Here is a 72,089-nt window from a genome sequence, read left to right on the forward strand (position 1 = left end):
TTATAGTTTCATTTGTTATTTGGAATAATTTTATTGTATTATTAAAATTCTCACCTTCAAAAAATTATTAATTATTATTATTTTATTATTATTATCAAATGACTGTTAAATCTGTGTCTGTTCCTCGCACAAAGCTCAACTTCAGAAGACTTGAAATAAAGCACAAAGCTTGCATGGGTAACTTATGCTGTTTTGTAAAATATTACAGAATCTTGTTAAAGCTCAGACTTCTCTTTTTTAAATTATAATATTACATATATTTTTTGCTTTATTTTGTGCATGATGTGCGAACAGAAAATACAAAAATGTGAGCAAAAAAAAAATGTAAATCTTCGTGGCTGTTACTTTTAAGTTTCATGACATTTGAATTGTCCAAGCACCTTTTCAGTCCCACTCATCGAAAAGGCCGTTTGATGAGTAACCGAATGTCTTTCTGCCTCAGTATCAGCTATGGAGGTGCAGATGGAGCCGGCGGTCGAGTGCGCTGACAGACAGATGCATTGTTGTGCTCTCTCCAGCGATGACGACAGCCTTTGTGAAGAGCCCACCGAGGAGGAGGCGATGGGTGGGAGCAGCAGACCCTGGACACGCCACCTATCCTCCTCCTCGAGCACCTACTGCACAGAGCGCCTCAGCTCGGGATACTCGTCCATCCAAAGTGTTCCCAGTCCGCACGTCTCTTCCTCTGTGGTCTCTCCCAAAAATCCCGCCGGTTTCTGTCTCCTGCTGCCGCCTGCGCAAAGGACTCGCCGACAGGTGAAGAGGAAAAACACAGCAGCACATAGCGAAGGAGAGGCAGAGCGCGACGAGGATGCAGCCAACGTGGCCTTCCTTAGCCTCTGATTGATTGACAGGAAGCTGTCATCACTTAACGCTTAATCACTTCCTGACCGCCCACCAGGAGCACATTGGTTCACTGGTGCTGACGGTCTTCATCTCAGAGCAGCAAGAGTGAGATAAAGGGCCTGAAATGTCCATTTCTGAGCTTTAAATACGATTAGAAAAACAAAGGTCACGTTTTTTCCTTCCCATAATGCAGTTCACTTCGGCTCCCGATGGCGGGAGCGCCTTCACCCGACTGTTGCTGTTGACAAGCAACGGGATTAATGCCTAAATGTGTTAAAATCACTGGAACTGTCACTGTTTCTGAAGTCTTGTGTACGTTGTTACGTCTTCGAATTTAAAAGCATACTGTTTACATAATAGGACTGAAAGTTTATCAAATATGTCTTTTACGAAGTTACATGCAGCTACGGAGAAAACCCACTCAGTCCATGAAGGTTCATGTTGACAAATACACTGTGTGAACAAAACTGGTTCGTTTACGTGGATGTTTCTCATCGCGTATTTTGATTATTTATCCTGAACTGGACTGAGCGACTCCAGTGTTTTTATGTTTGCGTATTCGTTTGCGTTCGTCACAAATCTTCTGCCAAAGTTCTCCCATTAACTATTTTCATATTGTTTTTCTGCTTGATACCACTGAAGGTTTGACCTGTGAAACCTTATGGAAGCTTGTTTCTAACACGGAGTAAAAAACTGATGCTTTATTTCTTTCTCGCAGTTCTGACTTTTTTCCCCTCATTTTTGTGAGTTTACATCTCGCAGTTCTGACTTTTTCACAGAATTAAAGAATTTTAAACCTTTTAGAAAGTCAAAATTGAGCTAAATTGTTTTTCTCAGAAATTTACTTTATAACTCACGATTGTGAGTTTATATGAAGAATGATTTAACGTTTTCTAATCCGTTCTAAATCAGAACCGCACGATGTAAACTTGAAAAAAAGAATTGTGAGAGATAGATTCGCAATTGTAAATTTGCGAAAGAAATTTTAAATCACTCATTAAGTCAGAAAAGTGCAAGAAAAGTCTGAAATGTGAGCTATAAATTTTCAATTCGCAAATTTTTTTTTCAAAAATAACCCTACATTTGTGTGGGGAAAAAAAAGTTGTACGAAAAATATATAAATTCGCAATTAAAGTTCTGACTTTATAACCTGCAATTGCAAACCTAAATCTCGCAATTCGGAGAAAAAAGAATAGTCTAAAAATTGGTGTAAAAAAGTGCAAAACAATTTATCCTGTGGTGGAAATAAGCTTGCATAGAAAACTGTAAACGTACAGTAAAGCTGTATGAATTTTTTCACATACTTTTACGACAGATCCAATGCAACAGCCGATGAATGTGATTGCTTGACATGCTTTTTCATAATGACCTCGAGAGATTCCTGAGCACTTTTTATGACCTAATGCTGAAAACCGAAATGATGCTTTGTAACGAGTCTCCAATGTTTTACCTTTATATATGCTTGAACAATCAACCGTACATTATATATATATTTGTGAGTGTTCGACTATGTTCATCTGTTTGAGGTTATGACACTAAAAGCATTAAGTTATTATTTTTGTGCAGGTCTTGTTGGTACTGTATGTTAAACATCACTAAGGATTGCAACTGTAAATAATTCATTCTTGTGTATAAGTGTAAATATATAAATGTATGAAGCTGTGAAAGGCCATGTGAACTTGAAAACAGACGTGTTTGTTATATTCTGAAAACCACAATAAAACAATGCAGTAGTTATGTTTGCATGCCTGCAGTGTTTCTCTTGCATACTGATGGGAACTTGTGGTTTGCAACCATTTCATGTCTATCACTGCATGTTCTACACCCACTTTGATTTAGTATCTCTACAGATCACGCTGTTACTGTGGTTTGGTGACCTCATGAACATGCTGCTGGTCAAACAGTTGCTAAACTGAGGTTTCATTAAAAGATTAATGATGTTAGTCAACGATAACTGAGTTGTAGGTCACATTAAACAAACAAACAAAAAACAAGGCATTTCTGAGGTCTGTTGCACCTGAATATTTGCATAAATAGTGTGATACCAAATTTGCATGATTCAAAAATGTGAACTAGTAAAGACACAATATAAAAAACAAAACTTATGTGATTGAGTTATGTTTTAAAGTAAAAAAATATAATATTGGAACATGCAAAAAATGTGTGTGTGTATATATATATATTAGTTAATCCACAAATAAAGACATGACGTTAGTATTTTTTCTGTTATTTATTTTTAATGCTCAAAATAAAACGTAACAGGTAATAAAATATGATAAACTAAAAATAATACATCAAATGAAAAGGAAGGTATTAAACACGTTCAAAATAGAAATAATTTTGAGAATGGGAAGTCATTAAAGACAGGAAAGTATTTTTCATTAATTTTCATTTATAAGCTGACGCACGGGTGACGTACTGACGTCTATCACGCCGGTCACGTGACCTAGAGCAGCCGCCCAGCTGGAGGAGATCACGTGACCCCGTTTGTTGTCCTCGAACCGCACGGCCACAGCGCTGCGATGTCATCATCATCGTTTTCTACTTCTTCCTAATTATCATCGCCCTTATGAGCGATATTTTCCGACCGGAACTCATCCGCGGCGGGGCAGAGCTGATCGCGAACGTTTATTCAATGTTTTCCGGCTGAAAGAGCCGCTGGTGGAGCCCTGTGCGGGACAGAAAGACGAGAGAAAGGTGAGCTGCGCGTCGTCTGGTGTGTTTGTCTCTCGGATTTGGGTTAATAAACAAGTTCTTGATTTAATCGCAAGACCATTGCAACGTTCAAGCGGAAAGCATACATTACTGAGATATTACATATTACATATTATTATAACATATTAATCATCACAGACCGCTGACTCATTTAAATACAAAGAAGCCGTTTATTTAGGGTCAAAACAGTTGAATTTAGACACTTTAGATGTGTTATTTTGTGATAATTATATGAGGAAATATAATTCATAATAGTTAGTTATATTAACACACTAATACTATTTTAAGCTAAATATTGTGATAAGAGATGACACATTCAACATTGCTGGTGGTTAAATTGGCCTTTAGTCAAGATTAATCGGTTCAAAATAAAAGTTTGTTTTCATACTATATGCAAATATTTAAAAAAATTCTAACTTCTATATAACTTATATTACAAATTTTTTACATAAAGTATAAATCTAACATATTTTTCCTTAATATATGCATGCATGTGTGTGTATTTATATACACATAATAAATATACCCAGCACCCACACATATAGTATGTAAACATAAACTTTTATTTCGAATCGATTAATCGTGATGCACAAATGACATTATAGTCATACTCATTTAGATAAATAGCTTAAAGGGATTTGTCACCCAAAAAAAGGAAAACCTGTCATCATTTCTCACCCCTCCACTTGTGCCTACTCCTGTTCAACACAAAAGAAGGTAGTTTGAAGAATGTTGTTAACCAAAAAGTTGACGGTAGCCATTGACTTCCATAGTATTTTTTTTTCATACTTTGGAAGTCAATGGCTACCGTCAGCTTCCTCAAAATACCTTCTTTTTTGTTCAACAGAAGAAATAAACTCATACAGTTTTATAGCAGCTTGAGGGTTAGTAAACAATGGCTGTTGTTTAAACTGTCACTTTAACTGGGTTACTTTCAGTAGTCTGATCACATTGTGCAGTCAGAAGTGAAATAAATGTTTGCACTTCTTGTTTCTCATGGGAAGCATGAGTCGTCTAGCTGCTCTCGGTCGTCTCGGGACAGAGTTGCGAAAAGCTGTTGTTTACAAACTCAGAGTCGATGTGAAATTCCTGGAGTAGCTCTGATAAGTTTCTCTCGTTTCTCTTTATCCAGGTCGTGAAGCTTTGTGAATCTGAAAATGGCCGTGTGGCAGCAGTTCAGACTGCTTCTGTGGAAGAACTATATCCAGCAAGTGAGTATTTTATAGTATCTTATATTTGCAATGCATGTGCTGATATTTGTCTTGCTTTATGTTGGATTTAGGGATAGATGGTTGTTGATGGTATACATCTCAGTTTTGTCGTGATTCTACACAAACATCAAGGGTTTTAGGGCACTGATGATCACTAGCGGTCAACACTTTAGGGTCAGTACAAGTTTTTTTGGGTGACAAAAAATGTACCAGTTTCCACAAAAAAAATATTAAACGGCAGAAACTGTTTTTTTAACATTGAGAAGAAATGTTTCTTGAGCAGCAAATCATCATATGATAATGATTTCTGAAGATCATGTGACGCTGAAGACTGGAGGAATGATGCTGAAAATACAGTTTGATCACAAGAATAAATGACATTGTAGAGTATATTATAAAATATAAATAAGCTGTTTTAAAATGTAAAATTTAATATAAATCAACTAAATGCAGCGTTTCTTTCAGAAACACACAAACACAAAAAAATCTTAAACACTCCAAACTTATGAACTTATATATATAATATTTGAATAATATTTAAAAAAACATTATTTTTATTTTTACTTGTTTTCCATATACTAATATCTAAATCTTAAATCAAGAAACATTTGTGTTTCTTGATTTAATGAAAGTCTTTATTTTGATGATTATTATTATTTTTCAGAAAACGAGGCATCTTATCTCACGCCGTTGTGCATCTCAAACAAACGTATCTTGTTTTAAAATCTTGCACTGGAGAACATTTGACTTATTGTGCTCATTAAAGCTTAATGTGCTCCTTTGGATTTATCCCTTACATTTTCTTTACTTGGTCTCAAAAAGGTCTTAAATATATCTTCATAAAACCTGCAAAAATATAGCGTTAACCCTGGGTTATGAAGCCCACAAATGATGTATTACGCCAAAGGTGGAGTGTGTGGAAAATAACAGAAATGTTAAATATGTCATTTAGATTCTGGCATCCACATTATACACTTCCTTCAAACTAGCCTCATTAAACATTCATGTATTGTGCTGTCAGAAACTACCACAATATGTTACAAGATCTGCTACAAGACAAACACAGCATGTTTAGTTCATCAAATCAATGTTAATGAATCTTGTAAGTATGCAGAGAAGAATGTGTAATGTGAAATCTCAACTAGCTCAGATGAATCATTCAGGGCAAAGAATGAACGATATTACAAAATTATGATCAAAAATGACTTTTTAATGTGTGAAAAGCCTATTAGCGTGCATTTGTTGTAAAAATTGTCAGAGTGAAATCTATAAAGATGAAATGGTTTAGTTAAAGAAGCCTGACGTTTTAGTTGAAATGTTATTAATAGACAGAATCAAATCTCTTTAACCCTCCTAAAGAAATGTTTTAACTGGTTTGTGGCAGATAAAAGTGCACAAGTTAAACAAGGGCATGGAGTTGAATTTAATCATTACCTCATTCCCCTTACTTGCTATAATCATTGACCTGGGCTGTACTGAATGACTTCTGTGTTCCTTCCCGTATTTAGATTAGATTTGAGACTCTCTTTCATAGACGCAAGACAACAGAAGCTCTGTTTAACACCGCTGCCTCGCTTTGGTCATGTTTGCCTTGTTTTTGGCCCTGGTTATGTCAGATCTTTGTAGTGTGTGATATTGTGCAGCTGAAGTCTATCTCAAGTGAACTTAATAAACAGTCAGTGGCGCTGTGAGGAGTGTCCCGGCTCTCTCCTGATAAAGGGCTGTTTGCACACTACTGGGCTCCAGCTGCTGTCAGGAAGCTCATGCCTCATTATGGCACACAGCGCTGCCTTTCTGACCCAGATCAGAGGTGGAAAGTTCTCCATCGATCCAGATCAAGCCCCAGGTGCTGTGTGGGAACCTGCTCGCTAACACTTATTGACACTAGATCTGCAGCATGAGTGTGACTGATTCACCTGCTAACACAAGCTTAAAAACCGAGAGCATTTTACTGTCATGACACTAACTCTGAAAGTAAAACTTTTTTTTTTTTAATTGCTAATTTTTTTTCCGATGTTAATTATATTTTACTTTGGATTTTTATTGTATTTTTTTTGTCTTGTCATTTTGGTTTTAATACTTCCAAAAATTAAAAAAAGGAAAAATATACAGCAAATATATGCAATAAATGTATAAACTGATTAACACAAAAGGAAGCTGGCATACCACTCCCATTTTATATATATATATATATGTATATATATATATATATGTATGTATGTATATAGGCTATACATTTATAATTTGCACAACACAATAATATTTTTATTAATTTACTAATTATACTTTATTTTATTTGGTTATATTTTACTTTATAATTATGGAAGTATATTCATAGAAATACAGCTAACATTATAGAGCTGTGTCCTTGTATCATGACTCTAAAATCATCAATTGAACCACAAACAATTTATTTCAATGGTAATGAAATTTTACTTTTTATTATTTTATTTATTTATTTAATTATTAATTCATAAAAATGCAGCAAACAAGTCATTGAACAATCAAAAATTCTTAAATTTTATTTTATTTTATTTTGCAGATGCTTTTATCCAAAGCAGCTTACACTGCATTCAAAGCACTTAGTTACATTTTTATCAGTTCCTGCTTTCTCTTGGTTTATTTAATTTGATTTGATTTTGTCTTTTATTACTTTAACTATTTAACAATCCATCGCCCGATGTAAGTAACCATTGTCCTGTTTTATCATCTACTGTACATGCATCTCTAGCTGTCTAACTAGCCATCCATCCATGCATCAGTCTGTTTGACGGTTGTCCTCTTTCTCTCGCTCTGCAGAAGCGTCAGATCCTGGTCACTCTGGTGGAGATCGCTCTCCCCACTGCTCTTCTCAGCCATCCTGATTGTCCTGCGACAGAAGGTGTCGTTCATCAACCACCCCAATGCCACACACTACGACAGCTTCGGTCTGAGCGGCCTGCCGTTCCCCCTGTGCTTCCAGGAGCTGCAGCTGGCCTACGTGCCTGCAAACGCCAGCGTGGTGCGGCAGATCACGGAGGACGTGCAGCAGAGCCTGCGCGGCTGCATCAGCACCGGTGAGAGCTGAGGTTTTTTAACCATCTCCAAACACGACAGAGTGAAGTGAAGTGAAGTGACATTCAGCCAAGTATGGTGACCCATACTCAGAATTTGTGCTCTGCATTTAACCCATCCGAAATGCACACACACAGAGCAGTGAACACACACACACAGAGCTGTGCCTTAAATAAGTGGCTGATCTCGTTATCACATGGAAATAGGGAATAGCAAAGAATTATTGTATTTTATTTTATTTTATAATATTTTTTTGGTTTAATAATATTGTTAAGATTGACAAAAAGAAAAATGCATACAGCAGATATAATGTGTGCATTAAATTGGCGACATGGAAAATCTGCTATTAGCAGAAATAGATACATTTCTATTAATAGTCAAAAATACATAAAATATTTATTTTGTCACTTTATTTAATGGTATTTTAAATTTTATTATCTATTATTGTATTTTATTAATCTTGTCAAATTTTTTTATATTTAACGACTACATGTAAAAGCTGGAAAAATATAAAAAAAAAATCTATTTATACTGTCCTAAAATGGTACAAAAAATGTAGAAATAAAAACAATAAAATAGAAATAAATAAAATAAATATTTTATTTGCATTTAATTGATATTGTCCCAAAAAAAGAAGAAAATACACACACACACACACACAATATTTAAAAAAATATTTAATTGTATAGATATTGCTTCTCCTCAAGGCAGTTGTTTTTAAATTATTCATCCAGAAATCATAAATGTCTGGAAAACTTTAAAACTAATTAAACTTTGAAAGAATAAAAATAATAATAATTAGCAAGAAAGACGTCTAGAAATTTCACCTCATGAGTGTAATATCTCTTAAACCTTTTTATTGCATGTCTTTTCGTAACTCATGCATCAGCAGATAAGTCATGGAAGTTGATTGGTCCAAAAGTGTGTGAACCCTGGCATTAGCTCAACTGCTGTGTTGTCTCTACAGTGTGTGTGAGTTTGCAGTTGAATGAAAGCATATATTGAGGTTTTGTGAATAAATAACATCTTGACCTCGCCAGAAACCTCAAGGCCGCTTTTCTTCACATAAATAGCGTCTGCTTGTTTGACCCTTGAATTGTCCTGGTGCTTCTGTTTATGAGCTGTCATAAAGGCCTGCAGGGAATATGCAGGAAGTGAGTCACGTAATGAACCAATCTCGGGGCTGTGTCCTGATCATGGGACCCGGTTTGCATCTTCCAGTCGCTCTGAGCAAAGAGATCCATAATCTGAAGCCTCAACTTTGACTGTTAAATGAACAGCGTAATGTTGTTAAAGTGCTGTGTGATATTCACAAATGACTCCCTGTCTGAAAGTCCTGCTTTAAAAGAGTCTGCAGCAGGGCTGATGTAATGAATGTCAGCCATTTTGACACTTTAAACCCAGATTTGTGGGATAGCTGAGATGAGGAGGTTTCAGGCAAACGCATTATTTATCTGAAATGACAGAGCTTTAAGAAGCAGTTCATGTCTAGCTGGATGTGATGAAAGCCATGGCTTGGGGATAAACGAGTTTAATGCAGGTTGTGATTCGGTGAAGTCTCATTTGACCGAGTCGAGCAGATCATTTTGACTGATCCTTATGGACCGTTTCATTCAAAATAACCAGATCATTTGTTCATGAGCAACATTAATCATGTGTGATTGTTCAACAACAACATAATAGAAAGACGTTTTGTCTGTTTATTGTATTTATAATGTTTTGCAGCTCAGCTCAGACTGCAGTATATGTCTAGTATGTCAACACTGAAAGAAGTTTTTTTTGCTTTTGTATTTTAAGTTTTTGTTTTATTTTATGTTTTAGTAATGTTTTAAATGGGTTTTTATTTATATATTTTCAGTTTACATATTTAATTTAAAATAATTTTGTTTTAGTGTTTGTCATTTTTTTTTTTTTATTATTATTATTTAGCTAAGGGGTTGGGGTTAGATGATAGTTATGTGTTGATGATTAGATGATTTTAGATGATTTTAGTGATGTTATTCCTTATTTTCCTTATTTTTATTATTTCATCTAATATTTACATTTTATTTTAGCTTTATTTTAATTAAAACTATTAAAAATAATTTTCATTAAAATAAAATGTAAATATTAGATGTAACAGAACAGATTCATATTTTTGATAGTTAATAATAACAACACTGTCACTAACAGAACCAATTGAGCTTTTTGGTATTTCACAATAACAACCCTATCACTAAAAGAACAGATTGATATGAAAACCAGATTCCCAAAAAGTTGGGACACTGTAAAAATTGTGAATAAAAACAGAATGCAATGATGTGGATGTTTCATATTTCAATATTTTATTCAGAATACAACATAGATGACATGTCAAATGTTTAAACTGAGAAAACGTATAATTTTAAGGTAAAAATAATTAGATTTTAAATTCCATTGCATCAACACATCTCAAAAAAGTTGGGACAAGGCCATGTTTACCACTGTGTGACATCCTCTCTTCTTTTTATAACAGTCTGCAAACGTCTGAGGACTGAGGAGACAAGTTGATCAAGTTTAGGAATAGGAATGTTGTCCCATTCTTGTCTAATACAGGCTTCTAGTTGCTTAACTGTCTTAGGTCTTCTTTGTAACATCTTCCTCTTTATGATGCACCAAATGTTTTCTATGGGTGTAAGATCTGGACTGCAGCCTGGCCATTTCAGTACCCGGATCCTTCTTCTATGCAGTCATGATGTTGTAATTGATGCAGCATGTGGTCTGGCATTGTCATGTTGGAAAATGCAAGGTCTTCCCTGAAAGAGACGACGTCTGGATGGGAGCAGATGTTGTTCTAGAACTTGGATATACCTTTCAGCATTGATGGTGCTCATCTTTCCAGATGTGTAAGCTGCCCATGCCACACACACTCATGCAACCCCATACCATCAGAGATGCATGCCTCTGAACTGAGCGCTGATAACAACTTGGGTTGTCCTTGTCCTCTTTAGTCTGGATGACATGGCGTCCCAGTTTTCCAAAAAGAACTTCACATTTTGATTCGTCTGACCACAGAACAGGTTTCTACTTTGCCACAGTCTAATATAAATGAGCCTTGGCCCAGAGAAAACGCCTGCGCTTCTGGATCATGTTTAGATATGGCTTCTTTTTTAACCTATAGAGTTTTAGCCATCCACGGCGAATGGCACAGTGGATTGTGTTCACGACAATGTTTTCTGGAAGTATGCCGGAGCCCATGTTGTGATTTCCATTACAGTATCATTCCTGTATGTGATGCAGTGCCGTCTAAGGCCCGAAGATCATGGGCATCCAGTTTGGTTTTCCGGCCTTGACCCTTACGCACAGAGATTGTTCCAGATTCTCTGAATCTTTGGATGATATTATGCACTGTAGATGATGATAACTTCAAACTTTTTGCAATTTTTCTGTGAAAAACTCCTTTCTGATATTGCTCCACTATTTTTCGCCGCAGTATTGGGGAAATTGGTGATCCTCTGCCCATCTTGACTTCTGAGAGACACATTTTACTTTTCCGGCCTCTTATTGCCACCTGTCCCAACTTTTTTGGAATGTGTAGCTCTCATGAAATCCAAAATGAGCCAATATTTGGCAAAACATCACAAAATGTCTCACTTTCAACATTTGATATGTTATCTATATTCTATTGTGAATAAAATTTTGGAGATTTGTAAATTATGACATTCCTTTTATACTCACAATTTGTACAGTGTCCCAACTTTTTTGGAATTGGGATTGTATTTTGGTAGTTCACAATAACAAGGCTATCATTAACAGAACCGTTTGATATATTCTGGTAGTTTTTTGTAGTTAATAATAACAAGGCTTTCACTAACAGAACAGATTGATATATTTTGGTTGTTTTTCGATGGTCAACAGTAACAACATTTCCATTTATCTTTTCTTTTTTTTTTTTTTTGGTAGCTTTTGGTAATTTGTTGTAATATTTAAAAACAATAATGGTTCAGAACTAGACCCGGCTCCCTATTTTTACCGAAGACAAAATAATCAATATAAGCAGGATCTCACAAGTGCCTTAATTACTTATTTATTGTTATTAATTCTCTTTTCTTGTTTTGGTCAAGCATTGCTTTAAAGATGCTCACTTGTTGGGGTCAAAAGGATGCTTTTGTGTGTGTGTGTGTGTTTAATTGGATTTAGTTGGTAAATCCCAGTCATAACCTGGCTGAATTCCCAGTTTTGCCTAGTGCCTGATTAGCTTTTCCTTTTAACATTTATTTTCTCTTGAAAAAAAAAAACACAACCCACCAACGATGGTGATCATTAACATATGTTTCCAGTAGGCTGACAAATCCTAAAATCAATTAATTTAAAGGTCAAACAGTGAGCCGGTGTCCACACATCTGCTTTAAAGGCAGTGGTGGACAGTAACGAAGTAGCTTTACTTCGTTACTGTACTTAAGTAAATTTTTCAAGTATCTGTACTTTACTTGAGTAATTTTATTTTGAGTAACTTTTACTTTTGCTTCACTACATTCCAAAGCATAAAATCGTACTTTTTACTTCACTACATTTCATAAAACATATCGTTACTCCCTATAATATATCACGTGCTCCGACACGCAGAAGCGGTGTCTGATGCATCATGAATGAACTGAGTCTTTTCAAAATAAACATTTAAATCGGATCGCAAATCGCACCAAACGATTCGTTTACGAATTAGAATGATCCGATTGCAGCTGTTCTGGAGTCGACCACTCACTGATTCAAATGAACCGTTTAGTGCGAGTCTCCACAAGTAAGAACCGGGAGATCTTGTGAGCGCGCGTGCGTCTGATGTTGCTGAAAGTAAGTTATTAATGTCGAAATATTGGATTAATTATTGTAACTGAAAATCATATTTAGGTCAAAATTTTCAGTTGTTTGGGAACTAAATCCGTTGTAAAGAGTGATCTATTTAAGCCCACTGAAATGCTCGAGTGCAGACACATCAATTTTAGGTAAAAAAAACGTCTGTTTTTATATTGTTTATCAACAGTAACGTTATACATATGTATATTGTTTGGATTAACTAGACGAGTAGACAGACATGAATGTTTTTTTATAACCGTACTGAAAATAAGTAAATATTGTTAGCTGCTAACTGAGGTAATTTTTATAAATAATGTCCAAATATTTTTATTCAGCCACCTATATATATATATATATATATATATATATATATATATATTAATTTATTTATTTATATATATATATAGATTACATCTGGGTAGAAAAGAAAGGATGTGATGTTCAGAACATGGTAACTACAGCAATTATTAAAGTCGGAAGAGATGCACCCCGTTTGGCCAGGGTAGTTTTTAAACCATAGACAGGGTTTGAGAAGGAAAAAATCATTATGAAAATATAATTATATTTTCCTTAATGTTCTTCCTAACTTCAGGCCGTATTATCATGTCATATATAAAGTTACAGTACAGACCAAAAGTTTGGACACACCTTCTCATTCAAAGAGTTTTCTTTATTTTCATGACTAAGAAAATTGTAGATTCACACTGAAGGCATCAAAACTATGAATTAACACATGTGGGATTATATATGGAATTATATACATAACAAAAAAGCTTGAAACAACTGAAAATATGTCATATTGTAGGTTCTTCAAAGTAGCCACTTTTTGCTTTGATTACTGCTTTGCACACTCTTGGCATTCTCCTGATGAGCTTCAAGAGGTCGTCACCTGAAATGGTCTTCCAACAGTCTTGAAGGAGTTCCCCGAGAGATGCTTAGCACTTGTTGGCCCTTTTGCCTTCTGTCTGCGGTCCAGCTCACCCCTAAACCATCTGGATTGGGTTCAGGTCCGGTGACTGTGGAGGCCAGGTCATCTGGCGCAGCACCCCATCACTCTCCTTCTTGGTCAAATAGCCCTTGATGCCTTCAGTCATGAAAATAAAGAAAACTCTTTGAATGAGAAGGTGTGTCCAAACTTTTGGTCTGTACTGTAACTTTGATGTTCTGTTAAACAACTAACTTTAAAATACTTTGTTCTTACTGGTGAAAATCAGATGGTCATCTCTGTTTTCTCTCAGGTATATCACAGTGTAAGCTTCACAGTGAACATTACTCTCATCAGCGTAGTCCATATCAACAACAAAAATATATCTTGACTCCATATAGTGGTTATTTTGGAAAAAAATCCCAGGTATTTTGAGCAGTAGGATTATAAAAAAATATGTGCTAATATAACATTAAATTAAGTAGCCTATATAAAATTGCAAACATCTATCTTTCAGTACTTTTTTACTTAAGTACATAAAAAATTGAGTACTTTTGTACTTTCACTTGAGTAAGATTGAAAAAGGAGTACTTTTACTTTTACTGGAGTAATATTTTACTATACGTATCTGTACTTTTACTCAAGTACTTGATTTGTGTACTTCGTCCACCACTGTTTAAAGGTCACATGGTTTCATATGATTGGTAAAATGGTTACATATTACATCTATTTATACATTTTTATGCATTTACATTTAGCAGTCGCTTTGATAAAGCAACTTCGTGCATTCAGGCTATACATTTGTGTGTATGTGTGTTCCCTGGGAATTGAACCTACAACCTTTTGTGCTGCTAACACAATGCTCTACCACTGAGCCACAGAAACACATCTATTGTTATCAGTTTAACCCCCAAACCTTCTGCACACTTAATTGATCTCATTTAACAATATGAACAATTTGTGTTTGTTGGAGAAACGTGTTCTTTGTTACCATGATGCTGAAAAGGTGTTGCTAAGGCAGTCTGGGTCATAAAATTATGGTACTACAATTTAAAAGATTTTTTGCATAAGGGAAATGTACTTTTTGGACTTTGTTTACATGATAATTAAAAATGTATAAAAAAATAATAATGCGCAATGAATTTTCTTTTATATTTACACAAAAATATTAACAATTAGCATTTGTCTGATTAATTAGTTTTTGTGGTCATGATGCAAAAATGATAAATGATAATAATAATAATTAATATTTTTATTCTATTTTAAAATGTAAATTATTTGCATAAAGAAAATTAATGTGAATCTTTGAGACATAAAATGCATGATAATCAAACACATTTTCAACTTTTTATGCAATGAATTGCTCAAACAAAAATATTAACATTTAAAGTTAGTAGAGGGATGATTGTTTTGCTGTTATAATGCTCAAATGTTTTTGAAATTATCTTCATATCAGGAGGGAAAATTCTACAACTATTATTGATGTGTCTTGATCTTGTTTTGCAGTGCGTGGCTTTGAAACTGAGGAGCAGTTTGAGGAGTTTGTGAAAACGGACCCAGAGTCGGGCAAGATCTTGGCAGCCATTGTGTTTGAGCACCAGTTCACACACGACGACGAGCCGCTTCCTCTTCAGGTGAGATGTTACAGACCGGACGGACCCGTGTGTTAATGCATCAGCATTCCCAGTCACCCTCTTCCTGTTTGAGATCAGCCCGATCAACTGCATGCTGGACACTTCAAATCGTTATGTAGATGTGTTCTGTGAAGAAATGTTTTTACTCCAGTATCAAGTGAAAAAAATACAGTATTATATAAAAATATAGAATTATTATTGTTATTATTATTATTATTATTTAAATAGTTATTTTACTTATAATTTAAATATATGAATTGTTTTTGTAATTATTATTAGTATTATTATTATTATATAAAAAAATAATGCTATTTTATTGTAATATTTAAAATTATTATTATTATTAAAATACAATAATTAAATCTATACCATTTATAATAATTAATTATAATTTAAATATATGGCTTTATTATTATTATTATTATTATTATTATTAAGTAAAATTATATTTTGCGTAAAGAAAAGGAAGCTTTTTCCATTCTAACAATATTTGTATGAATTTGCATGATATTAAACCCATTTTCCCCTCAAATTATTATTAATGCAATAAATCCCATGTTGTTTACTAATAATAGTAACAATGTAATAAAAGCCACCTTATTATTATTATTATTTGTTTATTAAAAATGCCATAAATTACGTTATATTTGCTTGTTAATTTTTTTAATTGTTTTATATGTATGTATGTTTGTGTGTGTGTGTGTGTGTATAAACAACTGAAATGAAAAATGAGAACTGGGGAAAAATAACAATTAAATGCCATTAGATTTACTAATGTGAAATCCATTTTCTTTTGATTCTGGTGTGAAATACAGAGCATTCTTGTCAGTTTAAGTGCGAGTCGCCCATTTATGTGTGGCTCATGATGATAGCCATTACTTAAAGCCAGTGTTCCTGGAGGAAGTGTTCTTTTCTGAGCATTTGAAGACAAAATAAGCTGTTTTCCACAGAAGTCAGGGGTGCAGCCGCATCTAGCTGGAGGAATCAGGCCATAAGTGCTCTAGCAACAAATACCCTCAAGACCACATTGCTTTCATGCCTCCAGCGCCTGACGCCTGCACCACTGAATCTTCAGACTGAAGAGTTTCAGCCGTTTTGAGATGCATTGGCTGAGGTTTTCTCATGTGCCTAATGGAGAGCTGCGGTGCGCTCTGAGCACACGAGTGGATCATCATCTCCTTCACTGACGCTGTAATCAGTTTAGCACAGCTCCGGTTCATGTGCTGGATCAGCGTCCAGGAAAAGAGCAGATTTTTGTGTAAATTATTAATCTAATGTATGTTTTTTAACAGTCAACTTCAGAATGGTTTTGTGAATGATTTACACAGAAATTAGTTTTCCTCATGTCATGAATGAGGCCCAAAATGACCATTTGTTCACATGATGAAACATTGGAGAGATATATTTTACAGTGGACAAAAAAAAACAGTTTTGTTAGGTGAGCAATTAGACCTGCGCAATTTTATTATAATCATAAACATCATATATGTTATTATTTATTAACAATATATTAATTTTAAAAAGTAACAAAATAATTACTATTTTTCTTATCATTAATTGTTATTAAAATTAGTATTATTAGTAATATTTTCTTTATTTTACAGTCAAATATTACAACAGAAATAATTATTTTATTGTCTTGTTTTGTTTTAATTAATAATATTAAACACTTAATTTCTTTGTTTTATAATAGTGTTTTTTGCATAGTATTTTTATTTATTCATAATAGTGGTATTTAATGATAATTATAATTATTATTGAATATAAATTTTTGTATTTTACTGTGAAATATTGCAACAAATATTTTCATATTTTGCTATTATTATTGTTAAACATTTTACAATTGAAAATGCTTGTGTAATATTTTTTATTTAGTAACAATAGTTACTATTGTTATTGCTGTTATTATTAAATAGTCATATATTGAAATATAGTCAGAGTTTTGGACCATATTATGCAGCCCTACAAGCAACCACAGTAAACCTAGGGTTTAAATTTTTTTATTTTTATTTTTATTTTTTAATTAATTAATTTATTTTCCATAATGTGAAATAAAATTTCACAGGTGTATATTGCACAATATTCAGTATTATGGTATGGTAAGTGTAAGGTTGTAGGTTCAAACCCCACAAGAGCTATTCAGTCTTTTCAGGCTTTTTTTAAGACCCTCATGTCACTTTGGGGTTTGACCCTGCATTACGTGAAACGTTGAGTTGTGAAGTAACTGTTGATCTGGTGTGTGGCAGGTCAGCTATAATCTGCGCTTCACGTACAGCCCCAGGAACGCGCCGACACGCGAGAAGTCTGAGCTCAACCCCAACAATGATCTGGACTGGCACACACTCCGTCTGTTCCCGCTGATCCAGCTGCCCGGGCCCAGAGAACAACTTGAGAAGCACGGGGGCACGCCAGGTCAGTCCACACTGGTGCATTGTGGGAAATGTTGCTGTAAAGTACCAATAAACCCAACATAAGAAAATTACAGGCCGTGAATTTAAAAACTCTGCAGAAAATGTGCTCACCTTCAGGCCGTCCAAGATGTAGAGGAGTTTGTTTCTTCACCAGAACAGATTTGAGGAATGTAGCATTACATCAGTTGTTCAGCAGTGGATGCTCTGCAGTGAATGGGTGCCGTCAGAATGAGAGTCCAAACATCTGATAAAAACATCACAATAATCCACAAGTAATCCACACCACTCCAGTCCGTCAGTTAATGTCTGGTGAAGCGAGAAGCTGCATGTTTGTACAAAATCCATGATTTGAACACGTTTGTTTTTGTTTTTTTAAACAGTTTTGTCTGTCCATAATCCATAATAATGCTGTGTCCAGTGAAAATGTTTATCTTCTGTTGTCTCTCACGCCTAAACCCACCTACATATTTGTTTAGAAATGTTATGGACTGTTGTCACTTGTAAATTGTTTTTGATTTCTGCTTATTTCTCTCCTGATTCAGATCAGATGACTCGTATTTCAGCCATTAACGACAGTTTAAAGTTAAAAACATCTTAATAATTGATTTGTTTCTTACAAACACAGTTTTTCCAATTCTCAAGACATTAATTAATAGACTGGAGTGGTGTGGGTCACTTGTGGATTATTGTGATGTTTTTATCGGCTGTTTGGACTCTCATTCTGACGGCACCCATTCACTGCAGTGCATCCACTGGTGAACAACTGTTGTAATGCTACATTTCTCCAAGAGTAAGTCTGTAAAATCGCTTGTGCTTAATGTTGAATTTTTTATGCATTAAAATATAGATGATGTTAAAGCTAACAGCTGCAAAACTACAATTATAGTCTAATACAATAGTATCAGTTCATTAAAAAACTCAAATCAAATCAACCAATCAGAGTGCATATTGGACCGATCGATTTCTTCCTTCAACAGACTTGATACACCAGCTGCCAGTTACTGTCAACAGATGAGACAAACCGGCTTGTTTCCCGTGACGGTGCTAGCTATTGATTAGGAAGTGATTAGGATTAGTTAGCGCTCTCTCCGTCTGATGCCTCCAGTGCTGCCAGCGTGTCTGTTATTAATCACGAGCGCTGCGTTAGCATCGGCTCTGAACTTTGAAGACTGTCGACCTCTTTTTTTTTTGGAACGGTGCTACAAATGACATCTTGATCTCCGCCTGCACGACTCTCCACGCTTCACCGTCGTCCTTTCATCTGCATGTAATTGCACTGAGCTGCTTTATAGTGTGAAAAACCCCACTGCGGGTGTTTTGATCTTCGAGGGTCAGTATGGTTTGAAAAGCCATAAGAAGCAGTGAGGAATTTTCAATAAATGTTTAAGCTTTGTAACCTTCAGAAGCTCAGCAGAGGTATTATAGCTGTTTTAGAGTTTAACCCCTCATTGCTGTGTGATTTGTAGATTTTACCCCAAGTATTCATGGGGGGAAGTCGTGGCCTAATGGTTAGAGGGTTGGACTCCCAATCGAAGGGTTGTGAGTTCTAGTCTCGAGCCGGCAGGAATTGTATGTGGGGGGAGTGCATGAACAGCTCTCTCTCCACCTTCAATAGGTGTCCTTGAGCAAGGCATCGAACCCCCAACTGCTCCCCGGGCGCCGCAGCATAAATGGCTGCCCACTGCTCCGGGTGTGTGCTCACACAGTGTGTGTGTGTGTGTGTGTGTGTGTGTGTGTATGTGTACACTGCTCTGTGTCTGTGCATTTCGAATGGGTTAAATGCAGAGCACAAATTCTGAGTATGGGTCACCATACTTGGCTGAATGTCACTTCACTTACACTTTCACTTTTTTGCCCATTCATTTGCTATTACCGTCACTTTTGACCACTAAAAACGGAAGTGTGACTATTTTAAAAGATCATTATGCCTTTTTGAATCATGTACAATTTTTGTGTGTGTGTTCATATAGCAAAATTCTCCATTCTGATGCATTAAAACATAAAGAAATAAAATCACACTCTTAAAAATGTATGGTCTAAAATGACCAAAGATTGAGGTTACCGTGAGGTATTTACAATGTTTTTTTTTTATTCGTTTTTTTTTTTTTTTTTTTTTGAAAGCAAAAACATTCTGAATTTTTACAATCTTTTTTTTTCATGACATTGCATCGTCATTGCAACACTATATAATTTGATATGATTTTATACATAAAAAGGTTAGTATATGTTTTTTGTTTTTTTTGGATTGGATTAGATAATTGTTTTAATTATGATTTTGTAAAAGCATTTATATTATTTTTGTTGCTTTTTTGCTTTAAGTCAACATTTTACAGTAATGTTTTGTGCATTGTCTGCATCGTTGTAAAATTGCATATAACTATAAAAAAAGGTTTGTAATTTATTTTTTGCATTTAAATAATTGTATCATGCATATTGTAGAAATGGTGCATATTTTAATGTTTATGGATTAGTCACATTCATCTTCACTGTAAGTGCCTCACTGTAATTCACAGTTTCTTTCTGTTTTTGTGTAGACTCTGCTCTAAAAAATTGCTCTGCATTTTTCATAGCTCCCGTTACGTTTCAGTGTTTTTTTTTTCCAAATCATATTAAACTTTTTGTATGTTTGTGTTCATATAGCAAATGCAATGAGTCACCAAGTTTTGTGCCATTCTGATGAATTGAAATATTTTAAAATGATTATTATTTTTTAACTTAAATGACCACAGACTGAGGTTAAGGTGAGGCATTTACAATCCAATATAAAATGTATTATTTTATAAAATCATTTACATCACATAGAACTGAATGTAACTTCAGGCACACAAAAGATTAACACATTTTGTCACACTAGTAAAATCGCAATAACACACACATGGTCTTTTCAGGCTTTACTATTGAAACGGTGAGTTTTAACATGTGTGGATTGGCCTTGTTTACTTGCATGGCATTAACCTCACTGTAACCCAGATTTTTGCTCTTTTAAAGAAAAGGCAATATTTGTTGTATCTCTCTGGACAGGATATTACCGCGAGGGCTTCCTGCAGGTGCAGCACGCGGTGGACCGGGCCATCATGAAGGCCTACAACAGCACGGCGGCGGAGGCCCTCCTCAAGAGAGCCCAAGTGCTGCTGGCCCGCTTCCCTTACCCAGTGTTCATCTACGACATCTTCATCCTGGCCATCCAGAGCCAGCTGCCACTGCTGCTGGTGCTCAGCTTCACCTACACCTCTCTGAATATCATCCGCGCTGTGGTGCAGGAGAAGGAGAGGAAGCTGAAGGTACACACAGAAGGGCCATCTGTTGCTCTGGATGTGAGAAAGCTCAACTGAGCCGTGTGTGTGTGTGTTTCGCAGGAGTACATGCGCATGATGGGTCTCAGTAACTGGTTGCACTGGAGCGCCTGGTTCCTCATGTTTCTCCTCTTCCTCTCCATCTCCATCTTCTTTGTGACCGTACTTATATGTGTCAAGGTAAACACCAGTTATATTTACACTTTGGTTATGTGATCTGCTCTTTGTGAGGGAGCTACTCCTTGTGCTACTAGAAATACCACTTTACGGTTTGCGTTCTGTGAAAAGTTTTCTTGTTTTAGCTCACTTCAGTCCTGAGAACAGGTTTTATTTCGGAACAAGCTCCACGTGTTGCACAAAAGCACTCGAATAGAGTGTTTTTATTATTATTTTTTTATTCTTTCCACAGATACACATGATATAGATACATTTTAATAAAAAGATATTCATTTAGAGTTTTGCTTTAAGTAAAAAAAAGGTATTTTAAAGGTGTTATATTAGTATTCAGTCAAGGCCAATTGATGTCCTCAAAAATCACTGATGAAGTCTCTATTTTTCAAGCAAACATTAGCATATACAATTTCCATAATTATAAACATTAAATATTATATAATCTGGTATGCATAACATGCTTATAAATGAAAATAAATTAGGGAAAAATTAGGAATATTAATTAAATTATAAAACCTTAAATATCCAAGTATGTATGTGTATTTCAAATAAATATTTCTGTAAAACTCAAGATTGATAATCAAGACTATGGATTCCATTAGTAATTTGCATGTAAAAATTAAACAAGTTTTATTTTTTGCATGTTCTATTATGAAATTCGGCAATAATAATACATTTTTCCAAAGCCAAAAAAACCCCACTGTATTCTAAAACATACATATATATATATATATATATATTTGTATACATATAAATGTACAGTACAGTCCTGTTAAATTATAAATGTTATATAGAATTAGTGATCGACCTAACGTATAAGCATGTTTCTTTTACACACTTATTTTTTTAATTCATTGTCAAATGATTACAAATATCTTAAATATTAATAATAATAATTTTAAAATCATATCTGCTTTATATCGGCTATCGCCTGCTTCCCAAGATATCGACATCGGCATTGCCTGTCCAAAAACACATATCGGTCACCCACTGTATAGATTATATAAATAGAGAGAGAGAGAGAGAGTTGTTATTTTAAAAACTGCTAATGACAAAAATAAACTAAACCAAAAGTAAAAATATATGTACATACAGAATAATGATAATGACAAAAATTATTTTGAATGAACATTTTATTAATTGTTAAAGCAGTACAAAAATAAGGATGCACATGTATAATTAAAGTAAATACTTGAATAAAAAAAAATAAAATAAAATACTCAGTCGTCTACTTTCATTAGAAATCTGCAATTATAAAATTGGCCAATAATAATAAATTCTCTAAAGCCAAACAAGTGATGAAAAATATATTGATATATTTCAATTTACAAATTTCTCTAAACCAAATTGCAATTGAAAGCAATGCAATGAATGGTTAATAGATGAATTAAGGAATCCGAATCAATAAGTTCAATGAGAAACATAAATGTTCAATTCCTTACGGTTCCCATCTGTTTTCTAGTTTGTCCAAACAGCGGTATCTCCAGTAGCTTATGTCTGTAATGTAACGTCAGGTTGTTGTTTCTCTGTCAGGTGAGTCCTAACGGAGCGGTGTTGACCTACAGCGACCCCACGCTTGTGTTCGTCTTCCTGCTGGTGTTTGCCGTGTCCACCATTAACTTCAGCTTCATGATCAGCACCTTCTTCTCCAGAGGTGACGCTCTCTTCTGATTGTCATAACACTGTATTCTCTGACAGTATATAGTACTGTATATACGGCCGTTTAATCAAGCCGCATCATTATGGTGAGAAACAAAGCCTCATAATCAGGCTGGAGATAGTAGAACATGAACAAAGAGAAAGCAGAGATGGGATGTATTTGCTGTTTTTGGCTCCGTACATGCAGAAACAATCTGAGCTGCGTTTAAACTCGACTCTTACAAAGCTTTCAGAAATCAGCTCTCCTTTGTCCAGAATCATGCGCTGCTTCTTTCTTTTCTCTGGCAAACAAAAACCTTCGATTACTGCAAACTGTGTGTAAGTGTAATAGCAGGTGACCGGCTGAGGAAAATGCTCAGGTTGCAGTTATTGACCCTTTCTGATGCTAGAAATGCTTTGAGAGAGTGAACGCAGGAGTCTTGGCTGGACTGTATTGTGTTTGATTGGCGGCTAATAATAAGATATGTAGATGTGCTTTAAGAGCAGGTTTCTTACACTTTAACTCTTCGTCCTGATGGGAGGAATGAATAGGAAATCAGATGTGCATTGGTGTTTTGTGCATTTCGTTTCGTTTCATTCTTGTGTTCGCTGTGAAACTGACCGAACTGGCCATTTCAGCGCCTGTGGTTTCCAGTCAAAGCTGTAGTTCAGCAGAAAAAAATGTTAAACTCAGTCATCATTTACTCAACCACATTTGCAAAAAATCTGCAAAAATAATGGGTTTTTGTAAGCTGATCATTTCCATGTAATTTAAGTGGACGGTGACCACAAAATTATTTTTTATTGAATATTTTTGCCTTGTTTTCCAGTACAAAAGAAAAAAGATAAACAAAATGAATTAGGTTTTCTGAAAAAAAAAAAAATATATATATATATATATATATTATTTAGCAAATATTTGTCAGTTGGGAAAGAAAATATTTTGTCTTTTCCTTTTGAATTAACTTTATATTTCTAACCTCTTGTTTTAAGTACAAACTTCCTTAAATTAGAAACTTTTTTCAGAAAATGCGACTTAGTATTTGAGGTCAGTTTGCATCTCAAATAAATGAATCTTGTTTTAAGACTGTGTAGACTTTTGTACAGGAAAATAAAGCGTAAGAAAACATTTTTTTCCCATTTAAGGCTTCAAAAAGACAAAAAATTGTCTTTTTTGTATGAAGAACCAGATAAAACTTCTGTTTTCTGAAATAACATGCCCTCCGCTCTTACTGTCATATTTCATATTTGTGTGTTTTAAAACCTGGCACGACACATTTAATGATTTGTTTTTATGTGAAAGGGTTAGTTGAGTAGATTGCATTTAAAAAGGTGCTCAGATATGCCGATGCATTAATAAAGTCCTCAAAGGATTCGTTTAATGGGCAGATTTAACAACATTTCAGGCGCTCTGGCATTAAATCGTGACACATAGCATTATGTGTAGGAGGAAATGAGGCAGTGCTGTAAAATGCAGCCTCAGGCAGGAAATATAATATCAGATGTTGTCCTGGGGAAATGTTTAAGGGAAATGTTTGCTTGTTTGGATTCAAGGCATTGAATCATGGTTATATCTTCCTTAAGCAATATAGAATTACTTGTTTTAAAGGTGAAATATGACCTGAATGTTTTCTTGATGAGATATTGTTTCCTCATAACTTTTATTATTTGTTATTCTGGTTTTATAAACAGCTGTTTTTTCTTACAGTAAATCGAGGCCATGTGTCTGAAATCGAATCGGTGCGGTACAATGACCCTCTGTCTTAAAAAGCCCCAAGAGACTCTGTTCTGGGGTTCAGAAAGGCTGAACGTGGACCTTAATCAACATGTCCTGCTCTGCCACATTTGGCCCATTCAAAGCCCAAATCACATATTGTTGAGTGTGAAGAGGTTATGTGCATATCTGCTTCCCTTCTAGATGTGAATGTAAAAATAGACCAGTGTGTCATTTTCTTCCATTTGTTGAGCAGCGATGCCACTCTTTTCACTGCGCTTTCTCGCATTGGCTCTTTTGTGTGTGTGTATGTGTGTGTGTGTGTGTGTGTGTGTGAAGGGGTTTGAATCTGGAGCCTCATAATGGAGACTCATTACATCTCACACTCTGAATCTCATGCTGGGAAGAGTGAATGGCACAAAAACAGGTCACATTCACCCCAGAGAAACTACTTTAAAAAAATCACACTGTATTTAGAAATAATATATATATATATATATATATATATATATATATATATATATATATATATATATATATATATATATATATATATATAAAATCAATAGATAGATAGATAGATATAATTTGACTTTTCCTTTTTTGTTGTTTGTATGTTTCTTTTCTTTTACAGTTTCCTTTTTTTCCTCACTGTCAGAATTAGACTTTAATACATTTCCCCCCATATATTTGTAAAAATATCTGTGAAAAAAAATAATGAATGTTTTCTTTATTGTTTAAAAAAAAACCACACAAATAAATAATATTTAAATATATTTTTTTCATAAATAATGGTACTATTAAAAATCAGACATCCATACATTTGTCTCCAAAATCTCATTAATATTATGTGGAAAAAATAAAATAAATAATAAAACACTATATAAAACATAAAAATGAATAATTTAAACATTAGTAAAGTATTTATAAATTTTGTTTGTATTTACTTTTAGATTTTCATTTTTTTTTTTAATCATCAAGAATTAGTGTATTAATTTTTTTTTTTTTTTGAGACTCACTTGTGAATAATGGTAAATACAAAAAAACATTATATGTCATGGTGAGATTTTTATTTATTTTAGTTTTTCTTATTTTATATAATTTTCTCAATTACCTATTTTCTCCTAAAGCAGACTTTTATACATTTCTTCCCAAATTCACATTAATACAATATGAAAAAATAAAGAATTATAATTTTTTGTATAAAAACTTAAAATAAAATATATAAACAAATAATATTTCAATATTAAAGTGTCTTCAAATAGTAGTATTTGTATTGCTGTCTTCAATTAAGTATAAAGTGTTATCATATATCATAACCTATTACATTACAGGATATACAAAATACGAGAAAACACACACACATATTTAAGTGTAATTTAATTGTAACTTTAACATTTTTTTGAAAAAATCTTCCCCCTAAGAATAATCAATTTCTCCCTAAATTATTATTAATATAATGTGAAAATTATTTTAATTTAAATATGAATTGTTTTAAAAATATAATGAAAACTTGAATATAAATATTTAAATAAGCACTTTTAAATAATAGTATGATTTGTTTTGTTACCTTTATGTAAACCAGCGGGAATTATGTCACAGTAATTTTATGTAAAGAAACACCATTGTAAGTAATTCTGAATGTAAAAACATATTTCATGTCCATTCACTTTGCAGTACGATGTTAAACCCAATGAAACAATATAAAGCATCTTAAAGGTCTTTAAATAGCATCTTATAGTAAAATATTATTTCTTCCTTTTCATTTCGCAGGGAGGTTGTTTTCATATAATCCTGAGCGAAACCTAGTTTTAATGACATGTGTTGGTCTCCCGCAGCGAATGTGGCCGCAGCAGCGGGCGGCTTCATCTACTTCCTGAGCTACCTGCCGTACGTCTTCCTGTGGCCTCGCTATGACCTGCTGTCGCACGCCCAGAAAGTCTCCGCATGCCTCATCTCCAACGTGGCCATGGCCATGGGAGCCCAGCTGATCGGCATGTTCGAGGGCAAAGGTCAGGACTGAACCCCACACCTCTGCTGCTCTAATCTAATCTTAAACTGACGCTCGTGTCCTGTGTGGTCCTCAGGGACGGGCATCCAGTGGTGTAACCTGTTTGAGCCGGTGACGGTGGACGATGACTTCTCTCTGGCTCATGTGCTGGGTCTGCTGCTGCTGGACTCGGTGCTGTACGCTCTGGTGGCCTGGTACATGGAAGCCGTGTTTCCAGGAGAATATGGAGTCCCTCGTCCATGGTACTTCTTTATTCTGGTGAGTTTTGTGTACTCACACATTAACTGGTGGGCAGTATCAGCTGCTAGACAAGGGCTTGAGTTTATTAAGAAGTTAAGCTGTTTCCTAAAGGGTTAGTCCAATGTTTTATCCTGTAGCACTTTGTCAAAAGAAGATATTTTGAAGAATGTTGGCAACTGAATGGTTTTGGTTTCCTTTGCTCTGTATGGACGAAAAAACCCCAATAAGAGTCAATGGAAACCTAAACTGTTTGGTAACTAACATCCTTCAAAATAATAGCAGTAAATGCTTACAAAATTTCCATTTGTTGATTAGACTATAGTGCAATTCTTGGAAAAATTCTTAAGACATTCGTGAATTTATTTTATTTAAAAAAAAATTGTGGAAGTTTCATAAATTAGCATAAATTGGAACGATTTTTTATTTATTTATTGAATTTCAAATAAGCAAAAAGTCAGGTCATGTATAATCACGACAGATCGTTGTTTATTTAATCATATGAACTCACGCACATCCCTAGTTATTGTAATGTACAGTATGTCACTAGTGCTACAGTATGTTGTAATGCTAACGAATTTGTTAAACAACCTCCCTTTGAGAATTTAAGACAAGTTGGAGGTTATTCAGACTTTAATAAGTTAATAATTACAATGATTTTTAAGAACATTGTTTTCACGAGCTCATTGTTGTTATTAAATTTAGTTTTTAACATTATTATAATAAAATGTTTTTGGCACTGCAAAATATTTGTAACTTCATTTTTAGAAAACAGGAAGATAATAGCAGAATTTTCTTCTTAACAATGTTTTGTTTATCCGACCTTCAGACCTTTTGACCATGGGCGTGTTTATTTTGAGCGATTATTTCCTCAGACTTCCTCGTGCGCATCACATGGATTAGTTCTCTTGCGAAACTGTGCTCAAAGTAGGTTTATTTTGGCCTCGTGAACAGAGATCAGCGGTTCGCCCATGGGAAGTCCTCAAAGTGCGAGGTAGTGAGAACCAGCACGAGCACAACTTGAGTGACTTTCCTGACCTCCGGGCTCTTGAAAGACAGGAAGCATTTGGTCTCGGCAGGAAAACCGTGCTTCGGTCATCAAGACGGCCAGGAAGTGCATGCGCAGCCTTCTCTCCAGACGTACAGGATTTAGTGTAGGGCGTGAAGAGGGAGGGGATGACGAACAGTGGACATGATTTGCGCAGAGCTATTGTATATGTAGGACACCCGCTGCGTCAATGCTTGTGTTTGCAGACAGCCTTATCAGCGGAGCGGCAATAAAGACCCCTTCAGAGGGAAAGTGATATGAAACAATGGCCTTCTGGGACACACCTTTGACTCATGGATGTCTACATGTTAATACACAAATGCCTTTGTACACCGAGTGTAACGTAATGAATGACCTGGTTCTTGAACTTATCTGTAAATGTGTCCCCAGATTTATGAGTTTCCAGAAATTTCTTACACTTCGTTAGTTACTTATTATTAGTTCTGAGTGGTGTTTTCCAAGGCAAGCATCACTTATTACTGTTGTTCACTTTTAGGGATTTGAACGGCTGTAACAATGACATAGTATATTCTGTCGACGTGATGGATGTCACATTAAATGTTACCTGAGCACTCTGCTGAAACGAACCAATCTACGCTGGTTTATTAATTAATCTTAAACCAATCTATGCTGGTTTATTAATTAATCTTAAACCAATCTATGCTGGTTGTCTCGTCTTAGCTGGTCTTCTGCCTGGACTGTTTCCAGCTGGGGACTTGAGCAAACCTCCAAGGAGGATTCAGTTTGGCTTAAAATGATTTCAAATAAAGCAAAACAAGCGTTAAAATAAGATAAGGCTTATATGATTCTTGGTATTTCTTGTTTTAATCATTTAAATTGTATTATTTCTCATACCAGGGTTCAAATTGTTTAGAAAACCTGGGTATTTAAAAAGTTTGATTCTTATACCTGGAAAAGTCATACGATTTTTATATATATATTTTTTTTAGCTATGCCAAGTGCTACCATTTTTTTAATAAGGTATACATTGTGAGTAAAACCAGTTTAGGCTGGTTTAAGCATGTTTTTTTTCAGCAATGCATATTTACAATTATCGGAAATAAAATCCTATATTACATATTTAAAGTAATCTTTTACTTGACAGACATTTAATTTCCAGTCACATTTACTTGATTTTTACGTGAAAAATCCTGTTATTTCAATGTAAATCCAAGTTGAAACGACTTTGTTTTTCAGCAGTTTAATGGTTTGCATTTCAGCATTAAACATCGTTGAAACGTAACTTTACGTATAAATTAAATATTTACAGAAAGCTCTGAAATAGCAGATCGATTGAATTGCCTCCGTAAATTGATGATTTAACCTTTAGACTTCGAATGTTTAAACTGCGACTACATGAAACATTGTTGAGTCGATATTCAACTGCGAAATCCAGTCGATTTTTCCAATAGGAATCCACGCAATCAGTAATTTCGCAAAACAAGTTCAACTGATCATGTAAACCATGGACAACATGCACCATAAAGATTTAAATATCGATCTAAATTTAAGAGAATAATGTAATCCGCAGCACAACTCTCATGATTAATGATGCAGAGGAATAATATCAATGCAATCACTTTCGGAATAATTTTTTCTTTTCAGCTGATGAACGATAAAAACATTGACTGCCAACCAGAATCCAACCTTGGTGTGAGCACTAATATAGTCATTTTTATCTTATAATTATCATTGTTAACGTGAACAGGCCTTTGCACTCATTTACATTTTATGAGCGAGAACATTACGTGAATGTTTATGATACAAATGGGGAACATTTAGCCATTATGGTGTAATGTTATGAATGTGTTTATCTAATATTTCTCCTCCTCATCTGTTCTCAGCCCTCATACTGGTGCAGCAGCCCTCGTGTGGCCCTACAGAAGGAGAAGGAGGAAGAGGAGGAGGCCGAGAAGGTGTCGAAGGGCGAATTCATTGAAGAGGAGCCAGCTGGACTGGTCTCGGGGGTCAAGATCAAACATTTGGCAAAGGTATCATCAGATGTTTATTAGAGTCATAGTGGACAGATGGGAGACTCTAGGTCAGTGTGGGTCACCTGTAGAAACTGTTGGAGAACGTGAACATGTGGATCCTTCTGTTGCAGGTGTTCAAAGTGGGAAATAAGACCAAGGAGGCGGTGAGGGATTTAACGCTCAACATGTTCGAAGGCCAGATCACTGTCCTGCTGGGTCACAACGGAGCGGGCAAGAGCACCACGCTTTCAATGCTGACAGGTAATGAACACAACGGTGTCGTTTTATGTGTAAAATAGTGTGACTGTTCAATTCAATTCAATTCAAGTTTATTTGTATAGTGCTTTTTATAAAACAAATCGTTACAAAGCAACTTTACAGAAAATTATGTTTCTACAATATTTAGTAGTAGCTAGTAGTTTGTGCACATTTGACAGGATTTTAGAAAAAATAAAAATAATAATAATAATACAAGACGTAGTCAGCTAGACGATGAACTATCAATATTATTAATTAAGTTATTATATGATTCAGTCACACATTTAGCAATAATTGTTAGTTCTGTTTGTTGATTCAGGGTTAGCATCATCTGAGGTCCTCTGAGGGTCAGCATCATCTCTTCTCAGGTGTTCTGGATCCAGACTGGAGCTTGTGTAAATCCTAGTTACCACGGGATGTAAATCCCGTGGCGAAACATAGAAACAAAATACAGACATCATTAGCATAGCTGCTGATCCATCAAAGTAAGATTAGTTTAACCCAAGCTAATGAATAAAAATGCACCTTTGATCAGATGCAACTACACTCACAATTAAAAAGATACATTATTCGAATGCTTGGCGAAAGAGATGTGTTTTTAATCTAGATTTAAACAGAGAGAGTGTGTCTGAACCCCGAACATTATCAGGAAGGCTATTCCAGAGTTTGGGAGCCAAATGTGAAAAAGCTCTACCTCCTTTAGTGGACTTTGCTATCCTAGAAACTACCAAAAGTCCAGCGTTTTGTGACCTTAGGGTGCGCGATGGGTTGTAACGTGGTAGAAGGCTAGTTAGGTGCGCAGGAGCTAAACCATTTAGGGCTCTATAGGTAAGTAATGATAATTTGTAACTGATACGGAACTTAATAGGTAGACAGTGCAGAGACTGTAAAATTGGGGTAATATGATCATATTTTCTTGACCTGGTGAGGACTCTATTTTGGACTACCTGTAGCTTGTTTATTGAAGAAGCAGGACAACCACCTAGAAGTGCATTACAATAGTCCAGTCTAGAGGTCATGAATGCATGAACTAGCTTTTCTGCATCAGAAATAGACAACATGTTTCGTAGCTTGGCAATGTTTCTAAGATGGAAGAATGCAGTTTTTGTAACATTGGAAATATGATTTTCAAAAGACAAATTGCTGTCTAATATAACACCCAGATTTCTGACTGTAGAGGAAGTAACAGTACATCCGTCTAGTTGCAGATTGTAATCTACAAGATTCTGTGTAGTGTTTTTTGGTCCAGTAATTAGTATCTCTGTCTTATCTGAATTTAATTGGAGAAAATTATTTGTCATCCAATCTTTTACATTTTTAACTCACTCCCTTTAACACTGTCCCTCTAATACTGCTTTAGGAAATGTGATTCATTTTAGCGAGTCAGTTCGTTTGAATGGTGTTAATGAACTGATTCCATAAATGATTCATTTGATTCATATCTGTTTTGCGTTCTTGTAATATCCTACATGACATTGTATATCATCAGTTTTGTGGTTGAAAGTTTATGATTCAGTTAAATATTTTTCATAGTGTAAATCTTGTGTTAAAATCAGAAGTGAATCATGTGATCTTATAATATGATGAATGTCAACACCTTATGTTTGTAGCTTATTATGTAAAGTAGCTATATATGTTATATATGTAGCTATATGTGTGTGTGTGTGTGTGTGTGTGTGTGTTTAACGTCATTAAATTATGAGTAAGTTGTAGCTATTTTGAAAGTAGCCTCACAACTGATTATAAACTGATTATAAGTTGTTGTTTTTTTAAATATATTTTAAAGTTTTGATTGCCCCCTTAAATATTTTCATAGTTTGTTAGCAGCTTGTTTAGCTACAATCTAGTCTAGCTTTTAATTTACCTGAAACTATATTTAGCTTTTAGCTAGTTTGAATGTAGCTTCGTAACTTAGGGCTGCACAATTAATCAAATTTCTAATCGCGATTTAAAATTACGTAATCATTCAAAGCGGCAATTAATTGTTTAAAGTCCACTTATGTTATACTGCAAGCTTAAGATGTTTTTTTTCTTTCAACATTATCGTAATGTTCTTCTATTGTTTTAGATTTAGTATAATATTATAATAGCATTCATATTTTAACTTTTTTATAATTTAAAGCAGAAACCAGTCAGATGTATAGTTGACATTTAAGGCTTAATACAATATAAAGCACTAAGGGTTTTTTTTTTTCAGTTATTGTTTTCAGATTATTGCTATTGCTATTCTTTGTTAGCAGCATGTAATATAGCTACAAGGTTATGTAGTTTCAGTTCACTTAATGGTTTATGAAAAGTAATGTATATAAACTGATTATAAGTTATATTAAAAAAATATATTGTCCCCTTAAATGCCTTCACAGTTTAGCTACTTTTTGTGTTAGCAGCTTGTAGTACAAACAAAAATACTGTAGCTTTCATTTACTGTGAAATTAGCTTGTAGCCCGACATTTTCATTCATATCGAAGTCATTTAGCAAATGTTCTCATCCAGAACTACTTACAAAAGTCTTTAGATATGCATATTTATTAACTAAATACAGGCCTCTGATCACACACATTCACTCTTGCCAAGCTTAACGTTATCTCTTACATATATAACCTTTAATAAAAACAGTGATAACGGAGGTCAGTCAGAGTTGATCGCTTCTTTACATCATTCAGACTCTCTCTGTCTCTTCATTCTCAGGCCTTTTCCCTCCCAGCAGCGGCCGTGCGTACATCAGCGGTTACGACATATGTCAGGACATGGCTCTGATCCGCCGAAGCCTGGGTCTGTGTCCGCAGCACGACGTGCTCTTCGACAACCTGACCGTCCGAGAACACCTGCTCTTCTTCACACAGGTAGAAACAGACCGAGGACGTCTGTGTAGATACACAGCTCATCTACCTTATCCATTTTTCATTCATAACATGCTCTATGTGCTGTTTTTCTTGAAAACTTCAGCAACAGTTCCCATCCTCATTATCAGTGACATCATTATAAGTTCCGAAAAAAGAAAATAAATTCTGTTCCTTTTTCACAGATGAATAAAAAAAAAAAAACGTAATTGAAGAGTTAAATGCCTTAAATCCAAACCAACCAGCTATAAGTGTTATTTTGGTAACACTGAGAGACTATAATACAGTAGTTTTTTAATTAGTTTTTATTTTTAGATTGGATTTTTTCGTTTTAATTTTAGTTAAAGAAACATTCTATAAAATGTAGATTTGGTTATTTTAGTGTAGTTTTTTTGTCTATATGACTGTGTTTTATAAAAAACATTTTCAGTTTTCATTAGTTATTTAATACAGTGTTTTATATTTGATATTACGTTTTATTTTATATCATTTCAGTTAAAGTTTAAGTAACAGATGTTTTTATGGTTTTAGTTCGAGTTTAATAAACTTTTTAGTAAATTTGCTTGGTGGGTTTTGTTATTTTATTAGGTCTAGATGGTTTTAATAATTTTTTTTTCGGGTTTTAGTAATTTTAATGAATCAAGTCAATCTAAATAAGAAAAATTTCAAAAAAAATTTATATATAGATGTGAAATCTTTTTTAGTTGTTCTAGTTTTAGCCTACTTGTATCCTTTCCAGCTATGAGGCGAATCAAACTTTGATTTAAAGCAGAAAGCTATGTGAAAATTGGAAAACAAGACAAAGAAGACTGTGAACTTTACAGCTTTAATGAAGGAAAGAGCTATAAACCCATGAAGCATTGTGGATGTAATTCAAATAAAAAACAAAACAATGTAGAAATACGAAATTATTCATTTAGAGTTACTAGTATAGAAACTTTTTTATTTTATTTTGTTGCAAAATATGCATGATATATATTAAATATTATTATACAATTAATATACAAATATATAAGTAGTTTGACAGCGTTGGGAGATTTGTTTGCTGCGATTCTCTGATTGGTGGAGATTCCTCTGCAGAAAATGTAGTAATGTAGTTATTCACAAGGAATTTGATCAAGTTGAAATAATGTTGGACAACTAAAGCATATACAATCCATAAACAATGTCATAGATCATCACAGTATGTCTGTTTCTAAAGCTTTGCAAGTTATTGTTAAAAATCAGTAGCCTGTGGAGAAAACGAATGGCATGTTTACTTCTGAACCCAGCTCTTGCACGGTATTCAGCATTCAGATGGATCTTCACAGATCTTGTCTCTTCTCTTCAGCTGAAGGGTTATTCTCGCAAAAAGATCCCTGACGAGGTGGACCGCATCCTTCGGATCCTGAATTTGGAGGACAAGCGTCATGCGCGATCCAAAACCCTCTCTGGCGGGATGAAGAGGAAGCTTTCCATCGGCATTGCTTTAATCGGAGACTCAAAGGTCATGCAACACTTTGCATTTCACGCTACATTTTACGTTTAGCAGATGTTTTTCCAATTGTGTTTTGTTTATCCATCTCCATGTTGGACCAGTTTGGATTTTACATCGTTACCGTATTTTTCGGACTATAAGTCGCACCTGAGTATAAGTTGCATCAGTCCAAAAATACGTCATGACGAGGAAAAAAACATATATAAGTCGCACTGGACTATAAGTCACATTTATTTAGAACCAAGAACCAAGAGAAAACATTATCGTCTCCAGCCGCCAGATGGCGCTCTATGTTTTCATTGTAGACTACTGAGCAGCATAGAGCGCCCTCTGGTGGCTGGAGACGGTAATGTTTTCTCTTAGTTCATTTTTTTCTTGCTTCATGTCAAGTTAATTTTGATAAATAAGTCGCACCTGACTATAAGTCGCAGGACCAGCCAAACTATGAAAAAAGTGCGACTTATAGTCCGGAAAATACGGTACATAAGTTTCCCATTAGCCACTATAATGCTAACACAGTCCATGTGTTTACTCTTATTTGGTTTATTCTCCTGTAGGTGGTGATGCTGGACGAGCCCACCTCAGGAATGGACCCCTCAGCCCGCCGGGCCACCTGGGACCTGCTGCAGGGCGAGAAGCGCGGTCGCACCATCCTGCTCACCACACACTTCATGGACGAGGCCGACCTGCTGGGAGATCGCATCGCCATCATGGCCAGCGGAGAGCTCCAGTGCTGCGGCTCGCCGCTCTTCCTCAAGAACAAATACGGTGAGACCGCCGCAAGATCATGACGGGAGCAGAAAGAGGTTCACACGGGACGTTTGTGCAGATGATTATATAAGGGGTGGGAGATGAGATTCGAACTTTTTGTCTGTATAATATCTATTATTTTAATATGCAGAACCAATCATAGCAGTTGGCATTTACTTCCATTTACTTGAATGCACCTCTCCTGTAAAAACAGACTGTTCTGCAGAAAGGGTCAAAAACAGGACACGAAATAACCTATTACTGCTACATTTTGATGTAGAAATCTCGTTTACTCTATAAGTGGACCTGAGGGAACATTATAAAATAATAATAATAAAAAAGGCAGTTCATGACCCCTTTAAAAGAGGTGTTTTGCTACTATAAGAGCTTTGCTTATAGGTAGAAGTCTCCAAAAAAGAACAAGTATCTGATTTAATCTTGTATTTCTACAGGTGCTGGTTACCACATGGTTATAGTGAAGGATGCGTTTTGTAACGTGTCCGAGATCAGCCGTGTAGTGCACATGTATGTGCCTGATGCCACTCTCGAGAGCAACGCAGGCGCTGAACTGTCCTACATACTGCCCAAAGAGAGCACCAGCCGGTAAGACAACACTGACTTCAAATGCACTGAAACCATACGCCTTGTGCAATGCATTTCAAACAGTGGGAAGAAACATTGTCCACTTTAACTAATTATGTTGCATGTTTAATACATCCAGTTTTTGATAAGTGCATGTAGCATCAACAGTGCTGCATACTACAACAACCTCTGATTTGAAGAGATTACATGTTAGACTCGGTTAACAGGAATGCAAACATCAATGTCTCATTCTCAAACATCAATGTCTCATTCTCATCTTAAATCAATAACTTTAATTGCACAAACTCTTACAAGAGACAATGACTAATGAAAAAGGGTTTGATGTATCCAGAAAGATGAGGCTAATGAGAATTGTGTCTGGTTCTTGTGAGCTGCTGTAGCAACAGACAGACTCAATGTACCCAATGATCTGTTTTTTAGTGAAGGTCTCGAAACAACCGTCCGCTCTGTTCATCAGACATGTGTTTCTCGTCCCTGACTCACTAAACCACCGTCAGTGAGAGACTAACGGCCTAAAAGCACTTCTACAAAGCAATAGTGCATCTGAAAAGGGGATTTATATCATTTTTATTTTTATTTGTCCTTGTGTTCCTTAAATTATCCAAAATGTTTTAATGGAACCAGGGTCATGTTGTTCACTAAAACTAAAATCTTAAAAAATGACTTGAAATAAAATAAACAGAGACTGAAATAAAATGTTGAATATACATGTATTTAATATTTAAAAAGTATATATATATATATATATATAAATAAAAAAAGCTAAACCTAAACTTACCAGTGAAACATTTCTCATTATTTTATCTCATTTACAACCAAATACAAAAATTACCAAAACTATAAACTGAAACTTTATATATATTAACACATAAAATTGCTAAAACATTAACATAAAGTTACTAAAGTAACATTGCATTTAACTAAAAAAGCATTTTTATAAATTTAATCAAGCTCCAAAAATGGGCAAAAGTACCATAAATGTATTATAAAAGTAGTCCATAATTGTTCATATTTTGCAAACTATTTTACAGAGCAATCAAAGGGTATTTGTAGACTTCTGATCTAGCTTATTAATAATATATTGACTACTTTTGAGATGCTTCATGCAAGTTTTCAGTGACATTAGCATAATAGGTTTGCATTCTTTTAACTAATATAAATTAGCATTAAGATGAACATGTATGTGGATGAATTTGGCAGAAGTGATTTGCTTGATTGATATTCATGTGTGTTGAGGTTTGAGCTGCTGTTTGCTGAGCTGGAGATGAATCGAGACGAGTTGGGCATCGCCAGCTATGGGGCGTCCGTCACCACGATGGAGGAGGTTTTTCTCAGGTACTTCACCACTAATAATGAACAATCTCTAAACATACCTCTTCCCACAGATTTGTCATTTGGCATACTCTTATACTATACTATTATAGTATTTACTATTTTTATTGAATTTTGTAATTTTTAATTTTCACAAAAAATTTTGTGTATTCATTAAATATTTAGTCATTTTCTTGTGCTGGTCACGTTGATCATTTTTAAAGCTATATTTCTATATAGCTTACAATTTTTTTATTCATTTTAAAGCTATATTTCTATATAGCTTACAATTTTTTTTATTCATCTTAAACTTAAGCTAGCTGCCAAGGCATCTCTAATTCTTGTTTCTTTTTTTTTAGTTTTTCATCAAGTCTTTATTTTATTTCACTCTTATTCAGTGTTTTTGTCTTACTCTCTCTTAAAATCTCACAATCGCTCCATTCATTACAGGAGTGTCATAAACGAAAGAAAATGCATAAATGCATTAATATAAGCATAATTCAGTCACCTAGCACAGATGATGGCTTTTCTCGTTTACATATCAATACCAATAAACTACATGAGCGTGTCTGATGAAATGTAAAAACAAGCTTGAAATTGAAGTGAAAAGTGTATTGCTGGAAGAAGTTAAACTATTTCAACAGCTATTGTGTAAACCGTATGCTCCCTGAGAAAGATTTGAACACTGACCACATGCATCCAGTCCAAAATCATGCCCTGGACTTGAAATGTTCTTTCAGTCTTCTGCGACTTAAAAAAGATCTTCTGAATTAGAAATACGAACTCATTCATTCAAAAGGACTGGTTTGCATGACTTCTCAACCCTACAGAGAACTGAGAAGTGTGATTTTTAGGACTCAATTACAGCCCTGTGCTCTGAAAACATACGCTGCAGACCTGTGTCATTCACAAGAGCGCTCTTAACCACTGCTCCTTTTTAGTTTTGCAGAGCTCAAGTGCAGTCCTAGATCTTCTGTCCCACTTTAAACAGCCATTAGCTGTAAGTCTTGGTACAGACTGACAGATTCAATGCTAGTTCTCCTTCATCTTCATTTTTGTGAACCCTTCTACATTTTACATAACCGCTTTTGTGTAGGCACATACAATGGCCGCCCAGCCTTGTCCCAGTAAGGGCCACTCTCTTTTCATGCAGATCCTCATTTATTAAGCGTTGGTGTCTTTGTGCTCGCTCTCTCAGGGTCGGGAAGCTGGTGGACTCCAGTCTGGATATTCAGGCCATCCAGCTCCCGGCTCTTCAGTATCAGCATGAGCGGCGGTCACATGACTGGACCATGGACGACTCCAGCAGCATCATGACGGACACGACGGATTTCACTGACAGCGGCACCATGATCTCAGAGGACGGCTCTAACATCAAATTCAACACTGGGGTCAGTCCACAGAAAACCAGTATGGCTAACAAACAGCTACTTATTTGGGGGGAAATCATCTTACAATATTGATTCAGAAATAATGTTTGGTAAGATAAGTTTATTAACAAATCATAATATATATATGACTGAGAGTCTCACCAAGGTTGCATTTATTTGATCAGAAATACATTAAAAAACAGTATTATTTGTGAAATATTATTACAATTTATAATAACTGTTTACTCTTTGAATATATTCTAAAAATAAGTTATTCCTGTGATGCACAGCTGAATTTTCAGCATCAGTTTTTTCATCAGATTTGCTGCTCAAAGAAACATTTCATATTTTTATCAATGCTGAAAACAGTCATGCTGCTTCATATTTTGTGGAAACTGTAATACATTCATTTTTTCAGGATTCTTTGAATAGAAAGTTAAAAAGAACAGCATTTATTAGAAATCTTTAAAATCTTTTATATTTATTTAGATATGTTATTTATCGGTATCGTTCACTACTGTCTTCCTGTGTTTGTGTTCAGGCCAGGCTCTATATGCAGCAGTTCTACGCTATGTTCCTGAAGAGGGCGCTCTACAGCTGGCGTAACTGGAAAGTGATGGTGGCTCAGTTTCTGGTGCCGCTGGTTTTCACAGTGTTGGCTCTTGTAGTGGCCCGCACCCTCCCTGGAAGCCAAATCACGCCCCTGCTCCGTCTGGCGCTGAAACACTATGGCCCTACTCATGTCCCCGTGGCTGTAGATGTCAATGCTGGGCCGCTGGCTACAGCTCTGGCTGAGATCTATGCTGCACAGCTGCCTTCCCAGAATGCCATTGCTGCCACTAATATAACAGGTAATAAAAAAACGAATGAAGAAATAAACCGTAGCTGCCTCAAACACATCCTAACCTGTGGTTTGTCTGATCAGATTTTTCAGAGTATGTGCTATATAATGCTGAGATGGAGGGCGGAGCCTTCAATGAGCACTGCGTGGTGGGCGCGACTTTCAGGAGCCGATCCAGGAAGAACACCGAGGTCATCGGCTACTTCAACAACCAGGGCTATCACACCCCCGCTACAGCGCTCATGCTGGTTGACAACGCTCTCTACAAACTACTAGCTGGACCCGATGCCTCAATCCAGACGGGAAATTACCCCATGCCCCGCAACATGTCCGAGACGGCCCAGAGCCAGCTTTCTGAGTATGTAACCTCTCCGAGAGCATTTAGTGCTGTCTGACAAGTAATGATATCAGTTTCATCTTTTCCCAAATTCTAACTTTCCATTTTAATGCATAAAAAAAAAAATCATGGTAAAAATATATTTTTATTTTATAAAAAAAAATCTGCCAGTTGACAGTATTTTCTGATTTATTGAGTGATAATTACAGATCTCAAATTCCCTTTAATGTGTCAACGAATCTAAACAATATATTTTTAATTAAACCTTTATTTATTTATTTTAGAAATTGTTATAACTAGATTCTGTTTATTTGCGATTAAATAAAATTCTTTATAAAAAATGGCGGTAATAAAATTAATGCAATAAAAAAAAAAAAAAAAAAAAAACGCAACTGAAAAATCTGTTTAATTATTATTTAAAAATGTCATCAAATTCCCATTTTACAAACTGTTTTATTTTTAGGAATAAGAGCGCTGTACAATAAAATAATGTTTTAATATAGTGTTTTTATTATTATGAAGGACATTCTGTACAGTAGTAATACATTTGTCATAATTTCTTCAAGTTAAAACGAACGAACTTAACAGAACGAAATAAGTCTTTTGCTGTTTAATATTCATAGACACTAGTCCATATCATGTCTTTATTTTGTGCTGTCTGTGTTTCTGTCAGCGTTTATGAAAAATCGCATCGTGAAAAATCAGCCTGAGGAATCAGAACAAACCCAGAACCAACCCTAAGTGAAGTTAACTTGGGACACCTAGTCACTGAGTCGGTATTTCATCTTCGTTTTTGTCTCTACAGAGGCCAGACAGGTTTCGCCATCGCTATAAACCTCATGTACGGCATGGCATCATTAGCCAGCACCTTCGCCCTGCTCCTCGTCTCGGAGCGATCGGTGAAGTCCAAACATGTGCAGCAGGTCAGCGGGGTCTACCTCTCCAACTTCTGGTTCTCCGCCCTGCTGTGGGACCTCATCAACTTCCTGCTGCCCTGCCTGCTCATGCTGGTCAGTATGAACTCACCGTCTGGGTTCTGTCAGTGGTTCTTAATCTGGAGGCCCATCAGAGTTACAAGGGTGCCAAAAATAATACAAAGAATGCTTTGAAATAAGATAAAAACGTATAGTGATTTAAATGAATTGTATATATGAGGATGCTTTGTTATTTCTAGGTGGTCTTCCAAGTGTTTTCAGTGGAAGCATTTGTAGCTGAGAACCACCTGGTGGACGTTCTGCTTTTGCTGCTTCTGTATGGCTGGGCGGTGATTCCCTTCATGTACCTGCTCAGCTTCCTGTTTTCCACGGCTGCCACGGCCTACACGCGCCTCACCATCTTCAACATCCTCAGCGGCACGGCCACCTTCCTCGCGGTCACCATCATGACCGTACCTGGTGAGACGCACACGTCCGCACTTGCATTTCAGTTGTTGCTAGAATGTGTGTTCACACACCTTGCGTTCTCTTCCCTCAGAGCTAAAGCTAGAAGACATGTCTCACCTTCTGGATAAGATCTTCCTGGTCTTCCCGAATTACTGCTTGGGCATGTCCTTCAGCCAGTTCTACCAGAACTATGAGATCATCACCTTCTGCACCTCCAGCAAGCTGGCCGAGTTCATTTGCAAGTCCTACAGTGAGTGTCTGATAATCAGCCTGAAAAACCACCTGAGCTGAAAATCATGAGCTCACCTCAACGCAGGTTTAAATCAGTGGAGTTTGGAGCAATTTCTGTGTTGACCTCACGTTTTCTTGTGTTAAACACACTCTACCAAATATAGACAACTTCATTTTACTGAAAAATAACAAATGAAATAATGAAAAAAAAAAAAAAAAAAAAGGTCAACTCCCTGTTAATAAGCGAGTCATTGCGATTGATCCAAAGCATTTAAATGGTTAAATCAGTGGTTGATTTAGAGATGAAAAAAAAATCTTTAAAAAAGAAAAGCTTCTGTGATCTTCTTGTATACTATCTGTTTGTTTTCTTTTTATATATTATAAAATTAACAAAAGCGAAAAGGCCTCTAACACTAGCATGCTCTATTCTTTTTATAGTTTTTCTTAGTATACAATGAATAAAAGTCCTAGCTACGTGTACTGTGTTTAAGCTAACTGAGACTTGTTATAGCACTTGCATATCATTGCTCTTTTGTGGATTTAGATTGCTTCCATTGTCCTCATTTGTTAGTCGCTTTGAATAAAAGCATCTGCTAAATATTGCCATAAATGAAATCTCGATCAACAGCACTGATGTTATTGTGACTGACATCACTTGAAAGCAGCTAGCAGTGCATGTGGCTCTTGGTAATCATTCTCATAGTCATTTTGGCTGGTCATCTGCAGACATCACGTATCAGGTAAACTACTTTTCCATGGATGAGCCCGGAGTGGGCCGCTTCCTGGTGGCCATGTCCCTACAAGGTGTTGTCTTCATCGCCCTGGTTTTCCTCGTCGAGCTCCGGTGCGTCCACACTCTACTCAACCTCTGCAGGAGACGCAAGAAGGTGGGGACCAATGTAATCATGGGATATAGTGCTCTTATTTGATTGGTTTGAATGCGGACGATCACAGCTGTGTGTGTGTGTGTTTTTGTCAGGTTTTGCTGTTGGCAGAAGAAGCTCTCCAGCCTGAGGACAGAGATGTCGCGGAGGAGAGGAAGAGAGTGATGGATTGCCAGCCGGTGGTTGAGTCAATGGTGGACAGCCCGCTTATCCTGCAGGAGCTCTGCAAGGTACGCCGTTCACAAACCACTGTGTGTTCATGTGTTATACCTCAAGGTTTCAAGTTCTACCTATAGTTCTCCAAAAGATTATCAGATCATCTTCAGAACATGCTGTGAGAATGCAGTGCTTTACTGTATTGTCAAGCCAGTTCCACTGTATCTCATTCCCACAATGACCCGAGTGTACGTACAAAACCGGTCCGGTGGCGCCACCTGTTGGCCAAAGTGCATAAAACATGCAGAAAATCTGTTAAAATCGCTAAATCTCGTCTGAATATTTTTTCCCAGAGTCATGCTTCTTGATTAACTAGGATTAATTATTTTTTATGGCTCATTTTATGGATTTCTGCAATTTTTTTTAGATCGTTCTACAACAACATTTGTCCAGTCTTATTCAAGATTAAGTCATAATCAAAGGAATCCTCACAAAAGTCACTAAATGGGATTTTTGGTTTACAGCTATATTCTCCAGAAATAAACAGATTGCTGGCAATAATGTTAACAGGATGTGTTGTAGTCTGTAAATCCATCCAGAGCATATGGATTGCTGGACAAAGGTTTTACATATCAGTACAAAACTATTATAATTGCCACAATGCACTGAAATGCCATGGAAATTAGGTCAGAGCGTCCCATTCAGTCCCGGCCTGAAGGGTTGTGGGGCCCTAGGTGAGAAAATTGAGCCCACTGGTGTAAAAACAGTGATAAGAGAGCACATAAAATACAATTTCAATATTTAAGTGTATACATTTTTATTACCTGTAACAAACTCAACATGTAATACATGTGTAAAAATATTTAATCAGATTTAAATTTGGAAAGAGGAGGAGACCTTTTTTTTAGCATGAATTAGTGGGATGGATAATTAATTGATTATTTAATGAAACATGCTGAATGTGGCCTAATTTTCTCTCACATATCACACAAGTATGTCTGTGATCATGGGCATCATCACATTTATTAAATCAAGTATTAATACTACACTAATAAATAATGCATTATGTTTAGCGAAACATACCTTTACTTTGAGCCTGCTTTTCTTCATCTGCTTTTCTCTTGTTTCTTTTTTCGGCTCCGGAAAGATATCGTTTGGATGGCATTTAATTTCAAATTAAACTAGCATCAATGTGCATTGCATAAATTAGAAATACGTCAATCAAAAATAGCAACCAGACTTATGACGTTATATAACTTTAGACTTATTTAAGACACTTTCTCGAGTATATATCGAAAAGGAATTTACAGAGATATGTGGCTAAGTGGAATATGTGGAATCTGTACTAGGAATACGTTACGACATTCTAGTTCACCCAATAGCCAATAGCGGGAGGCGTTATACTAAATAGAGTGTGGTGCTGCTGTGTATGTTTCTAATCTTTTTTCCACTTTTATTTAGACATTTTATTATTATTATTATTATTATTATCGTTTTCAGCTAACGTCATGTATGAATTATTCAGAGATATTCTTTTAATAAAATATGTTTTGTATTTTGCTCACCGTCATTGTGAATTGTATCGTGTTTAATGGGGTATGTGCATTACACAAGTGTTGGCACTGGTCCCCTTCATATAAAAGTCTGAAGTTCTGTGACCAAACAAATATTTTCCCTTACAAAATAGTTATAGCTGACTACTACTTTTTTTTTCTTTTCTTGAAGTCTGTGCTTGTGTTTCACTAGGTTTATTCAGGCGGGCAGTCGCTGCTAGCGGTGGACCGTTTGTCTTTGGCCGTTGGGAAGGGCGAGTGCTTTGGTTTGCTGGGGTTTAATGGAGCTGGGAAGACTACGACATTCAAAATGCTGACAGGAGATGAAAGCATAACTTCAGGAGATGCCTTTATTGACGGCTACAGCATCCTCCGGGATGTGAAAAAGGTTCGGTATTTTGTTTTCTCATGTTGCCATTTCATGTAAAACAGTTCCTTAACTGTACATTTTTAGAGATGAGTTATTTAAATGTCCTAGTAGGTACAAGTAAATGGTTTAACACCGTATTAAATATGACTTGGCTTCAGGTGCAGCAGAGAATTGGCTACTGTCCCCAGTTTGACGCGGTGCTAGATCACATGACGGGGCGGGAGACCCTGAGCATGTATGCCAGACTGAGGGGCATCCCAGAGAAATACGTCACAGCCTGTGTAGAAAACGTCCTGCGTTCCCTGCTGCTCGAACCTCACGCTGACAAACTCGTTCGCAGCTACAGGTATCAACATGACTCCTGAGAGAAAGTGGATCAATTGATGGATGGATGTGAAGATGAGATGAGATTTGTGGATTGATATATTTGATCCAATGATGTTATATATGATTCATGGATGGTTAGATATGATTTGTGGATTTTAGATATGATTCATGGATGGTTAGATATGATATGTGGCTAGTAAGATATGATGGATGGATGATGTATAGATAAATATGATGAATTGATAGCTAGTAATGATACATGGATTGTTAGGTTGCTGGTTAGATTTGATATATAGATTGTGTTAAATATGAATATGATGATTAGATTTGCATGTATGGAATATTAGATGCGATGGATTGATTTTTGGATAAATGCATGAGTGTATATGATGGACTAGTTTATTGAAGCGTAGGGAAATGCTCTGAATGTCAGAAGTTAGGTCATTGGTTTGTTATACGCTGTTAGCGTGTATTATAAGTTGTTTATTGACTCCTACACAGTGGCGGTAATAAGAGGAAGTTGAGTGCAGGCATGGCTCTGATCGGTGGGCCGCCCGTGATCTTCCTGGACGAGCCGTCCACTGGCATGGACCCTGTGGCCAGACGTCTGCTGTGGGACGCAATTACACGCACCAGAGAGTCTGGTAAAGCCATCATCATAACCTCCCACAGGTGAGCCACACGTCACCGGACTAGTGCAGATATGGACTGGAAGTGAGACGAAACCAACCGTTTCTCGTTCTCTCTCCGCAGTATGGAGGAGTGTGAGGCGCTGTGCACCCGGCTGGCTGTCATGGTGAACGGTCAGTTCAAATGTCTGGGCAGCCCACAGCACCTGAAGAGCAAGTTTGGGAGCGGGTACACGCTGCTGGCGAAGGTCCGCGTGGAGACGGAGTTAGAGGAGATGGACCTTCAGCTCTTCAAAGACTTCATTGAAAGCACCTTCCCAGGTATCTACATGACACGCTTTGTATTTCCGCCGGACAGTGTGACGGCTTTTATAACTTTCACCTGATGCCTCTCGCAGGAAGTTTACTGAAGGATGAACACCATGGAATGGTCCACTATCACCTGACTGACAAAACTCTCACCTGGGCACAGGTACGTCTCAGACACACGCAGTGCAAACATTGTGATGTTTCAAATAGCATACAACTATTTCTGCAGTATGTACACTGCAAACAGTACGCAAATGCTCTATGTATATAATATCCCCAGACTGACCAAATTGTGACCTTTCCATAATGCAAGGCACGGGACTTGATATTACTTTTCCAGCGTGACAAATAAACAAGAAATGATCTTAGATGCATTTAAAATGATTTTTATTCCATTTAATAGTATTGTTGTATTCAGTTTTAGTTATGTTTTGGATATTTTTTGCACACAATTAAATAATAAATGCACCATAAATGATTAAAATAATAGTTAAAAGGACACCATTCAGCTGTAATGTATAGTTTCCTGACTATATTGGATTAATTACATAATATAGTTATTGTTTAATATTAAATTGTTTAATATTATTTAAATTATTTAAATAATCAATTTCCATTTCCTTATTTTTTGCAACATAACCACAGTGCACAACATAACCAATATTTACACATACTCTTTTTCTTGAGATTTTTAAAAAATCTAAAAATCCAACAAATAAAAATCAGTTTATTATCAATTACCGTATTTTCCGGACTATAAGTCACACTTTATTTTCATAGTTTGGCTGGTCCTGCGACTTAGTCAGGTGCGACTTATTTATAAAAATTAATTTGACATGAACCAAGAGAAATGAACCAAGAGAAATTAACCAAGAGAAAACATTACCATCTCCAGCCGCCAGAGGGCGCTCTATGCTGCTCACTGCTCCTGTAGTCTACACTGAAGACATAGAGCGCCCTCTGGCGGCTGTAGAGGGTAATGTAATGTTTTCTCTTGGTTCTTGGTTCTAAATAAAGGCGACTTATAGTCCGGTGCAACTTATATATGTTTTTTTCCTCGTCATGACGTATTTTTGGACTGATGCGACTTATACTCAGGTGCAACTTATAGTCCGAAAAAATACGGTAATTCACATTATTTATTCATTATCTCATAAAATGCAAACAGTTCACAGTTTTGGTTTCACTTTCACTGTTGAACAAGCTAAAGAAGCATTTTAAATACATTTGAATGGATTTTGAATGCCTCTGAGGTTGTTTCTGGTTCTGCTGTCACATGTGAAATGGAATTTCAAGTTGAATTGTAGAAAAATGCACAGTTCGGCAAATGTCTTAAACGCATTTCTGTGTCTTTATGTCCCAGGTTTTTGGTGTTCTAGAAACAGCCAAAGAGAAGTACACCATCGAGGACTACTGCGTCAGTCAGATCTCTCTGGAGCAGGTGTTCCTCGGCTTCGCCCAGTTCCAGCACTGCGCCGAGGCCTGCAGGAAATGACACGCTCAAGCACTAAAGGGGCGGAGCTCCTCGATCTGACCTTTACCCGATGAGTCGGAGGTACAGCCTGGGACCACTGGACATTACTCAGGTGTCTCTCTTCACACACACATCTCTGACAGGATCATACGTACGTAACACACACTTCCAGACAGAGACCGGATCACTAACCCGAGCTCTCCGCCAGTAGAGTGTTTATTTCAAGTCTGTATGTGCGTTTCAACGGGACGTTCGTCACACCATCAGAAACAGTCTTTGATTTTTAATTGGTGGGTCTGCGCACCAAAAAGAAAAGACATTTGTTTATCATCTGATGGGATCTCTCATGTGTGCACTTGTGTACGATTGCTGTGTTATTTATGAAAGTCTTTTTTTGTTTGTTTCTCCTCACCCGTTTTCTACTGCGGTCTCAATACTGAAGGTACATGCGCTTCCTCCCTCTCCTGATAGCATATGCAAAATAAGGCCAGAAATATATGAAAATACGATGTCCAAAAACATGATATAAAAGCTGCTTCTTTGGGATTTGCAATGTTGTAGAATAGAACATTTACAAGAAAAGTTGCTGAACATGAATGTATAAATTTGATAGAATACCTTTAAGGAATTTATACAATAGATTTATTAGCATTTATCTAGGCATCTATACTCAGCTATTTGATCGAAATCAAATTTATCTTTAAAAAAAAAAAAAAAAATGAAATCGTTCCAAGTAATATAGCTATTTGTGTATGTCAGAATAAAAGCCACTTTTAATTTTTTTTCGCTGCTAGATTTTTCAATGAGACCACAGATGTTTTAATGTTCGTCCCATCACATTTCCAGTTATCATTCTTACCGGTGTGACATTTCTTCTCCAGATTGTGACAATGGAGGATTTTTTGCGCTTTGTGTAATTTCACTAGAGGACGGACAGTGCACTTTTTTCCTTTTTTTACATCTAGATCAAACTGAATTTGTCGTTAGATACACTAAATGTCCACTTGTGTGATTCTGTCACCGAGCAGAAACCACAAGCTTTTTGTTTTTTTTCGTTATGTTATGTTATCTTGCACTACTGATGTGGACCAATTCACGCAACTTCACAGAATCCATGAAAGAGCTCACATGAAGAATTACAAGTCTGGAGGGTTTAACGTAAGATTAGCTGTCTGTAAAATCATTTTTGTTTTCCAGATTCATGTTGACGAGGCTCAGTGACCCTCAGGTCAGGCTGCTAATCTCATTCCTTCATTGTTTATGCTAGGTTTCCTCTTAGTCACTTAGACTTCGTTGAACATGATTGGACATCATTACCATGATTTAAAACGAGAGCAGCTGGGCTTCCCTTCCAGACCGTGCCGTCATCACTCTGACCATGTTTCCGTCCACGTTCATGTGAACTGAATGTATTTCGTAGTGAAGGAAGTAAACAATCGAACACACTGACGTACTGTAGATAAACAGGGCTTGACATCGTTTCTTTTCTATGGTTTTGTGGTTGATCGGTGTGTTTTGCACAGTGCTCTCTGGCTGTCGTGTCTGAACTGCTCGTTTGAAATAATGCATTTTGAGAATCGCGAAGACAAACTTGGGAATGTTATTAATGATGCCAATGTTGATTTCACATGGTCAAATGTATGCCATATTGCAAAAAAGGGAATTTACCTTGTAATCTTGTGTACTGTATCACTAAATGAACCTTGTGAGAAATATAAGTATCGCCATTTCCTTTTTTATTAAATCTGCCTTATGCGAAGGAATCGTGTTATGGGGTCTTTTTTCTCTTCATATAGATTGTGTTCCCATTCACACACTGATGACTCATTTCTGCAGTAATTTACAGCTAAATCTAGCAAACCTTTCCCGCTCCGAGTCCATTATGTAATCCAGATAAACCAGCTGTCGACAGGTCAGGCGTGGAAACTACTTTTATTATATATACTAATATTTTCTTTTAGTGTATATACATTTCCGTAATTATTTTCATGAAATATTCCATATTACACCCATATATTTTAGTGGTTAAAAACAATTTCTCCATACCTTTTGCTTCCGGCATCAGTGTATTCAGTGACTTTATTAACCGTATCAGAAGGCGTAAGAGTGGTGTTGGAGTGGCTGGAGAAGAAGAAAAAAAGAGGCTAGAGTTAATTCAATAGAGTTCAATGATAACTTGAAATAAAAAGGTATAAAGTAACTGGGTCAGTACCCTAAGGTACAGAACCTAAAAGATAAATCTTTGTATCTTAATTACCCCTAAATGCTGCATATGAGGGTCTTAAAGGTATAGTAGCATATTTCCAAAGAGTTTCATCCCAGTTAGTGTGTGTGTGTTTTTTTTTTTTTCTGAGAGTGTATGAGTAAAAAAAAACAAAAAAAAAACAATAGTTGCACTATTTAATGCCATTATTTATCTTGAGCTTTTGTGTTGTCGGAGCTGTTAGCACTGGTGTGTACGAATGTAAACATGACATGTTACAGCCTGTGTTCCTGTCAACCCCTGACACAGTTAGCAGTAAAAGCTAATCATCCTCAGACAGGTGAAGGTTCAGCCATGAGAAAGGAGGACAGAAGTCAATGCTGCTTTCACTACAGCGGCAACCAAAGGTATTTAAGTCACTTATACATGTGTGGACTACTTGTGCTTCACAATCTTTGTCTCTTCACTAACTTTTCATCTTAAAAATGTCTTTGAATCGGCTGTTTTTAATTTAATTGATTATAATTTATAGCTTTTTTTCATTTTACGTAGTAGATATTTTTTGGTGGATGTTGCGCAATGTTTAATTACCTTGAGTCTGATCTGATCTACGTTGAAACAGCTGTGTAATTTAGTGATGAAGCATTACTCGTGACACATTTGGCTGTCAATATATCAGGCCAAACAAACCGTGAAACTGACCGGAGGTAACTTTCCCTCAGCCTGCTGAGAATTAATACTTTACACTAGCTTTTATTGCCATTTATTGAAGCTATATACAGTTGGTAACTGTTTGTTTTACTGCCAGTATCTGAACATCAGAACATCGAAAAATGATTAACACAACAAGAAGAAAGACAGGAAAAGTGTTACATTGTTCTTATAGTTTGAGTGTTTGGTTTGTAAATGTCTTTTATAATAAACTGCACAAAACTGTGGAATCTTTTTTCCAACCCATTTTTTTTATTATTTTTAAGTAATTGTGACTATGTATTTCATAGTATGGATTTTTCATTCGCAATTCTGACTTTTGCAAAGTAAAAAATGTATGCTTTGAGAAAAGTCTCTTAATTGCAAATATAACATTTATAGAAAAAAGGTCAGAATTGTGAGAAATAAACTCACAAAAAATGAATTTTTATTTTTTATCTTGTAATTCTGATTTATTTCTGTTTTATTATTGTCTGTCAGTTTAAATCCTCAATCTCTTTAGATCAGGATGAATTCTGATTTGCTGTCTATGTTTTCATAATCAGTTCATCATTCAAAATCAAGTTTTCATCCTTGGTGTGAATGGGTCTTTATTCAGGTGAATCTGAATGTGTATTTAATGTCGTCTGGGTTTTTAAGAACAAGCATGTGTGACCCATTTTAGGGAGCTGTTTTGATTGACGGCCACTTTGTGCACATGACACATCTGAGGGAATGATGCATTTCCTAATCAGTGAAAACAGGTTTGGAGTCAATCCAAATTGAAGTGTGACATAGGTGAGAGATGCACTCATGAACTTTGTGCTAACAGGATTTGTGTGTGTGGGCAGTGTGGCTGATTGTTATTGTAAAGATAATAATAATATGTGTGTGTGTGTGTGTGTGTGTGTGTGTGTGTGTGTGTGTGTGTAAAAAATCCATGACATTACTGTGTTTTTTGCTAATTGTTTATGTTTCTGCATTAAATGTTAATCGGTATAAACTGAGTATGCTTAAGAATTCTGGTGGCAGCCAGTCAAATCCAATTTGACCCAAAGGAGCCTAAAATATGCTAAATATGATCTAGTTATGTGCAATAATGCATGTTTATATAAACAGATTGCAATACTAACACCACGATTAACTGTAAAGTTATTTGTCTTCAAAGTACATCCACAAATGTTAGTGATCAGTGAATTTTCTTTCCATTTCCAGGTAAAAGTAAGATTTTCGAAGTGGTGTCTGACATAACCATATTATCTATTAGTTTCTTTGATTTACAGGATGACTTCCATTAGAATCACATGGTGGCATTCTAGTAAAACCACATGGAGAATATCACTTCAGCAAAAAGGTACAAAGCTGTAACTGGGGTGGGATCAGTACAAAAGTAGCAAAAAGATACCCCTAAAAATTCTGCCCCCCCAAAAAACAACAACAGCAGCAACAACCTTGCTACGTGTATTGCATTAGGCTAACTGAGACTTGTTATAGCACTTGCATTTTATTGTTCTTTAGTTGATTTGATTGCTTTTGTCCTAATTTGTAAGTCGGTTCGGAGAAAAGCGTCTGCTAAATGTAAATGGTACATATTTGTATTTTAAGTGTACATATTAGCAGTTTTTGAAAGGATGCCACTTCCAGTGACAGTTTTGTAACTTTTCTCTGACAGAGGATGGGTTGAAAAAGACAGATATACTAATTCCACTATCTTATGCCATTCATTTACCTTGAGCTTGTGTTCTTGAACCTGTTAGCACTCGTGCATAAGAATGTTATGACCTCCGTTTTCCTTTCAGCCCCTGACACAGTTAGCAATAAAAGCTAATCATCCTCAGACAGGTGAAGGTTCAGCCATCAGAAAGGATGATGAATGTCAACTCATTTTTCACTACAGCAGCAACAAAGGTATTTAAATCACTTAGAAATATGTGAACATTGCTGCATGAAAACACCATGTCTTTTTGTATCAACTATCAACATGATCCGGTAATGTTAAATGAAGTACAGGTATAAAAGTGTTGCACAATGTTTAATTACCTTAAGTCTGATTTGATCTACATTGAAACAACTGTGTAATATAGACCATTACTCTTGAATCATTTGGCAGTCCATATATCAGACTAAATAAACAGTGAAACACTGAAACATCATGAGAATGAACCATTTATAGCAGCTACAGTTGGTTAAAGTTTGTTTGAAGACCATGAACATTAGATCACTGCTAAATAATTAACATGACAGGCACAATTGGAAAAGTGTAACATTTGTTATTATAGTTTGAGTATTTGGTTGGAAATATGTTAAATAAGAAAATTGACATATCTAGTTATTAACTCGGCACTAGGAACTAATTCTAACCTTAATTGTGTTAGCATTATGTTAATAACATGCTAATTTTGTTAGTATTATGCTAGAAAAACACTTTTACACAATTAGCATGTTGTTAACATGAAATTAGCATGTTTTTAACAAGATGGCAACATGTTTAGCATGATGCTAGCAACATGCTAACGTGATTAACATGTTGTTGTCATGAAATAAGCAAGATTAGCATGTTGCTAGAAGGTTTTAACAAGATGTTAAAGTGTTTAAGTTTAATTATGTGCAAATGTTTTTTTTTCAATTACACATTCACACATTTACACAAACTGCCTGAATATTGCAGCACATCTTAAAGCTTATTTAGAAAAATGTGTTAATCCTAAAGACATTTTTTTTTATAAAGTTTATAATATATATAAAATAAATAAAAGAGCTCAAAACTATTTTTCAATTTAAACGTTACTCATCTGAACACAATACAAGGTGGCTGTAGGTGAGAGGTCACGCAGGTTTTAAGTTGAATAAAGGTCACAGACCTCTGTGTGTCATAGTTCAGATGTGCTCATTATTTGTTGACTATTGTCAAATGTAGACAATATCGCAATATTTAGTGCATATATAAACCAAAAAGCATGCAACGGTATTAGTGCAAAGAATGTATCAAACCTAAACTTTGTCTTTCATGATCCGTTATATTATATTACATCATACGTATGTTTTATATTCCTGTCCTGTATTAACATGCTGATGAAGATGAATAATTCATCACAGCCTTTCACATACTGCACATGCTGACTGCACAAACCTGTTTTTCTCATGGATTAAAATTTTTTTTAGAATTAGGTCCCTCCCTTTACACAGCTGCTATAAATGTGTGAGTGCATCAGCTGAGAAGCTCAGAGAGAAAATGGCTTTTTTCGAGTCGCTGCTGCAGTTTTCCAGCACTGGTACATTACTGGGAGCTTTGCTGTTGCTTCTGGTTTTGTATTTGCTTTCTACTGGATCTAAACCTCAGAAAGAAGGGAAAGAGCCACCAGGACCCAAACCACTGCCGCTGCTGGGGAACCTGCTGACCCTTGACCTCACGAGAGCCTTTGACACCTTTTTTGAGGTGAGAACTTGACATAAACACATTCAAATTCTAATAGTAGACGAACATTTTGAGAATTGTTTGTAAATGTCTCCGTGTTCTCCAGCTGTCTAAAACCTACGGGAACATATTCCAAGTGTCTCTGGGTCCCAAAAAAACGGTGGTCTTAGTTGGATACAAAACTGTCAAAGAAGCTCTAGTGAACCAGGCCGAAGAGTTCGGCGAGAGAGATATTGGACATAGTTTCAGGATAATGAATGATGAGCATGGTAGGATTCTTCTTATTTTTATTCTGCAACAAATGAATGATCAAACTGTAAATGCAAGACAATCGACAAAACATTAGAAAAGGTATATCAGATCATAAGCATTCAGATCTTCATGGGTCTCAGGGCCAATGAAATATACTCTTATGTGTATCACTACTGAAAAAAAAAAAAGGTTTTCTTTAAATTTGCCAAAATATGAGCTGATTATAAGGATGTATATAACATTTGGTGGGAACCAGCCAGTTTAATAATGAAAACCCTTAAAATGCATTTAATTATGGGACTGTTGGCTTGAAATTGTGTTAATTTCTCTGTCTTAAGTGAGTATATGTAGGTTACCAGCAATATCTGGTGACAGAATGTGTAACATATCAATTCATGATCAGTCATTTGTGAAATGACTTGTCACTTATTAACCTGCCATAAAATGCATGCTGAAACACATGTCCCAAAGGTATACGGTTAATGCATGTTTTCTGCTGGTGTTGCTGCAGACTAATGGGCTAATGCCTTTTCTTTTTATCAGGGATCGTGTTTTCCAATGGAGAGAACTGGAAAGAGATGCGACGCTTCGCTCTCAGCAACCTGCGGGACTTTGGGATGGGCAAGAGAGGAAGTGAAGAGAAAATCATAGAAGAAATTCAGTATCTGAAAGGAGAGTTTGATAAGTTTGAAGGTACAAGCTGAGAAACACACATGAAATCATGCTCTTAGTTTCTAAGATCCATTGAGAGATGGTTTGTTGTTTCCTCTTCACAGGGAAACCCTTCGACACGACACAGCCTGTGAACTACGCTGTGTCAAACATCATCTCATCTATCGTGTACGGCAGCAGATTTGAATACACAGACCCTCAGTTCACTGAAATGGTTGACAGAGCAAACGAAAATGTTCGGGTTTCTGGATCGACTTCAATGATGGTAATTATGATTTATATGTTAACTAGAGTTAATTAAATGACAATTATAAAATGTATTATTTACACATATGGGACCTGTTTTGCAGTTCTGTATAAAGCACTCAAATCAAACTTAAACGGATCACACATTTACAGCACATTTATTTCATTCATATTTGAAAGTCATATTCTAAATATGATTTTCATTTATAATAATCAAAACTAAAATTTAGCATTAGCAACTTTTCGCGCGCACACACAAGGTCCTACGATATCCTGGTTCTTGGCTCATTGGCTCATGAACAGTTCAGTCAATTGTTAACTGGATCACTCTGACTGGAATACTGAATCAAAACTTGAGAACAGCTGCAATCAAAACAATCCAATTGTCCAATTAATCTTTGAGTGTGAATTTGCGAAGTTAACTGAAATCAATCAGCTCGTTCATGAATCAAGACGTTTCCCATCTTTGCATCTTTGATGAACATGTCACTAAGTATCTCTCGTCTCTCATTGTCCATTTCTAGCTGTACAACATATTTCCATGGTTGGGTCCATTCCTGAAAAACAAAAAGATTATTTTACACAATATTCTGCAAAACAGACAACAGATGATGAATTTGATCAATGGGCTTCTGGATACTCTGAATCCACACGATCGCAGAGGATTTGTTGACTCTTTTCTCATTCGTAAACAGAGCGAAGAGGTACTCTCATTTTTTTTTCCTTTTATTTTTTTGCTTATTGCATCTTCACTTATGATTCTCTTTACTGAAAATTAACACTGAAGATGAAGATCATCAGTTTGCACAAGATCTGAATAAGTCTACTGTCATTTTGGGTTTAGTAGTATATTCATTCTAATGGGTTTTTAGCTTAGTGAATAAATAATGAAAATAAAGACTGAATAAATATGCATTTTGTGGATTGCATTTGACAGAAATCTGGCAAGAAAGACTCGTACTTTCACCAGGAAAATCTTATGATTAGTGTGGCAAATCTCTTTGTTGCTGGTACTGACACCACAGGAACAACTCTGCGCTGGGGTTTAATGCTCATGGCCAAATATCCTCATATACAGGGTAAAAACATAGTAATGTACAGTTTTTCCAAATTCTTTAATTCAATGGTGTCCAAAGGATGTTTTGTATTTGTGTGCAGATCGAGTTCATGAGGAGATTGACAGAGTGATCGGTGGACGTCAGCCAGTGGTGGAAGACAGAAAGAAATTACCATACACAGATGCTGTGATCCATGAAACTCAAAGACTGGCAAACATAGTACCCTTGAGTCTACCACATGTAACCAGCTGTGATGTTACCTTCAATGGATACTTCATCAAGAAGGTCTGTCAGAAGAATTAATAAGTATAAGGCCTGGTGAATATACCATGTGCATCCTGAACATTTAAGGTTTTGGTCTTTTCTCCATTTTTTAGGGCACCACTGTAATTCCTCTGCTGATGTCAGTTTTGAAGGATCCAAGCGAATGGGAAAAACCAAACAGTTTTTACCCAGAACACTTCCTTGATGAGAAGGGCCAGTTCGTCAAAAGAGATGCTTTCATGCCCTTTTCTGCAGGTAAAGTGAAACTTGAGCTCAAGGCTGTAAACATGTTCAGGGGACTGAAGCAATTTTAGATAATAATGGTCTTTTTTATTTGAAGGAATTATAGAAAAAGAAAGGAAACCAGTACAATCACTAACATTTATTATAAAGCAATGCATTTGAACTATTCGAGGCAGACCAGCCAATTGATCAGCGGCCCTCCAGCTCCCATTAGCTCTTCCAAAACCTGTTGTGCTGCCTACCTAGATGACATTTTAAACAGACCATTCAACTGCCTCTCTCTCTCTCATATACAGGACGCAGGGTTTGTCTTGGAGAGAGTTTGGCCAGGATGGAGCTCTTCCTGTTCTTCACCTCCCTTCTTCAGAGCTACCGCTTCACAACTCCACCTGGAGTATCTGGAGATGAGCTGGATCTCAAAGGAGTAGTAGGAATAACTTTGAATCCATCCCCACACAAACTGTGCGCGATCAGACGCTCATGATTCAAGAAAATAAAATCAGAAAACACAGAAACAACCTCATTGTAGCATTATTTTTTTTTACACTCATTTTACAGTGCCTGTTCTTCTGAGTAAATGTATATACATGTAAAAAATTGGGGATTATAAAACTTCTTAGACAATTATAGTAATGAAAAATAAACTTTGTGTTGCTAGATTATAAATCAATAATTGATGTTGTAACTTATTGTACAGAGAAATAAAAATTCTTCTACTTTGCGTTTAAATAGAGCACAATTGCAACCTTCCTGTACCTAGTGGAAAGAAGCACGAGGGCTCTTATACAAAGCTTGTGCAAAGAGCATTTGCATGGAAGCATCACGTGTTTTATCTCACAAATAAATCTTTTGAAGCAAGCATTGTATTTAGCATATTATTGTATAAAGTGATGTAAGAGCTCTTCTTTATTTTCAGCATATTGCAATTTAATTGAGGTCTTTTCACACGTGCTGTGAAGAAATCAAAATGGATACAGTTTCAGCCTAGTTTTACTGTCCACCGATCCTGTCCCACAATGCTTCTATGCTTAAATGTGAAGTTTTAATAAAGTTGAAGTAAAATGTTTTTCAATTACACATGCACATAGTTACACCAACTGCCTGAATGCAAACCAGTGCTTTTTAAAGCTGTCACTGACAGTTTGACAAATTTAGGTGAAAGTCAAACTTTGGTTTTAATTCTCAAGTAAACGGATTACTTGTGTGTGTCTGATTTAATTCGTATAACATTTAAAACATATATATATAAATACAATTAATAAAAAAGCTTCAAACCTTTTTGATTAAAGATAGACGTTACTCATCTGAACACAATACAAGGTGGTGGTAGGTGAGAGGTTACGCAGGTTTTAAAGTTGAATAAAGGTCATAGACCTCTGTGTGTCATAGCTCAGATGTGCTCATTATTTGCTGACTATTGTCAAATGTAGACAATATCTCATACTGTATGTAAACCAAAAAGCATGCAATCATATTTAACAAAGATTGTTAAACCTACTCCTTTGCTTTTATGGCTTTATTGCTTGAATAATGTTCCTGTCCTGTTTTAACATGCCGAATAAAGATTAATAATTCATCACAGCCTGTCACATGACCACACCAACCTGTTTTTCTCATGGATTAAAAAAAATGTTTAGAATTAGGTCCCTCCCTTGCACAGCTGCTATAAATGTGTGAGTGCATCAGCTGAGAAGCTCAGAGAGAAAATGGCTTTTTTCGAGTCGCTGCTGCAGTTTTCCAGCACTGGTACATTACTGGGAGCTTTGCTGTTGCTTCTGGTTTTGTACTTACTTTCTACTGGATCTAAACCTCAGAAAGAAGGGAAAGAGCCACCGGGACCCAAACCACTGCCGCTGCTGGGGAACCTGCTGACCCTTGACCTCACGAGAGCCTTTGACACCTTTTTTGAGGTGAGAACTTGACTTAAACTCATTCAAATTCTAATGGTAGACGAACATTTTGAGAGTTGTTTGTAAATGTCTTTGTATTCTCCAGCTGTCTAAAACCTACGGGAACATATTCCAAGTGTTTCTTGGTTCCAAAAAAACGGTGGTCTTAGTTGGATACAAAACTGTCAAAGAAGCTCTAGTGAACCATGCAGAAGAGTTTGGTGATAGAGATATTGGACCTGGTTTCAGGATAATGAATGATGAGCATGGTAAGATGATTCTTATTTTTTTTTCTGCAACAAATGAATGATCAAACTGTAAATGCAAGGCATTTGACAAAACATTAGAAAAGGTGTTGCACAAGCATTCAGACCTTCATGGGTCTCAGGGCCAATGAAATATACTCTAATGTGTATCACTACTGAACAAAAAAGGATTTTAATTAAAGTTGCCAAAATATGAGCTAAGGATGTATACAACATTTGGTGGGAACCAGCCACGTTAATGATGAAAACCCTGAAATGCATTTAATTATGAGTAGGTTACCAGCAATATTTGGTGACAGAATATGTAACATATATTCATGACTTGTCACTTATTAACCTGCCATAAAATGCATGCTGAAACATGTCCCAAAGGTATAAGGTTAATGCATGTTTAACTCACTGCTTAACTTTCTGCTGGTGTTCGGCAGACTAATGGGCTGATGCTTTTGTGTTGATCAGGGATCCTGTTTTCCAATGGAGAGAACTGGAAAGAGATGCGACGCTTCGCTCTCAGCAACCTGAGGGACTTTGGGATGGGCAAGAGAGGAAGTGAAGAGAAAATCATAGAAGAAATTCAGTATCTGAAAGGAGAGTTTGATAAGTTTGAAGGTACGAACTGAGAAACACACACATGCAATCATGCTCTTAGTTTCTAAGATCCATTGAGAGATGGTTTGTTGTTTCCTCTTCACAGGGAAACCCTTCGACACGACACAGCCTGTGAACTACGCCGTGTCAAACATCATCTCATCTATCGTGTACGGCAGCAGATTTGAATACACAGACCCTCAGTTCACTGAAATGGTTGACAGAGCAAACGAAAATGTTCGGGTTGGTGGATCAGTTTCTATGATGGTAATTATGATTTATATGTTAACAAGAGTTAATAAAATGACAATTATAAAATGTATTATTTACACATAAGGGAACTGTTTTGCAGTTCTGTATAAAGCACTCAAATTAAACTTAAACAGATTAAACATTTACAGCAGATTTATTTCACAAAATCTAAATATGCTATTAATTTACAATCATCAAAAATAAAATTTAGCATTAGCAACTTTTCGTGCGTGCACACAAGGTCCTACAATATCCTGGTTCTTGGCTCATTGGCTCATGAACAGTTCAGTCAATTGTTAAAGCTCCAGTATGCGATTTTTGTAATTGACCACAAGAGGGCGCATTTCCAACAATAACAAAGGCGAAGCTTGATGACTCTATGAAGCAGGTGACGATGGGAGATGTCGTTTTTAATGCGTTTTCACCATAGCAATGTATCTAAATTGGATAAACGAATCATGATCACGGATGAGGTAATTTATTTGTTTTTGTATTACCTGTATATCTGATCGTATTATTTTATGTCATCATAACTAATGAACTGCAAGGAACGTGAAATGTTATCCTATATGTAACCCCTCTCTCCCGGGTCCTCTCTGACGCTCCTCGCACTCGTTCTGAGTGGGGCTCAAACCCGGGTCTTCGGCATGGGAGGCGGACGCACTAACAAGGAGGCTAAATGGCTACAGCCACTAGCGTCTGGGAGTGAGGTTTACCTGCACAGCACTACTCTCTGGCCTCCGTTACATATATTATCCCGTTACAACTTACAGCTATTTGTTAAATGATTTGTTGGGTTAATGTTGTGCAGTGTTACGTGTTTATGGTTAATGCCGTGTTGTTTAACGTGCTCAAACCAATCGTTCTAAAAGTAAATTTGAATGAACATTTGCAAATAATGACTAAATATATTTTTAACAACACATATCCGATTGTATTTAATTGTACTGCCATAAACTCGGTCACCACACGTGATAAAAATCCTTACCTTAGTACAAAGAGCAATATAACTTTGTTTATAAGTGCTATTATTGAAACTGAAACAGTCCATTTGCCACGTTATGTTATTTTCTCACAGGTAACGTTATTGATAAAAAAAATGCTACAGTGACAGAATGTACAGGCATGTGGTGTAATTCATATCTTACTTGTACAATAACAGAATAAATAATTGATTTGCTTACCTGTCTATCAATACACTCGCGAGAGCAGAGTCTCTGTCAAGTCCAAGATTTTCGCGCAGCTCTCTCCATCTCGTAAACGCCTGGCCGATATTTATCCTGGTTTTATTCCTCCGTTTGTCACACAGTCTGCGTGTATCCGAATATGGACGCTTACGTTTTACTGGCACTTCAATACTCGCCAAAGAGTAATCGTGATCCATAACAACGACAACCAAACCATACGCGCGGCTATAACATAACCACCACTTCCGCATTTGACCATGTGATATTCCGGTGTGGTGGAACATCACATGGTCTACACCGGAAAAAAAGTATAGAGCAGACATTGCGTCACTGAGAGGCGACATTTCTTTTCCGGGACGGCCAGTTATTTAAAATCGGAATTTCTCTGAAATAAAAAATCTTTGGAGACTTTTGAGATATTGTAAGTACACAACTGGAGGAAATATATCACACTGTGCAAGTTATTTTTGGAAATTTTATTACAAAATTCCTCCATATTGGAGCTTTAACTGGATCAGTCTGACTGGAATACTGAATCAAAACTTCAGAACAGCTGCAATCAAAACAATCCAATTGTCCAAAAATCATTCAGGGTGAATTGTGAAGTTAACTGAAATCAATCAGCTCGTTCATGAATCAGACATTTCCCATCTAGGAGTGGATGTTGATATCTTTTGATAAAGTATAGATAATTCAAAATTTTACACAAATACATTAGCAAAATGTAAATACTATCTGCTACTGCTGTTTTGTAGAATGGCAAAAAACCTACCACAGATACTTGTGAAAGTGCATCTTAGATGAAAGTCACTCTTTCTAATCTATTTCTTGTCTCTCATTGTCCATTTCTAGCTGTACAACATATTTCCATGGTTGGGTCCATTCCTGAAAAACAAAAAGATTATTATACACAATATTCTGCAAAACAGACAACAGATGATGAATTTGATCAATGGGCTTCTGGATACTCTGAATCCACACGATCGCAGAGGATTTGTTGACTCTTTTCTCATCCGTAAACAGAGCGAAGAGGTACTCCCTTTTTTATTCTTATTTTTTAAATAAGTCTACTTTCATTTCGGGTTCAGAAGTATATTCATTTGAAAAAGTTTTTGTGCTCAGTGAATAAATAATCAATATGTATATATATATTTTAAAAATGCATTTTGTGGATTGCAATTGATAGAAATCTGGCAAGAAAGACTCGTACTTTCACCAGGACAATCTTATGATGAGTGTGACAAATCTCTTTGTTGCTGGTACTGACACCACAGGAACAACTCTGCGCTGGGGTTTAATGCTCATGGCCAAATATCCTCATATACAGGGTAAAAAACACAGTAATGTCAAGAGTTTTCCAATTTTTTTTTATTAAATGGTGTCCAAAGGATGTTTTGTATTTGTGTGCAGATCGAGTTCATGAGGAGATTGACAGAGTGATCGGTGGACGTCAGCCAGTGGTGGAAGACAGAAAGAAATTACCATACACAGATGCTGTGATCCATGAAACTCAAAGACTGGCAAACATAGTACCCTTGAGTCTACCACATGTCACCAGCTGTGATGTTACCTTCAATGGATACTTCATCAAGAAGGTCCGTGTTACGGCTGGCTCATATACCGCAACGCAAACGAGGCAAACAACCAATTTGTTAAACAATAAGCCAATTTATTGTTACAAAACAAGAAAACAATCTAAAGAAACTGATGTCTATGGGGGTGGGGGAAAAAACGCACGTGGTAACTAAAGATGCAAATATTCGAACACTACGAATCAATAAAAGGAACAAAAACTTACAGACAAAAAGATGTATAAGAGAGAGAGATAAAAAAAGTGAGAGCCTTTTACTTTAAGGCGCACCAAAATGTTATACTTAACCAAGTAGGTGACCGTAGCTTTCCCAATTTCGCACTTTGACAGATTTAAAGTTAAAGAGGCCTCTGTCAAATGACAAAATAACAATTTATAGGACTAAGTGATCTGCCCAATATGATCTAAACAAGACCACATCATCCAATAAGCCTCACAACCAGACAATACCTTGTTAATAAGGTGCTGGAAGGTTACTGGAGCATTTCAAACTCCAAATGGCATGACACTGCATTGGAGGAAATCATCAGGGGTCACAAAGGCAAGAAGTTCCCTTGCCCTAGCAGTCAGTGGACTGCTTTTAAAAGGTCAAATTTGCTCACAAACTTAGCAGACCCCACCTGGTCCACACAATCTTCTATGTTGGGTAATGGAAAACAGTTGTGCTTAGTGATGGAATTTAGCTTACGATAGTCTGTACAGAATCTGTAGGCTCCATCTCGCTTATTTACAAGAAGACAAGGTAAACTCCAAGCACTAAAACTGGGCTCAGCCAAGTTATTAGCCAAACAAATAAACAACCTCCCTTTTCAACAGTTCACGCTTCCTAGGATTTACCCTATAAGCATGCTGCTTAATTGGTGAAGCAGTACCCACATCAATATCATGTTCAATTACTCTAGTGAAACTAGGCATATTGGAGAACAAGTTAGGAAAAGAATGCACTAACTTAAGAATGTCACATTTCTCAGACAGAGAGAGATGGGGTAAATAATGGTCCAATTTTTCTTACATCTCAGAATTATTCAACCGTTAATAACACCACGAGAAGACTGATTAATGCCGTTATTCCCGAAGTAATCCAAGGAGAACCTCTTTGAAGAGGAAGTCCCCTCTCGTTCCAATGTGAAGAATCATCTGACACCGTGGTTACTAACCCAACAGAAGATGTAAGAGGAAAATACGGCTTTAACAGATTTATATGACAAACCTGTACTCCCTTGCGTTGTTCTGGGGTTTTCAACAAATAATCCAGGGAGGCATTTAAGGAATGAATAAGGACCTGCAAACTGGGCTTGAAAAAGGGTTATTTACAAGGGGCAACAAAGCTAATACTTGCTCTCCAACCCCAAATTCCCGAGATACTGCTTTTTTATCAAACAACCTCTCCATCTTACTCTGTAACTTCCCCAGTTTTCTCTGGGCAATTGCTCGAGCCTCATACAATTGATACTGAACACCACTAACATAATCCAGAACATTTTTGGAGGGTTCAGTGGGGATTCAGTTATCAGCAAGAACTGCAGTGGGACCACAAACTTCATGTCTGAATACCAATTCATTTGGACTATATCCAATACCCTCCTGCGTTGAAAATTCTCCCTGGAGACATTAAAAATAGAGAGCAAATGATAATCCGATACACCTTTCGGCTGAGAGACAAACTCCCCAGAAAAATAACCAGATGAGTCCAAAGTAATGTTGTCTGTTAAGGTCATACCAAATGGTTCACTTTCAACTGTTGCAGTCTGACCTGAGTGGAAGAACTCCCTCTAACAAGAAGGATTGCGCGGCTCCCGATGCCAATAGTGATAAATGAGGCATACTCTATATAATTATCCCCAACATCTACTCACATTATCACCTTCTTACTAACAGAATTCTGCTCTTGAGTATTAATCCCCAGCGGTTCAAGCCCAACTAATCAAACTGGCTTAGCTGGACTGGACTGCATTTATATAGTGCTTTCAACAGACCACATGGCCATTTAAGGGCTTTACAATTTGCCTCACATTCACCCATTGATACACACATTCACAAACAGACTGCGTTGTCAGCCATTCAAGGCACCATCCAGCTCATCGGGAGCAGCTGGGGTTAGGTGTCTTGCTCAAGGACACCTCGACACTTGGTCAGGTGGAGCCGGGGATTGAACCACCAACCTTCCAGTTTGTAGACAACCTACATGAACCACTGGTGTCCACTGATTCTGAAAATACTTTACTTTGTTCACTTGACGCTCTATCAGGAAAAGAAACTCTGTGAGTCAGAACAAATTCATCTGCCAACACAGCTACATTAGCTAAGGTCAGGACCTTCTGCTCATTCAAGTAAATAGATACAGACCCTGGTACACAGTTTTTAAGTTCTTCTACAAGAATCAACTCCCTCAACTGATTCAATGTTTCTACCTTCTAATACTAACACCATCACATAAACTATCTCTTTTTCCGGAGTGAATTCAACGCAAGTTTATTTTTCAAGTTTTTTGTAACCCCAAAATCGATGACGATATACCTCGGGCACTAACTCACGCGCTCTCAAAATGGCGATTTTTACCTTTTTAAAATTTTCAATTATTTTTGGAAAGAGAAGCAAGCACTTCCTGAGCCGTCCCTGTTAGACTCACTGTAGAAGTAAAGTCCAGTCGCCTTCTGGCCATTTCAGAGAAGAAGCAACTCTTTCAAATTGAGCTAAATCCTGTTTTTCCCAATCCTTATCTTTAAGGTTTCTGTACCCTCAAAAGATAATCTATCGGTTTCAAACTGTGTTTGTTTTTCTTTTGAAGTTAAATCTCTCTGTACACCTGGGGACAATACTTTAACAAAACTAGTCTCATCTATCATAACAAGAATTCCTTTGACTATTAACTGGCTTTCACAGCTCTTAACAAGTCTTCCTTTCACTTCTTATCATTACTAGACAAAACAATAGCATGACTTTCTGCAAGTTCTAAAAGTTGTTCTTTGGTGCACCTATCTAGAAACTTCTCAGAAAGTTCAACACTGAATTCCTCAGTCAAAGTCATTTTGAACTAGAATAAAAGATGAAGTGAAGGTTAGTTAATAAATTGACCCCAATAAATCCAAATAATCCTAATAACCTTCTCTTAAAAAATAAAGTGCCAGAAAATATCTTAGACTTAAATGATTATTCAATATTACCCATATTGACATAACATTTCCTAGAGCCTAGTTCAATAAGTCCATTAACACCAAGGTGTTTTATACTAACACCTTCAGTGGTTTAATTACTGATTGATTGAACCTGTGGCCCAACTAACGTCTGCACTTATTAGCAGAGTCAACAGGGAAAAACAGAAAGATGTAACAGTCCGTCAGAAGAATTTATATGTAAAATTCATAGTGATGATACCATGTGCATCCTGAAGATTAAGGTTTTGGTCTTTTCTCCATTTTTTAGGGCACCACTGTAATTCCTCTGCTGACATCAGTTTTGAAGGATCCAAGCGAATGGAAGAAACCAAACAACTTTTACCCAGAACACTTCCTTGATGAGAAGGGCCAGTTCATCAAAAGAGATGCTTTCATGCCCTTTTCTGCAGGTAAAGTACAAGGTTGTAACATGTCTTTAGTATTCAGGGGACCGAAGCAATTTTAGATAATAATGGTCTTTTCAGTTTCAGAGAATTAAAAGATTAAAGAATTTAAAGGGAATTAAGAGTAATAATAAAGACAAAGAAAGAAAAACTGTAAAAGAACTAGAAATTATTTAGAATAATGCATTTGTACTATTTGCAAGTAGTATTTTTATTTTAATATACGCACACATTCACTCCTAAGGCCAGAATATAACTTTTTGAATATAACTTGGAAAACATGTTATGACTTTTTAATAACTATACTTTTTTGTCAGTATTTTTAAATGTTGATCTCCTAATTTAAAATTTTACGCATCATAGTTTTGATTAACAGAGTAAGATTAACAGACATGATTGTTTTTTTAAGTAACAGCCTTATCATAGTTCTTCATTTGACATTAATACACCAAAATTTTTTTTATTGAGAATAAAGTTAACCTACTTTCGACCATTTGAATTTGATCAGTGACAGGACTTGCTTTCCAATTTTTGACAACTGTCTTCAACTTCTCTCCAGACTTCAGATTGGGGCAAAAACCTGCGCAAAAGTTTGAAGTATAGCATATGCCTGATCAAAGGCTTAATTGTAGCCAAAAATAGTAGTTTGCCTGACTACATATACTGTCGGTCGTCTAACATATTGTGAAAACAGTTACATTTTTATTGGTACTTATGTTTCTCTTCAATCGTACCTAAAGCATCGCAATAGAGTTTGCGCTAGTCCTTAGTAAAGCCCGCCATTTTTATTTTGATTGGCTACCACAATAATTTTGACATTGACGGGCGTTGTTAGAACCTGTCTCTTTCTCTCTTTCTCTCAGGACGCAGGGTTTGTCTTGGAGAGAGTTTGGCCAGGATGGAGCTCTTCCTGTTCTTCACCTCACTTCTTCAGAGCTACCGCTTCACAACTCCACCTGGAGTATCTGGATATGAGCTGGATCTCAAAGGAGTAGTAGGAGTCACATTAAATCCATCCCCACACAAGCTGTGTGCGATCAGACGCTCCTGAATGAAGAAAATATGAACAGAAATCGCAGAAACAAAACTCTCCTTGTTGTAATATGATTTTGACACTTGTTTTACAGTACTTCGCTTACAAAAATTAACCATGGTTTTATTATAGTAAAAGTGTAGTAGCATTGTTTTTGTGTGTGTGTGTGTGTATTGATTACCATTTGTATAACCACAGTTTTCCTACAAATACGATTGTTAAACTATGGTTAATGCAGCAAAACCATTTATAATTTCTAGTTAGTTGTAGTAAGGGCTATTCTTCTGAGTGAATATATATGTAAATAATAATGAAAAATTTGTGTAAAACCACAATTGTAAAAATTTATAGAAAATAGCTTTAATGGAATTAAACATTTTGAGTCTAAATTAATCAATGAAGAATGTTGTTTACTGATTGTTCAGATTCAGATAGAAAAGTGAGCGCTCTTTCACGGAGCATGCACAGAAAGCAGACGGCATCATAATTTTTTTTAAAGGTTTTTTATTTTTTTATTTTGTGCAAATATGATTCCTTACATTTAACATCAATACCCCAAATGTGTCAAGATAATTGTTTAAATCTTCCTTTAGCCATTCAAACATGATTTATGAGAGAAGACCAGTTAATGAAGTGGCAGTTTTTTGACGAAAATGTATATTTTTTCTTTCTTAAATTATAGCTTTAGAAAAGACTGTATGCAGTAAGCACGATACAAATCGTTTGCAAAGCAGCTTTACAGAAGATTAAGTTTCTAAAATATATTTAGTAGTAGCTTATCAGTGGTGACTGTCAAACTGATGTACATATGGCAGAACATACAGTAAAATTCAGTTAATGATGTGATTGTTGCAATCAAACTTGTAGCAAAATTATCTGGCATTATCTGAAGTTATCTTTGTGATTTGCATCATCTCTTCTCAGGACTTCGGTCATCTCAGGTCTTTGTAAGGGCTGGATCCAGACTAATTCCTAGTCCTAGATTGTAATTCCTAGTAACCACAGGATGTCAATGCTGTGGCAGAAAGCGTAGCTGCTGTTCCAAGCAAATTATTATGTTCAACCCAAGCTAAGGAATAATAATGTACATTTGATCATATATAACTGCAGTACATGATAAGATGAGATGCATTAATTGAATGCTTTGCCTTTAATCTATATTTAAACAGAGAGAGTGTGTCTGAACCCCTGAAGGCTATCAGGAAGGCTATTCCAGAGTTTGTGAGCCAAATGTGAAAAAGCTCTACCTCCTTCGGTGGACTTTGCTATCCTATGTACTGTCAAAGTCTAGAGTTTTGCAAACTTGAGGGTGATGGATTGTGGTAGAAGGCTAGTTAGGTACTGCAACAAAGTTTAGGGAAGAAGGAGGTGGGAACCGGTGAACATTTAAACACAAATCTTTAATAAATAAATGAACGAACATGAAACGAAAGTAAAAGCAGCAGCCCCTCAAAGACAACTGCAACATAAAACATAATATAGCAACAACATAAATCCAGGCCTGGTCCTCTCTCGTCATCCTCCGTTTATCCTTTGACTTGAACCCTATCCTTTGACTTGAACCCTAAAGTTGAGAGTCTCAGGCTGGTTATACCATGACTTAAGTGCCCTTGAGCAAGGCACAAACCCCCAACTGCTCCTCAGGTCCTGCAGCATAAATGATGCCCACTGCTCCGGGAAGTAAACTAACTAATTCCGTATTTTCTTATAAAATTTTATCAAGGGGAAACATGTATATTGATAATAGCAGAGGACCTAGGACAGATCCTTGTGGCACTCCATACTTTACTGGTGATAATTGTGATGACTCCCTGTTTGAGTAAACAAAGTGGTATAGATCGGACAGGTAAGATCTAAACTATCTTAAAGCCCGCCCTTGAATACCTGTATAGTTTTCTAATCGATCTATGAGTATGTCATGATCTATAGTGTCGAACGCAGGACTAAGATCAAGTAAATACACTGTCTTTTTGGTGGTGGGGATGAATGGAACCTTATTGTAACATGTCTATTTTGACTCTTATTAAGTGACATACATTTATACAAAATACTGTAAAGTTTGATTGCACCCACAAGCCTTACATCAGCTTCAAAAGATTTTGGGAGTGTTTCCTTCTTAGACATTTAGTTATCCTAATTGTGGATTTTGTGAACGTTATTTTTGCTTTTAAAACCATCAGAGACACTGATAAGAGATCTGTGACCCACTAAGAGCTGGCCAGTTAATTTACATGTCAGATGGTTTTACAACCTAAAATCTCTGACAAAATATTGCCTAATCAGGTCTATGAAAGCAGGTCTGAAGTCACTCTAGGTTGAAGTGTGACAGAGGTGAGAGATGTACTCATGAACTTTGTGTCTCATGGGCAAGGTGAATAGATATTTCACATATAATGAATGGACTCACTATACATTATGTTAACTGACATTACGTTATACTAAGTTAAACATACGATTTTAATGTAAATATACAAATATATGTTTCATTAAACATACAGTGTCATATTATTTAATGTTATTTGTGACTTATTTTCCTACTCTTTGGCTTTTAATGGGTCTGGAGAATCGCAGGCATACAGTAGCCTACTGTATATGGATCACTGTGATACTTTTATGGGGCATCTTATTCTTTTCTCATGTGCAAAAAAATAATTAGTCTAAATAAGTGTAATAATATTGCTCTTAAGATTGTGTTAAATTTGTTGCTTTATTGCTTAAATAATGTTCCTGTCTCAGATTAATAGGCTGAAGAAGATTAATGATTCACCAAAGGGAGTCACATACATGCTGATGTAATCAGGCCAACCCTTACCTCTGATCAACTTTTTTATTTGTTTAGGACCACATAAAGTCCCTCCCTTTACACAGCTGCTATAAATGTGTGAGTGCATCAGCTGAGAAGCTCAGAGAGAAAATGGCTTTTTTCGAGTCGCTGCTGCAGTTTTCCAGCACTGGTACATTACTGGGAGCTTTGCTGTTGCTTCTGGTTTTGTATTTGCTTTCTAATGGATCTAAACCTCAGAAAGAAGGGAAAGAGCCACCGGGACCCAAACCACTGCCGCTGCTGGGGAACCTGCTGACCCTTGACCTCAAGAGACCCTTTGACACCTTTTTTGAGGTGAGAACTTGACTAAAAAACATTCAAATTCTAATAGTAGACGAACATTTTGAGAATTGTTTATAAATGTCTTTCTTTGTATTCTCCAGCTGTCTAAAACCTACGGGAACATATTCCAAGTGTCTCTGGGTCCCAAAAAAACGGTGGTCTTAGTTGGATACAAAACCGTCAAAGAAGCTCTTGTGAACCAGGCTGAAGAGTTCGGCGAAAGAGATATTGGACATAGTTTCAGGATAATGAATGATGAGCATGGTAGGATTCTTCTTTTTTTCTGCCTAAAATGAATGTGCAAACTGTAAATGCAAGACATTTCACAAAACAAATATGTTGCGAAAGCTTCCAGTATTCATGGCCTTTTCAGGCCAATGAAATATACTCTAATGTGTATGACTACTGAAAAAATAGATTTTCATTTGTCTCATTATAAGGTCGTTATTATTTGAGCTCATTATAAGGATTATAAGGATATTTGATTATGGGACTTTTTTGCTTAAAAATGCATGCTGTCTTTAATCAGTGAGTTATTGGTTCCCAGCAATAACTGGTGTAATTATTTTTTACTTATTTAAAGTAGCATATTAATTGATTTGCGAATAGATTATTCATTTATTAACCTGCCATAAAATGCTTTTAAAAAATCTGACATTTTAAACGTCCCAAAGGTCCAAAGTTAATCTACTCATTGCATAATCATTCTTTGCTAGATTTGCTGCAGACTCATTGTCAGATGTTTTTGTGTTGATCAGGGATCGTGTTTTCCAATGGAGAGAACTGGAAAGAGATGCGACGCTTCGCTCTCAGCAACCTGAGGGACTTTGGGATGGGCAAGAGAGGAAGTGAAGAGAAAATCATAGAAGAAATTCAGTATCTGAAAGGAGAGTTTGATAAGTTTGAAGGTACAAGCTGAGAAACACACACATGCAATCATGCTCTTAGTTTCTAAGATCCATTGAGAGATGGTTTGTTGTTTCCTCTTCACAGGGAAACCCTTCGACACGACACAGCCTGTGAACTACGCCGTGTCAAACATCATCTCATCTATCGTGTACGGCAGCAGATTTGAATACACAGACCCTCAGTTCACTGAAATGGTCGACAGAGCAAACGAAAATGTTAGGGTTGGTGGATCAATTTCTATGATGGTGAGTATAATAATTATGTTAACTAATTTTGTTCAAAGATACTATAAAACCTATTTTTTATGTACAAAACACCCATTTTGAAAGTGCATTTCTGGATTTCTGATCTTGTGTCCATTTCTAGCTTTACAACATATTTCCATGGTTGGGTCCGTTCCTGAAAAACAAAAGGATTGTTTTAAACAATATTATCAAAAGTAGACAACAGATTACAAAGTTGATCAATGCGCTTCAGGAGACTCTGAATCCACAGGAACGCAGGGGATTTGTCGACTCTTTTCTCATCCAGAAAGAGAAAGAAGAGGTATGTAATATATCAATTCAATTCAAGTTTTTCAATTCAGTTCAAGTTTATTTGTATGGCGCTTTTTACAATACAAATCATTACAAAGCAACTTTACAGAAAATTATGTTTCTACAATATTTAGTAATAGCTTATAAGTGGTGACTGTCAGTTTGTGCACGTATGACAGGATTTGTAGAAAAATGTATACAAGTCGTAGTCAGCCAGATGATGAACATTATTAATATTATTAAAAATAATTATTATTAAATGATTCAGTAACACTTGTAGCAATATTTGTTAGTTCTGTTGTTGATTCAGGGTTAGCATCAGTCCAGTGTTTTGTGGCCTTAGGGAGCGTGATGGATTGTAACGGGGTAGAAGGCTAGTTAGGTACGCAGGAGCTAAACCATTTAGGGCCTTATAGGTAAGTAATGATAATTTGTAACTGATACGGAACTTAATAGGTAGCCAGTGCAGAGACTGTAAAATTGGCTTCATTTTGGACTACCTGTAGCCTGTTTATTGAAGAAGCAGGACAAACACCTAGAAGTGCATTACTATAGTCCAGTCTAGAGGTCATGAATGCATGAACTAGCTTTTCTGCATCAGAAACAGACAACATGTTTCGTAGCTTGGCAATATTTCTAAGATGGAAGAATGCAGTTTTTGTAACATTGGAAATATGATTTTCAAAAGACAAGTTGCTGTCTAATATAACACCCAGAATTTTGACTGTAGAAGAAGTAACAGTACATCCGTCTAGTTGCAGATTGTAATCTACAAGATTCTGTGTAATGTTTTTTGGTCCGATAATTAATATCTCTGTCTTATCCGAATTTAATTGGAGAAAATTATTGGTCATCCAATCTTTTACATTTTTAACATACTCTGTTAGCTTATATAATTTAGAGGTTTCATCTGGTCTCGTAGAGATATATAGCTGAGTATCATCAGCATAACAGTGGAAGCTAATTCCGTATTTTCTAATAATATTACCAAGGGGCAAAATGTATGTTGAAAATAGAAGGGGACCTAGAACGGATCCTTGTGGCACTCCATATTTTACTTATGATAAATGAGATGACTCCCCATTTAAGTAAACAAAATGGTAGCGATCGGACAGGTAGGATCTAAACCTGCCCTTAGAGCCTGCCCTTGAATACCTGCATAGTTTTGTAATCGATATATGAGTATGTCATGATCTATGGTGTCGAACGCTGCACTAAGATCAAGTAAAACTAGAAATGAGATGCAGCCTTGATCATATTTCAATGATCCCCTTTACTCTAGTCGTCAAAATTTTCAGGGGGCTGATGAAAATTAGCAGTTTGCACAATATCTGAATA

The 72,089-nt window shown here is 36.1% G+C and overlaps 4 protein-coding genes and 1 pseudogene across 4 annotated transcripts in view; all 5 read left to right on the forward strand.

The window, feature by feature from the left end:
* The window catches only part of LOC113067366 (cyclin-F-like), a 12,664-nt gene extending 11,797 nt beyond the window's left edge, over nt 1–867 (forward strand). Inside the window, exon 16 of the mRNA XM_026239731.1 lies at nt 443–867. Within this exon, the coding sequence (XP_026095516.1) occupies nt 443–843 (401 nt within the window). The 3' untranslated portion in view covers nt 844–867. The remainder of the gene's footprint in view (nt 1–442) is intronic.
* Nucleotides 868–4,711: 3,844 nt separating this feature from the next.
* LOC113067481 (ATP-binding cassette sub-family A member 3-like) lies at nt 4,712–46,958 on the forward strand (annotated as a pseudogene).
* A 5,933-nt stretch (nt 46,959–52,891) lies between these two features.
* On the forward strand, nt 52,892–56,319 carry LOC113067399 (cytochrome P450 2K1-like). Its single transcript, XM_026239791.1, has 9 exons — nt 52,892–53,121; nt 53,207–53,369; nt 53,896–54,045; nt 54,129–54,289; nt 54,795–54,974; nt 55,208–55,349; nt 55,429–55,613; nt 55,706–55,847; nt 56,132–56,319. Exons 1-9 carry the CDS (start codon nt 52,918–52,920, stop codon nt 56,317–56,319), a joined length of 1,515 nt encoding a protein of 504 aa, XP_026095576.1. The 5' UTR covers nt 52,892–52,917.
* A 1,175-nt stretch (nt 56,320–57,494) lies between these two features.
* Nucleotides 57,495–66,362, forward strand: LOC113067398 (cytochrome P450 2K1-like). The gene is made up of 9 exons (XM_026239790.1): nt 57,495–57,745; nt 57,831–57,993; nt 58,450–58,599; nt 58,685–58,845; nt 60,870–61,049; nt 61,204–61,345; nt 61,428–61,612; nt 65,032–65,173; nt 66,031–66,362. The coding sequence occupies exons 1-9, from the start codon at nt 57,542–57,544 to the stop codon at nt 66,216–66,218; spliced, it is 1,515 nt and encodes a 504-aa protein (XP_026095575.1). The 5' UTR covers nt 57,495–57,541; the 3' UTR covers nt 66,219–66,362.
* A 2,752-nt stretch (nt 66,363–69,114) lies between these two features.
* Nucleotides 69,115–72,089, forward strand: part of LOC113067397 (cytochrome P450 2K1-like) — a 4,450-nt gene continuing 1,475 nt past the window's right edge. Inside the window, exons 1-5 of the mRNA XM_026239789.1 lie at nt 69,115–69,318; nt 69,408–69,570; nt 70,065–70,214; nt 70,300–70,460; nt 70,582–70,761. Coding sequence (XP_026095574.1) covers nt 69,115–69,318; nt 69,408–69,570; nt 70,065–70,214; nt 70,300–70,460; nt 70,582–70,761 — 858 coding nt within the window. The remainder of the gene's footprint in view (nt 69,319–69,407; nt 69,571–70,064; nt 70,215–70,299; nt 70,461–70,581; nt 70,762–72,089) is intronic.

Source organism: Carassius auratus, linkage group LG28B (genome assembly GCF_003368295.1).
Source record: "Carassius auratus strain Wakin linkage group LG28B, ASM336829v1, whole genome shotgun sequence".
Taxonomy (NCBI): domain Eukaryota; kingdom Metazoa; phylum Chordata; class Actinopteri; order Cypriniformes; family Cyprinidae; genus Carassius; species Carassius auratus.

What these genes read in the sequence shown, in the direction of transcription:
- LOC113067398 (XM_026239790.1), top strand. Translation starts at nt 57,542, where the DNA reads ATGGCTTTTTTCGAGTCGCTGCTGCAGTTTTCCAGCACTGGTACATTA. An exon ending in GATAATGAATGATGAGCATG is followed by an intron (nt 57,994 to 58,449) that starts GTAAGATGATTC and finishes TGTGTTGATCAG; the next exon opens with GGATCCTGTTTTCCAATGGA. An exon ending in TTTCATGCCCTTTTCTGCAG is followed by an intron (nt 65,174 to 66,030) that starts GTAAAGTACAAG and finishes TCTTTCTCTCAG; the next exon opens with GACGCAGGGTTTGTCTTGGA.
- LOC113067399 (XM_026239791.1), top strand. Translation starts at nt 52,918, where the DNA reads ATGGCTTTTTTCGAGTCGCTGCTGCAGTTTTCCAGCACTGGTACATTA. An exon ending in CCTTTGACACCTTTTTTGAG is followed by an intron (nt 53,122 to 53,206) that starts GTGAGAACTTGA and finishes CGTGTTCTCCAG; the next exon opens with CTGTCTAAAACCTACGGGAA. An exon ending in GATAATGAATGATGAGCATG is followed by an intron (nt 53,370 to 53,895) that starts GTAGGATTCTTC and finishes TCTTTTTATCAG; the next exon opens with GGATCGTGTTTTCCAATGGA.